A 72089-nucleotide genomic window follows, 5' to 3' on the forward strand; every position below is an offset into this window, starting at 1 on the left:
TGTATTTCCAGCATGCCAAGCAGCCACGCTCAAGTTAAGCCTTTGCACGAGCGCATTCGGATCGCTTAGAAGTATAATTACTCCAGAGCCTTTTTTTCCATTATCTCGCATTTTTATTTTTTCCAAAATAGGTTTTATTATTTTTCGATATTTTTCACTCTTTGAGGCTTTAGGTCTGTTTGGATTAGCTTCAGAATATAGAGTTTGGCTTTCTTCAAGAATTTTTGAGTAATTTTGTAAATCTTCCTCTGTAAAGTCGTTTCTATCAGGAGGTGTAAATTTTGTCATAAGCTCCCAAAGACCTTTTGTTCCTTCGTACCTTTCCCCACCAATAATTATATCATTTCCATCCAAAGACATCTCCATTTTTCCAATATACATTTCACCATTTTTTTTATTAACTTCAAAATTTCTTTTCGTATCATTGTATTTACGAAGCGCATTGTAGCTGCTTAAATAGTAGGACGAAATATCGCTAATGGGTGCTTTGCACCTAAACTCATGGTAGACTCGAGATCTTCATTGCGAATTTGGTTAGCAACTCTGTCCGCCATGCTTTTTATCTCGTTTTTCACCTTTTCATTGCTTTCAATAAGAGGCTTGTAAAGCTTGCTCAAATCAGTCTGAAAATTTGCATCTGAAATGTTGTTATTGAGGCTTTCCTGATAAATCCTGTTTCTATTCTCAATCATTTCTCTCACAATCTCATCCCTCTTGTTCGGGTCTTGTATTTTAAAAAAAGACTTTTATAATACAGAAAAATATTCTTCAGTCTCAAACAGGATAAGATTGTGATGATGTTAACTTTTTTTCCACATGTTATTAAATGCATTTATCGCATCCTCCCTGCCCTTTTGTATTAAAGACTCTTTAGTCATTTCATCAGAGCTGGGACGACTCTTGTTGCGAGTGTACTTCCAAGCATTCCTAATAAAGGTAGAAGAGCTCCAATAAATCCTCCTTCTATTTTTGAGTTGTGCGTCAACTGTCTTTTGCTCAGCTTAAGTGTCACACCTGTGCTATTATTGTACGCTTTTGCAATTTTATTCAATTGAGACTTTGTCACTGCCAGGACGTGATTGACATCCAGATCTTGATGAGACAGCCTTATACTGACGCTGCTCCCTTCTTGAATCGCTTTTTTTATTTTATTAGCTTGACCCTGTGAAATATTAAATCTCACCTTTTGATAATTGCTCATTTTTTTAAACAAAAAAAGGAAAAAAAAAATTTTTCCGGGATTCGCAAGCGAATTTAACACTCGACTACACTGCTCGTATAAAGGTCATACAATACTGAAGATATTCTTTCTCTGACGTGATATCTTACGATAATATCTTCCCCTCTAAAGTCTATCAAATTTCCATATTGATCCACAATTTGCGTCTCCATTCTTGAATTTTTACTCACCAATACGGGCAAGTATATCAAGTGGAAAGGCTTTTCACTAATTCTGTAGCCTGGAGGAACATCTGGATGAAAAGAATAAATGTCGTTTGTACTTTTTCCATCCGAATAAGACAAGCCAATAATGTCGTTCGTCACTCTGATCGTCGTCACGTCGTCTATCCTCACAATACACTCAGAGTCGTAGAAGTCGATATAACTCGTCTATCCTCACAATACACTCAGACTCGTAGTAGTCGATTTGCTGTATCTTCTTTTTTCTCCACGTATGTATATTCTTTTTTATCAAATCCAAGAACTGACGCTAAACTGTTATTCACGTTAAAATCCACCCAGTATCTCGTTGTAGCTCCTGGCTTTCCAAATTTCAATGTGGATTTCAACGTAGTCATGTTTGCTCCAATGACCACTCCGTCTGCTCTGTACAAATCTCCGACTTGATCTTTCATTTCTTTTTGAAGATAATCGTTAATCTCACTCAATTCATAAACCCCTTCTTCAATGTAAATGGTATAACTATTTGTCCCACCGTTTGGACTGTACCTAAAAACATTATTTTTAGAGTTGATGTTTGTATACCTGTGATAAGTATCCAGCCCCACTAACGCCATTTCATACTTTTTGTTCAAATCAAACTCGATTGGCTTGACGAAGTACGTTTTGATTATACTGTTTCTTACAGTTGGATTTTCTTTTTTCGCCTTTACAATCCCGACATATTTTTATATAGGAAAGATTTTTTTTATTGCATTTTAAAAAAATTCGAAGAATTTTCCGGGAATTCGCAAGCGAATTTAAAAAAAAAATTTTTATTGCGAGTACGGAAAATAAAAATCGTCAAACCCACTTCGATATTTTCCATAATTCTTTTTAGACGACAAATTAATCACTGCAAATTCATGAGGTTCAGACCAACAATGTCTGCAAAACTTTTTAAACTCTTCCTTTTTGATGTCGCTGGAAACATGGTCTCTGAAAATATGATCTACATTTTTGTCATCCTGCGGAATCAAACAAATAAATTTTGTATTTTCTCTGATCATCTGTCTCGGAAGCATAAAATAATTCTGCGCTAAATAGAAACAATCCACATTTGAATGTCTTCCTCTGATATAATATTTCTCACACTTGTTCTGCTTAGTCAATTGCAAATCATCAAATATCATCAAATTATTCTTAGTGGCGTCAAGATCTTCAGGATCCGGCACGTCGTCGGCTGTTTCAAAAAACTTACACTCCAAGTCTGTTTTTTCGTTCAGATTTTTTGAAATGTCCTCAATAACTAATTCAGGACTCGCATTTAATCTCTCCATCTCACTTTGAGCATTGAGCAGCTTAAGAATGACCTCTTTTCGCAATTTCTATAAAATATTTTTTTAATAAAATGTACTGCGTCAATTGCAAAAAAAAAAAAACAGACACGCTCCACTTGAGAAATAATATAAGCAAAAACAACAGAAATATGCTCAAAGGAACTTGCGCCGTTTGCGGAACAACCAAAAACAAATCTGTTTCTGCGACTTCGTATGGATCTACAAAAAGAGGCAACTTGGTCAACTCCATCAACAGACTATCCAGCAAAATAAAACTTCCGCGGGCAAAGTTTCTTGGAGAAATGCACATTTCTGGCATGAACTTTGCCGGTCCCGGCACAATTTTAGACGAAAGACTCACCTCCACTGACGCATATAAAGGTTGGAGCAAACCTGTCGACAGAGTGGATAACGCCGCTTACCATCACGATCTCGCTTACAAATATTTCAACGACTGACAAAATAGAAATTTAGCAGATCAAATGATGCTTGAAGAAATGAACTCCATACCAAATCCAACCCAAAGAGAAATAAACGAAAGAAAAATCATCACTTCCATCATCCCATCCTGTTGAAGCCAGCGATAAAAAGAATAAAAATAAAGTTTGGATGAATCTGAATGGAAATATGCAAACAGAAAGACAAGATCCAAAATTCGTCATTGGAGACAAAGTGAGGATCATTAAAAATCCAGTTTTGAAAAAGGATTCACGCCGAGATGGACTGAGGAGGTTTTCACTGTATCAAAAATTCAGTACACAGATCATGGAGAAGACACTCATGGAGAAGAAATACAAGGCACTTTTACGAAGAGGAAATGCAAAAGACCCATCAAGACATATTTAGAATTGAAAAAATCATTCGCAAACAAAAAAACAAATCATTGGTTAAATGGCTAGTATATCCAGACTCATTCAACTCGTGGGTGAATGAGTCTGGATATCCTAGCCATTTAACCAATGATTTGTTTTTTTCAAACGGATCAATTATGATCCGTTTGAAAAAATAACTTAAATAATCTTCTTTTCTTTATAAAAATATGGATTTTTTCACCATTGAAAACTTCGACGAAAGCAAATTATCAGTTGGAGAAATTTACGCTGCAACAAAACCAATTCAATATCAAAGAATTCCACTGTATTATAACTACACCTCTGGAAAAGATCCTGTCGTTTTAAGAACTCCCAATTTATTCTCTCTGGGTGTGTTTGAAAGCCACAGTTTGGAAACGAATGAACTTACTGGATATTCCATGTCCTTTCTCAGTTTTAACGAAAAAAATGGAATAAGTGAAGAAGAAAAAAAATTTATCGAAGTGATTGAAAAAATATCTTAATCTCTTCGCGAACAAGTCATCAAAATGACGCCTTTGTTAAAAAAAGGAGGAAAAACAAAAAAAAAAGATCACTGAAGATTTATCCATTTTTAAACACAATGCTAACAGCGCTCCCGTTTTTTTCGGAAAGTTGTTCACAAAGAAAAATGAAATATTGAAGTTATTTCTTTGTTTTACAAAAAGAAAACAAAAGACAATGAAAAAAATGGGGTAAAGTGCGTCAAGGAAAATAAAATGCTTATTAAAAAAAATCCTCTGGAATACATTCGAAAAAAGTGCTTCGTTATCGCCTCTCTAAAAATTGAAGGTGTTTTTATCGGCGCGCAGATTGAATCCATCCAAGTCAAACTTCCCGAAGTCACAATCACAAAAAATACACCTTCTTTTCAAAGCGTCATGGGAGAGGATTTAGATTTAGGAGAAATAGAATCTGACGGAAACGAATATGTATTGCTAAACTCTGCAGGAAAAGGAAATGGCTATTTTCTAAAATACATCAGGGCACACATCATTGGCTCCTCTGGAAACTGGTGAGAATCCAGAGTCAGAATGTACGACGGAAATTCACCTCCCGGTAACGGCACTGTCCTTAGTCCTTGGACACCTTATAATACAAACAATTACACTTACTTCCCCAGGTACGACGGAGACAGCAAATGCATCTTCTCCTCATCCGGATTGGAAGATTTTTACTTGTCCTCGTGGAACGGATCAAACATATCCTCGTTCAACAACAAATCGTCTGGGCTGTTGTATCAATCCAAAGTTTCCATCGGCTCCACCACCACCATCTCGTTTTACAGAAATTTCGGAGAAGCGGACTCCATGCCTAGCATTTCCACCGGCAGAAGGCTCGTTGTCACGCTCAACTCCGGTGACGCGCAAGTCGGTCAATCCGGAAGCTTTTACCTTCTCCTCGGACAGGTCTACTTTTACGCGTGAAAATGCACACACATTTTTTTTCTTGCTAAATAAAAAGTGCTTCGAGAAACCTACTCCATTGAAAAAATTTGACAAAGAAACAGGAAGAATGGTCTTCCGCACTAAAGAAGGAAGAATTTTAAGACAACTCAAATGGAAAGAACAAGAAATGTATAAAAATTTTCTCAAAAAACAAAAAAGAAGACGAAGAATACAACGTCAGAAACAACGCAAGATTGAACAAATTGAACAGCTCAGGAGCATGAACGTCATCCGATCACTCAGCGCTGACGACGATAAATTAATCATCCTTCACGATGGTGCTACCACACTCCCTTACGGACATTACAAATTGAAAAAAATTGAATCAAACTAAAATCTTTCAGAACCACAAAGAGCACGGAAAATGTTTAAGATCCAAAAAGAATCTTTAAAAAAATGGGTTTGTCCCAGAAATCATGCACGATGAAAAATTGGAGCAAAGTCAAAAAATGTTTTTGTCCCAGAATCGGGGTTTCCCAACTACTTTCAAAACGATTTATATATTTAGACATACAAAAATTATAAGATTCCAGAAAAAAAATTGCGATACCTCGCAATTCTATTTTCTTACTCTATTTTCTTTCCACGCTTCAAGAAGCACAGAATTGCAATTCGATTAAAATTGTTAAACTCATTTTTATAATAAGTTTAAAATAACAAAGTTATCTGTGAATATAAATTTTTCTTGGTCTTTTAAACGCATAGAGAGTTTTATTTCTAGACCCCAGAAAATTCAATTTATCTAAAAAGACTGAGTTAGAAAATTGGTAATTATTGGTTGTTGTTTGTTATAAACCGAAAAACCAAACGTCGATGGCTAATTTTTTTACTAAAAGAGATTTTAGTAAAAAACTTTAAAAAATTGCCTTTGATCTAACATCATCGATTGCATAATTTTGTGTAATTTTACGAGGTTTTCGTAAAGAGTAATTCTTAATCTACTGTTATTGATATAAAGAATCTGTCTAGAAATCATACTATGGAAAATGCTATCCAAGTTTCTATTTACAATCGACCAGTAGGTCTCAGCCATCGCCATCACAGCCATCGCTGTCACCGTCAAAAAAATATTTACGTGGTTGAAAGCAGTTCTAACTTTTTGTGACATGACTTCATTTGAATCAATTGCATTTTTTTATACTTCGCAGTTTGACCATCTTATACTGCGTGGTCAACTTTTATCAGAAGAATAAGATAAAGTATTTCTAGTTTAATACTTTTCATCTTGGAAATCACCTTTGTCTCTTACAAGGTATCGAATTTTGTTTCAAGCATATCGAATAATTTCATTATTTGTTAAATTTTGGTCTTTTGGCAGAAGTTTTTTTTCCAGAAGTTTTTCTGCTTATTAAGTATAAACTTAAGCCGAAGATGAATATTCGTATAATATCGACCTTAAATTTTGACGAGTGTTTCAGTGTTTGACTCGATTTTCGGAAACACTAATCACCAGTGCTTCATCTCAAAACCTCTTAAAATCGTTCTCGAAGTTTCACCAACTTTTTAACTTTGACTGGTGTTTAAGTTGAAAGAAATCATCCCGCTGTGACATCTTTGCATATTTACTTTGCCACAAACCAGCCACCATACTGATATTGACCTTGTAAAAGTTAAACATTTAAAATTAATTTTCATGTGGATGATGGAAGAGGCTTCTCTTTGCTTCTTTTGCTTGAGTTCTAAACTAGTGCATTTTTGACTTATAATTTTGTTCAGTCAAGGTATTAAATAAATATATCAGCGTAAGATTCCTTAAAAATATGAAGAGGAAAAGTTATTTTTTATAGTCTTCCCCAGCATTATACTTTTTTAGTATTTGATTTTCGTGCAGCAAGATATTGGTGACTAATACATCAAATATTTGAGTGCTACATCACTGTTAGTAACCACAAAACAAACTTTAGCAGGTGGTTTTCTGTGGAACTTTTTTATTTATTTGTGATACGGCTGTTTCAAAAAGGTTTATAATATTTGTCTGTAATTTTGAATAGTCTTCTTTATTCATTGGGTCAATAATTTGTAACTCTTTTTTTATTTTGTTTAACATGAAATAATTTTGTTACATATTTTATATAGAAAAATCTTTCTGATAACTCTTCTATATTTATTAATGAAAAAAGCAAGATATGGCTAACTTTTACCTCAAAAGGGTGTGAGTAATATATTGCTGATTGTAAATGCAGCTAACTAGGTTTAGAATTACCGGGTCAAACAAAACTGTAATAACCATACCACATGCATCGGCTCTTGTTATCGTTTACCATAGTGTGCGGCGCGCAAATTCACCGATTGATAACAGAGTTTCTTACAGAGTTTAAATGAAAAAAAAAAAAAAAAAAAATGCGCGTAGAATATGGACAAAAATTGTTTATTAACAATTAGTACCAGCGATGTTGTTCAGGGTGTAGAACTTGTTCCTCAGGCCTCAATCGCAATTTCCAGGCGAGCATAAACGTTTCGCCGGTATACTGAGTGTAGTCAGCCGTCAGATTGTCCCATGATTTCATTATAGATCGCTAGAATTCAATTAACTTTGGGTGTTATTAAAAATTTGAATACAAGTCACTGCTTAAACTTGAATCCATATGGATAAATTCAATAAATGGCCACACATTATAAAGAAATTAATGCTGTCTTGGAGCAATTCTTGGACAAAGCTTGCAGTCTGATTGCTTGCCCCATCCTACATTTAGAGACACTACTGCATTATTTACACATACTGTAAGGAAATAGAAAGGAAGTTAATATTTGTTAACACTCACCGAGTCAAGAGTATTCTCAATAAGGATTTTTGGTTGTTTCTAAAGAAAGATTTGTTTTTTATTATTGTTAAGCCTAAAAAGAAGAGGATGAAAAAATAAAAAATAATAAGAAAGAAAGAAATGCAGGTGAACTAAAACTGTTAAAAAGTTTTACCAACTTCATTTCGTATAACCTTTCACTGCATTCATATGCACTTTTCAGTCGATTCATTTCTCTGAGTAACAATTTGAAAATAAAAAGTAAACTTATATTTAGAACTTAAATAATTTTTTTTTTTTTTGCATCTGTTAGGCTTTACTTCTGGTAATGATTTCCAACCTAATGTTATTGTTATAATATTATTAGATGAAGATGAAACAGCAAAGGCCAAAGTATCTCTGCGTATTGAAAGAAAACTAAATTTTTTAGCGATCCTTGGCGCTTTATAGTATATTATTGTTATTCCTTCGCATGCCTAAATAATAAAGATTTAAAGTTTCTAATCAAAAGTCACTACCGTCAGCTGGGGTGACTTTGGATAATAATTGTGATTTTGTTTGTCTGCAAATTATTTCTTTTGTTATTGTACTAAGTTCCTTTAAGATTTTTTTTTGTAGTTTTTTTTGAGAACAAAAGAACAATGAGAAAAGAAACAATTTGCAGCTAAACAAAATCACTAATAGAGGCCAAAGTCACTCCAGCTGACGGTATCTGATTTGCTTTGCTTACAGGTCTTAAACTGATCATTTTTTATGCATTTTATTTTCAGATAGTTGGAAGCAAACTCAAAAAAGGTTTAATATGTATAATTAGATTCTATAACAACTGACTACAATATTGTTGATATATGTACGAAATAATAACTCAATTATACTTTAGATATAAACAAGCAAAGTAAGCAAAATAAGCAAAACAAATTCTCAATACTTAGTTTACAGTTTCTTTTAATTTTTACTCAATCCGAACATTTTTATTAAACAATTAAAAGTGCAGTTGAAAAAAGGTACAACCATTACAACTCTATGAAAGATGAAACAGTTGAAACACAAGGTACAACCATTACAACTGTATGAATGATGAAACAGTCAAATAATTAAGATTAAAATTTGTTTTTACAATAGCAATTAGAAATTTAGCTTTATTATCATATTATATATTTAACTCTATAAAGGTTCAGTTTGTAGTATTTTAGTAACTATTTTATGACTTTTATTAATAAGTGGAAACTAGAGACAAACTTTGATCAAATGAAATTGGTAAAACTTGTTCCAAGAACCATAACTCAGAGGTAGAAATTAAAACGCTAAACAGACATGTTCAATAATAAAAGTTTTAAGAATACTTCGGATATGAATTTTAAAAGAAGAAAATGATTTTATGATGCAAACTTTAATAGTGAGAAATTTTATGTCGGGAATGGTTCCAACATAAGTAAACATTTTGACTATGAAAAGACCAGCTAAATTGGACTTCTGTTGTTGAATGCTGCATGGAAGTAATTCAAACTACTTGGATAACAAAAAGTATGATTATGAATTAGTTGTGTAACTTAAACAAAATACATATTCTAACCTCTGGAATTTAAAAAATCTCTGTAAACTTTGAATTCTTTGACCAGGTTTTGCCAGGCATCAACTTTTTATGGTTTATGTTTTACTTCGTTGAAGTTTTAGTTTGACCTCTAATTTTTTATTAGGGGCTACAGATTTGTCTTTAACTTTGATACTCATATAAAATCCTCTATTTGTAATTTACAGTACTCTACTAATAATTGATAAAAAATACTTCAAAAACCCATACCTTTTGTACCAAAGATATTTTCAGTGATTTGTTAAAAAGCTACTGTCAACTAAATCATTAGATTTCATTTAAAACTATGAACAAGTTTGCACAACTTTTTTCAAAAATCATGCCAAACAATTTTTTTTTTAATTGTCCTGAATTAAGCAGAAGAATTCATTTTTTAGTACTGCTCGATTTAGTTTCGAGGGTTGACACAAATAGGATTAAAATCGAATAATTTTCATGTCTTTACATTATCTCATCACCCAGCAAACACACGACGTTGAAATAACGTTGACCAACGTTGATCAACGTTATTTCAATGTCTTGTGCTTGCTGGGCAAGCAGTCACAAAAGCTCTGATTTTAATTTTCCAAACTTAATCTTATTCTCTTATGTGCACAAATGTTTTGAAAGACACTTTTAAATCTTCAAAAACTGAGACTATTTGAAGTTTTCAACAAATTTTTTAAACTTTTTTTTTTTTTAAAAAAAAAGCAAAGTTTACTTTTATTGCACATAAAACAATTTTCATTATCTCAGTTTTTTTGTGAAAACTGCATCTTCTAGGAGAATATTTCTTACTGCATCTTACTAGAAGAATATTTCTTGAGCTGATCTTACTTAATTGGTCTTAATTCAATCTTCAATTTTTTTTTAAAAAATATTTCTTCTATGGGTATTGAGAGTGGGTCTGTTTTTATTGGTAAAAAATCACATTCTCAGAGTCAAGAGACACAAAAGAAATCTCATTACCTGTAGATACAATGGTTTCCAAGTTTAAATCACTAGGATTATAACCTTTATTAAGATTTCCTTTATCATTTGATGGTAAAGCAATTGGATCAATTTTAGCTGATTTCAAAAATCTATAGAACAAAATTAACAAAATTAAGCCAGTCATTTTCATATATTTTGATACAAAGTAAAAATTTTTATGATTGCTTTAGAAAGAATAAAAAAATTTATACTTTAAATAGTAAATAGTTGCACCAGCAATCAACAAAATCAGTACTCCAATAATACTGCCAGCAACTACTCCATTGCTTTTAGAAATGAGACCTTTTGAAGCTACATAAAGTATTTATTTTTATGTTCTGTATACATAGTGAAACTTTAAATTTTGTTACTAACTATTAAGTTAAAGTCAATTTTTAATTTTTAATCAGTTTTGTAATTTTCCTCAGCTTTGTTTATTAACTTGATAAATATAAATGTAAATAACAAAAAACAAATGAAATTTGATAATGATATTAAATAACAAAATAACAAAAAATCAAATGAAATTTGATAATAATATCAAATAACAAGACAATGAAAACTGAAAGAAAACTTGATGATAATATAAAAGTTAAAACCTGCTTTATTGGTCATACAAGTAACATTTTTGCTTCTTCCAAAGCCAACTTTTGTTGAGGCTGATAGTACATACACATAACTTGTGAATGGAACTGAAGTTTTAAAAAAATAAGCAATTTAAAAAAACTAAATTTTTTGAATAAACAAATATACAAAAGATAGATCAACAACTTTTAAAAGATAAAAATAATAAAACAATGCAAACAATAAATCAATAAAAGTTTTAAAAAATATTCAGCAGTAAATTGTTTAATATATTAATAATTATATTATATTTATTTAATTAATATATTAATAATTTTAATATATTAATAATTATATTATATTTAATATATTAATAATTATATTATAATTATTATTATAATAATTAATAAATCAATAAAAGTTTTAAAAAATATTCAGCAGTAAATTGCTTAAATTTTCACATTTATTACAAAAAATATATATATATTTACAGCTTTTAAAACCTTACCAAGAGACTTATCTTCAAATTCTAATGCAAGATTATTTAAAATTGTAACATTATTTCTATAAAGTTTGTAAGCCAAAAGAACACCATTTTTAAAAACAGGCTGTGTCCATTTCAACTTGATGGAAGATTCAGAAAAAGTTTGACAAATAAAGTTTTCAGGTTCATTTGGTACTAAAAAAAAAACATCCAAGTGGTTATGTTATCAATTCACTTTTGTAAAACTGCTCTTAAATTAACAACAAATCTAATTTTAGTAGTTTGATTCTGCTTCTGGTAAATATTTCAAAATTAAGGGTGTATTAATTTTAAATATTTTCAGAGTAAGGTTCCAGTTAAAAAGCAGATAAACCCTTATACTGCAAATAAATAATAATAGTAATAATTATAATAATGATGATAATAATAATAATGATGATGGTGATAATAATAATAATAATAATAATAATAATAACAATAACAGTAATAATAATAGTAATAATAATAACAACAACAACAATAATAATAATAATAATAATAATAATAATAATAATAATAATAATAATAATAAGAAGAAGAAGAAGAAGAAGAAGAAGAAGAAGAAGAAGAAGAAGAAGAAGAATAACAATGATAATAATAATAATAATAATAGTAATAATGATAATAATAATAATAATAATAATAATAATAATAATAACAATAATAATAATAACAATAATAATAATAACAATAATAATAATAATAATAACAATAATAATAATAATAATAATAATAATAATAATAATAATAATAATAATAATAATAATAATAATATAAATAATAACAATAATAATATTAATAATAACAATAATAATAATAATAATAATAATAATAATAATAATAATAATAATAATAATAATAATAAGAAGAAGAAGAAGAAGAAGAAGAAGAAGAAGAATAACAATGATAATAATAATAATAATAGTAATAATGATAATAATAATAATAATAATAATAATAATAATAATAATAATAATAACAATAATAATAATAATAATAACAATAATAATAACAATAATAACAATAATAATAATAATAATAATAATAATAACAATAATAATAATAATAATAATAATAATAATAATAACAATAATAATAATAATAATAATAATAATAATAATAATAATAATAATAACAATAATAATAATAATAATAACAATAATAATAATAATAATAATAATAATAATAATAATAATAATAATAATAATAATAACAATAACAATAATAATAATAATAATAATAATAATAATAATAATAATAATAATAATAATAAGAAGAAGAAGAAGAAGAAGAAGAAGAAGAAGAAGAAGAAGAATAACAACAATGATAATAATAATAATAATAATAATAATAATAATAATAATAATAATAATAATAATAATAATAATAATAATATTAATAATAATAATAATAATAATAATAATAACAATGATAATAACAAAAATCTCTTTAAGTGTGATTTTAGAATACTAACAAGCATACTTAAAAATATTTGAAAATTACATTTAAATTTACATTTAAAGATAGAGTTCAAACTTAAAATTAACATGTTCAAATACTTAACAAACTCAAATCAAAACAAAGTTTCTTTAAAGATAGCTTGAAAAAACAAGTAATAGACCTTCATACCATGTTCCAAGGTTACACCTAAAGCGTTAGTACAAAAAGATTGGAATCCTGGATAGTTTGCACAAACCCAAAAAGAATAGTTTGTATAAATATTTAAACTTCTGGCCAAATAACAGCTTTCATTACGGCTGACAGTCACATTAAAAGAATAATTAAAGACAACAGCATAACTTTCAAGAGAATAGAAGCTTTCTGGAGCTTTCCAACAAACATTTAGCTCTGAAGATGAGACCCCAGTGATTCTAACATTTAACGGACCCCCTCTAGGCTCGCCAAACGAAGTTTTAACTGATATGCTTGAACTACTACCATTGCCACAAGCAACAGTGAAGGGTTGAACGAAAAACTCGTATTCAGTGAACTCTTTCAGATAAACCAACGTAACGTTAGAATCGTCGGTCTGTAAATAGAAAACGAAGTCCGGCTCATCTTTTTCTTTGTAAAAGACCCAGTACAACACTTTCCCATCACTTGCACTAGGTTCGCCCCATGCAATTGTAACACTCGAAACACTGCGACTTACAACTGAAAGATTTGACACAGGACCAAGAACTGGAGTAAAAAAAAAAGAAGAAAAAAAAGGCTGTCACAAAACAAAACAAAACATAAACCCTTTTCCTAAACTAACAACAATTCTGAACCAACAACTTGCTCGCACTCAAAATCAAGTCACATCAAAACTTGCGCCCAAATAATGAAACAACACCACAACGCTTCAAAGTCAACACATCGAAAGTCATGTGCGCCGATTATGTCTGAACGCCACAGCCAGATGGATCTTTATACTAACAAATACCTTAATGCACAGAGAAACGCTCAGACCAAACAACACTGCAAGCAACTAAGCTGAAAAGCTGTAAGCAAGAAAAGCGTCCACCTCAGTAGCTCTACACCGTTTTGTTGGCAACCTCTTACCACAGTTTGACTCAGCCACTGCTCACAGCTAGCAAGTGGACCGTTAAGGCCCATGCAAAAAAGGAAAGAGTAAACACCACAGTTTAACAAAATGCTCTCAGCATGAAAAAAACTTCTTAAAACAAGCGCAATGTCTGACACTCAATACTCGGCCACACAAGTTCGTATCCTGCAACATACAAAACTTGCCTTTTTTGCTAAAGATGGTCTTGCAAAACTCAAAGCTGAAAGACAAGCAAACGAACGAAACAAACCAGCAACAGCAGAAAAGCAAAACTAAAACGCAACTAAAAGCGGCTTCTTACCAGCGCCCAGGCTTATCTCTGAAGCATTGACGCACTGACGTTTGCCTTCCGGATAGTTTGCACAAACCGAAAACGTATATCTTGTACAAATGCTCAAACTACCGACCGAATGGCAGCTTTCATTAAGGCGGACAGTCACTTCCCAAATGCTGTTGTAGACAACGGTATAGTTTTGAAGAAAAGATGCGTTTTCCGGACGCTCCCAACACACAATAAGATGTGTAGATGAAACCCTTCCAACTTTTATTTTTATAGGTGCTTCATGTGCTACAATATCTAAAATTGTTATTAATTATGGAAATATCAGTGTATCATATTTTGCTGTTGCATTAATAAATACTTAACTTGCAATTAGTTTACTTGAAAACTGCATGAAATTAATATTTCTGGATTTGCTTTTTTTTTTTGTTTTTTTTTGTTTGTTTTTTTTTTGTTTTTTTTTTTTGAGAATCATTCTGTTTGTTTCTGTTAAAATTTAAATGAAACGTTAATTACAATATAATTATAAATTTTTTGCAAGTTTTTTGATTGATTTTTCACACTTTTTACTTGATTGTTATTAATTAGATTTCACTTTTTTCTGTTGTTTTTAGTTCCTCTTTATTGTATTTTTACAAGACTTGGTTTTTGAAGGAATAAATATTTAATAACTTTGTTTCTGCATTTAAAAAATTCTACTGGATTGAAAATCTTGATTACTAAAGTTAGTGGATTTATTTCTACTGTTTATTTACTAAAGTTTTAAACATGGCTTTAAACTAAATTTCCCAGCAAACATTTAGTCTAAAAAAGACGTCTTAAATATGTCTTTTAGACGTATAGGACGTTTTTTATACATCTAAAAGACGTCTTTTTTAGACTCGATGTTTGCTGGGTTATTACTTATGAGAAACAGAAAATTTTTAAGCTGCCTTTTTGTTACAAAAGTTTTAGCATAAATTTTTGTTTTAACAATATAATATGAACTTTGATAATGATGAACTTTGATAAATAATCAGACTAACTAAGCTTGCATTAGGTAATATATAAGGTAAAATATTTATAAGGCAATTTTTCGATAGGAAATTTTTTTTTTTTTGGTTAAAATACAAAATTAAAATTGGTTTATTACATTACATAATAATAGCTAAACAAAATGTAAATAAAAAAGATGATAACCAATGATCGAAAGCATTAACTGTAGTTAAAAAAAGGTTTTTCTTGTACTTACAGGTTATAAAGAAGAACGAAAAGAGTGCATTGATGAAAAACTGCATCATTAGTTTGTTAATGTTGTTTCATTTGAAGTAGTTTACAACCAAAAGATTCTAATTTAAGTGAATTTCTCAACAGTCGTAAGTAGTTGGTAATTAGATATATTGGTTGAAACAATATATATGTAAAGTTTTTATCTGTCCTGATAAGAAACCAGTTAATATAACATTTTAAATGTTAAAATATTTCATTTGTACTTTCACGAAAAGTTAGCTGGTACATACTTAACTTTTTTTTTCAGACAACACATATTAGCAGTTTGCTTCCTTGAAACCATTTAAAAACCGTTTTGTTTTAACTGGTTTCAAATTTCTGTTTACTTGAATCGTATGCTTTCAACAAATCTCTTTAGTATTAAAAAGTTTTTTGTTTCTGTTTATTTCAAAAATCTGTTAAGCAAAACCAGAGACGTAGTGCCAACTTCAACGTTAAGCCCAGCGCCATTGAGGTTGTGGCGAATGTCAGCGTTAGACCAACAATTTTAAGGGCTAAATCAAGGCCAATATCACTCAAGAACAAGGTTTTTTTTTTAATAATGAACTTAAAAAAGGAGCTTATAAAAAAACGCCATGGTGGCCTTCTTCAATGGATAAAAACCGGAACAAAGAAAAGAAAAAATGTCTCTTCACAAGATTACCGCCCAATTTTCTTCCACAACAGTTTAATCAAAGATTTATATATGATGAATGTTTCATAGAGATGGAATAGAGGGCTGATAAAAATGATTTTTACCAAGATCCATAAAGAATCCATAACGAAGTTACATTTAAAAAGGGATTTTTTCTTAAGTTCATATGGAAGTCCATTTACTTGTGTACGTTGTTTAGGAAAATGTTTTGAATTTTGTTAGATTTTCAAAGAATGTCCAAGTAATCAGAATTCTTAACAGTATTGAAATGATATTTTTTTAAAAGTCAGATCTCTAAGTCAGTTCTTTCTGGTGAAAGGTGTTTTTATCATTTCAAACCATTGCGATAGTTCTAACATTTTACATAATTGTAAAGTGTATTCATGGACCTATAAGAGATGGACGTGCAACCTATTGTTTTACATCAAAGAGGCCGCAGAAATCAGCGAGCCATGCGAGTTTCCCACAAACTATAAATTTTCACTCATCAACAAAAAAATCTACTAAAATGGCTGCCCACAGTTTCAAAACAGAATCTCTGATCACGTGGTATTAGTTTAAACTTTTATGACATTTGTTTAATAAGACTGTTCAGGATAAAGTAACTACTTCACGTGTTGACAAATTACTAAACAAATTACACCAAGGTAAAGGAAATTAGTTGTCGGCACGAACAGATTTTCATCATTTTTCCAAGATATGCTCCATAATATATTTGCTAAATTCTTTATAACTGTGACAAATAATTTTTTTTTTAATTGTATTAACATTCATTATATGTATAAGTTATTTATCCTTATCTGTATATATTCCTGTTGTTAAACATAAAAATAGAAAATTCTATAATATTCATAAACTAGAAGTCTACAGCAATATAGTAGATGGAGTAGTTCCCTGGACATGAAACCAATATGCTCTAGTTAGCTACAAAATTGATATTTTGTATTATTTATTATATCTCTAGCTATACATGTACTGAAGTAGTTAAGTAAATGATCTCAATTTCTATATTATCGTCAGCGTTATTTCTTAAAATATTAAGAATATCTAGCTATATAAAATTAAGCTTAAAACCTGATTCTATTGCTGTTATCTTGAATAACTAAAAGGAAGTTGATGTGACTGGTTAGACGAGATCAAAAATTTTCGATTAATCCGACAGACTTTAATATAATTTAATTTCTATTGTTTAAAACAAAAGATTTGAAACAATACGCAACGAGCATGGTTCGCAAATAAAACAAATCGTTGCACGTCCATCTCTTATAGGTTCATGGTGTATATTTCATATAAACTCAGATTTTTTCAGGTGCGATTTTCATTTTTTATTGTAAGTTTTAGAAATTTACTCTTAGGTTTCTGGTTGTTACTTTTCTTTTTTTTTTCTTTTTCTACTTTTCTCTTACCTTTTTCTATATTCTTCAACCATTTGAAGAGGAATTTTTCGCTAATCCCCCATTATTGGAGTATTTACAAAATCTTGAATCAACCGAATGTTTCTCTCATCACAATGATTGTGCAGCGACATTTAAAAGCTTTAACAATACTTCTGAAATTCTTTAAAAAAAAACTAAAATGTAAAAGTCCTTTCTCCCTTATATTAAAGCATATTGTTGTTTCATCTTCTAGTCCATAAAGAAAAAGCTGATGCCAGCAATAATTTATATATATAAGCAACTATAATGCAATGCGAGAATATGCGACTATAACACTGATCTCTATAATAACTGGATAGCGCATCTCTTATATCAAAATTGACGCCAAAATCGCCATATTGGAAAGCTCCAGAACGCTGAAATCTGATATGTACGATAAACCGATAAAAGCGATAAGCCAAAAAACAGAACTTAAAGCTTACGGGATTAAAATTTTTTGGGCTTTCCAATATGGCGATTTTGGCGTCAAAAAATGAGAAGTTTTGCTCGGAGTTGCGCTATCCCGTTATTATAGAGATCAGTGGACTATAATTTGAGAATATACGACTATAATGCGAGAGTGTAAAGTGAAACTAAAGTTAAATTTGGATGAATTTAGAAAATACCCTTTTAAATAAACTATTAAAAAAATAAATTAGATTAAAAAAATAAACATTAGGTAAAAGCAAAAAAGATATACGGAACAATTGTTAAAAGCGTTACAAAAATTGTTAGTCAATTTTTTTAATAATTTCATATTGCTTTAATTTTTAGATCTTTTCAATAAAAAAAATTTGTTGTGTAACTTAAGATTAAAAGGCCCACTTTAAATGTAGGTATCCTTTGAGCGCACGTACGTTGCGTCGAACTTGTTTTCAAACTTGTCATGGTTTCTAGCGAAACAAAGTCCTTTAAGGTGATGAACGAACACTTTTACACGTCGCATGTACTTTCGATCTACGAGCGAATAAATGATCGGATTTACAGCGCAATGTAACCCAAACAATACTTCACCAGCAAATCTTGAGATAGCGACAGCAGTATTCATTTGAACTCCTCTGATGCTGTTGCAGTAGGTTTTATTAGGGATATTTTCTGCAATATTCTTTGGAAGCAACAAAATTGCAAAAATTGCAATTTTTGACGACAATGAAAAAAAAATTCTTTTATTTTCCTTTAACCTAACTTGATGCTGTTGGTCGTTTAATATCGAAGCATTAGCATAATTTTTTCTTAACCACATTATTGTTTTAGTATAAAAGACGGTTATTGAGATTGCGGGTAAAATAAAATAAATTGAGATCAAAAGCCATATGTAAATCCCATAAACACCGCTCCATTTACGAACTGCGTGAGCAGGAACAACTGAGAGGACACCTGAAGTAACGTTTAAAATTATAAAAATTGTTAATTTTTTAATGCCTAAAATTTTTCGTAGATTATTAAAATGTACAATTCCATAATATCTTTCGATTGCAATAACAAGAATGAAGCCTATTGCTATATGCGCGCTGGCATGCAAAGTGGTAAAAAGAAATTCTGTGATAGGATTGTATACACCATACAATCCCCTTGCCATTGGTACAAACAACATGAGTTGAATGGTTGCAAATGTAAAGTCTGAAACGGCCAACCCTGCAATTAAGTGTCGAAAACTTGTAAGTTTCTTTCGATCAATTACAGCGCAAAAAATGACTAGACCATTACCAATCAACGCGAGTGATGACGAGATAATATTTGCGAGAGCTATTGATAAAACTTGCATCGTCTCAAATGCATAATATTTGGGATAATAAAACATCAACTGAGCAAGACACTCGTTATTGAAAAAACCGCTTAATAAAGTCGTGTTGCTGCCGATTGTAGATGTTTGATTTAAAAAGTGATTAAGATCTGAATAGAAGATGTTCGATGCTGAAAGATTACTGTTTGCTAGACCAAGCTTTTCTCTTCTCAAAAAATTTTTCAAAAATGTCGCATTACTGCTAGATAATAATTTCTTAGCAATAAAATAAATGTTGCATTGATTTTTAATGGTATACGAATTATTAGCGCTTGTCTTTATCGGTTCCTTTGAAGCATTGATGGAATCAATAAAAGTTGTGGCGAACATCATCGATAAACAAAGACAGATTGACATTTTCTTAAAAAAAAAGAGTTTGACAAATTAAAATTCAAAAGTTTTCTTTATTCTCTAAAATTAAGAACCAAAAACTGATTCCATACCTTTTGATGAAACGGAGTCTAAGTGCGAACGCGATAACTTTGATGGTTTAGATGTGGGGATGATTGTGAAATGCTGTTTTTCTTGTATTGAAATTTTTATCGCAAAAAAAAACTCAATTTTTTTAATTGCAGTTTTTAAAACAAAACAATTATCTAAATTGATAACAACTATTCGAAACTTAAGTACATTTTCTCAGAACAATCTATAAAGTAACTTTTATTTGTTATTTTCCATTTGGCTTTAATTAATCAATTTATTCAACAACAATCTTTTCAACCTCATAAAGATTTTTTGCCGCCTCCCAAAGTCACATAGGGAGAACATGGCGCGTGTAAAGTTTTTTTTCTTTGTTTTTGACTTACGACTTTGTGAAAGAACTCACGTTCTGCTTTTTTAAAAAGATTTCTAGAAAGCAACAGAACTTACCATTTATGTAATGTAAGAAAAAAAGATTTCTAGAAAGCAACAGAACTTACTAGAAAGCAGCAGAACTTTCTAGAAAGCAACAGAACTTACTAGAAAGCAGCAGAACTTTCTAGAAAGCAACAGAACTTACTAGAAAGCAGCAGAACTTTCTAGAAAGCAACAGAACTTACTAGAAAGCAACAGAACTTACCATTTACCTACTTATGCAATGTAAGAAAAAAAAAAAAAAAAGATTTTACTTAAACATAAAATGAATGACAATGCATTATTCTATTTACTTTACCAAAGAAGAAAATTTTGAATTCTTGTTACAATTACTATTAAGTGATTAATCTGTATATGTATATATGATTGATGCTTGTTTATTTAGAATAAGAAAGTAACTGACCCCCCCCCCCCCCTTCCCCTGCAAGACTTTGCTGATTTTTGTTCTCTATTTTCCACTAATCCTTCTTGACCCATTGAATAAAATTTTGATCTGATTTTATGAATAAAGTTTTTTGTTTGGTATCACAAAGTTTTTTCAGGTGGCACCAAATGTTTAACTCGTTACCCAGTATTTTTAATTTGGTGAAGCAATAAACTTTGTTTAATTTTAGCTCAGATGCTTTTAAGATGAGATGACGTTAAAGAAATTGAATATGATTGCGTTGTGTCAGATGGTTCATTTACCGAAGTGTAAAGATAAAATAAAAAACGATCGGTTTATTGTTAGGATTAAAAACTTTCCATTGTTTGATGTTTTTTGTATTGAATTAAAAGTAATATAATTTTATTTTCTCAAAATATTTTGAGAAAATGAAATTATATCTTTCTTAACTTTTTTTTAAGTTGTTTTAACATCATGCGTTTCATATCATCAAATAAGAAAGGGTATTGAACCGTGGAAGCTCGAAGAACTATTTTAAAACGTAAATTTTTGCAAATTGTTTATGCCGGCAGGTTGTTTGCCTCCCTAGTGTAAAATAGATTCAAAAATATGATAGGAGTTAACAAAACAAATTATCTACTTATCACAAGAAAAGACTGCACTTTGCAAAACTAAATCATCAGCGATGAAGAGCTAACGTGTTCGTTTTTATGGCCACGTTTGACACACTTTTATCACTATAAAACTCTTCTTTACCCAGCGTTGTAAAAAAAATTTCTATTTTATTTACAACGCTGTGGAAGCAAGAATTTTATAGTCATAAAAGTGTGTCAACCGTGGAGCAAATACATAAAAAATATATATATTGCACCGCAAGCGTCGACTGAAGAAGGTCGAGATTACTACAGTTGTGATTTCTTTCAAAAAAAAAAAAAAAAAAAAACAATCCCAAATTTTTTTTATTTAAACTTAAATAAAATATATGAATTTTACATTAACAACGAGGATGCAAATCTATTTAAAAAAAAAAATTCATCATTTTATCAAAACATACCACACAAAACCGAAACAAAAAGAACAAAAATTAGTTTTAAGTTCTCTAAGGGAAAAATTATAACCGAAGCAAAAAAAATATAACCGAAGCAAAAAGATTATAACCGAAACAAAAGGATTATAACTGAAAGAAAAGGATAAAAATTAGTTTTAAGTTCTCTAAGGGAACGGTTGTTCTAAAAAGCAAACAAGAAAAAAGTTCAAGTTTCAAAAAAAAAAAAATTTAAGCTCGTTAATGCGACAGTCTGTAATATAGTAGAGGATAATTTAACGCGATAAGAAAATAGAGAGATGAAATAGTAAACAATTATTAACTTAGTCATGGTCACGGCCGATTATGAATTGAGATTAAATATCACGAATAAAACTCTTTAAATATTATGAATTGATTACAAAAAATTTAACTAAAAAAAAAAATAAATGAAAAATTAAAAAAAACATTAAAATTTACAAATAGTGATCGGGTATATTTTTTAATTTTTTTTTTTTTTTTTTATAAAATGAATGACTGAATTGCGATTTATACACATGTGCAATAATCTGTTGGAAATAACTTGTTATTGGACTAACGGTTTGTAGGACTGACGGTTTATTGGACTGACGGCTTTATTGTGTTAGAACTACCAATATTAAAAGTCTTGCTTATTTTCTCTTAAAGATGTTTTACAGTTCATTTCATTGTTTTACAGTCTCTTCAACAAATTTAAAATTTTTCATCTGCATAAATTTTTGTTGAGTAAATAAATTTACAAAATAATAAAAAGATAAAGTATAATTTACAAAATAATAAAAAGATAAAGTAAAATTTGTAAATATTTAATTTAATATTCAGATTTTTAGTTTTTTTAATTTTCAAAAGACACACAACGCCACTGCATGATGTAAGTCTTTTGGTTTCCCATGTTTAAGTTTGATAAAAATAATTTTTTCCGCCTTTAAAAGCGACTTTTTTTTTCTTTGGTAACAACCGCAGTTTTCAAAGACAAAGGTGTTACAGAAGAAATAAAATGTTTTTTAGAAAAAGGCGACAATTCAAACATATTTGAGATTATATTTTCAAAATTCAAAATCAAGATATTGATTACTTCAAATACAATAATTAAAAATAAAATAGTAACAAAAACGATAGGAACATCTAAATTTGAGAAAACGAGAAAAATAAAATGGGTAAGGGTTGTGAAGAAAATATAAAGGGGAATAAGAATATATATCGAGTGGGGGTTAACGGAAATAATAAAAATAGTTAATATAATCAAATTTGTAATGATGGTAGAGGGTGGCGGTGGGGGGTGGGGGAAGGGGTTTGACAGTAAGAAGATGGACGTTTTACTTGCATAGCTAAATTTTTTTAGATCCATTAATATCAATTTATATCATTCTTCCTGTTCATGAAAACATATCTGTATTTTTTTCCGGCCTTCTTATAAACTTTCAAATCTCTCACTTTGCGATGGAGGATAGAATCGCAGTTCTTTAGGCTTTGATCTCATTTTGCACTTTTTATTTGTGCAAAAAAAGACTTTTTGAAATCTTTGTACAAGAGCTTTGCGTATGCTTTTGTTTAACAAACCGTACAGCAATGGGTTAAACACTATATTGGAGTAATTTACCACATTTCCAAACCAGGTTAATGCTCTAGGATGACAACCACCGCAAAGCATATTCGAGGCTGCTAACACAATAAATGTTAGCCAACAAACTAAAAAATTTGCAACGAGCAGCAAAATTGATTTCGCTGTTTTCATATTGTTTTTGGAGCACTCCAGCATTGAGCAGATTGCGTTTCTTCGAATCTGTTTTTTATGTTTATAAGCGCTTAAAAATAAGGAGATGTTTATACCCACCATTATAATAATGGGCATGACAAAGTTAATAAATATTTGATAAAAAGCGTATGGCATGGGAAAATCTAAATAGCACACTCCGCTGTTAACTACAACTGCAGAAACCCCGTAGTAGTACATAGGAAATAAAGCAGAGTTTACAGTGTAGACCCAGCTTAAAGTTATCAAAATTGCAACTCTGGTTTTTTTGAAATAACGAACCTTTTTAAAAGGAAATATGGAAGACATGAATCTTTCAAATGTTAACAGCAGCAAGTTTACAACAGATGAGGGGAGCGACAGCATAAACATGGTCTCTTTAATGCCACAAACAATTTTTCCATATGGGAAATTGCCTCTTGTTAAGAAATCCGCATCAAAAGGAACAACTGCAACAGCTGTCATTAAATCAGATAATGCAAGATTAACAATGAAAACATTGGTTATTGAGTGAAGATTTTTGTCTATGCATATTATGACGACCAAACTAGTGTTAAAGATTATTCCAAAAATGGAGATTACAAAGAAAAAGCTAGCAAAAACATTTGAAGCTTCTATACTCAATGAGGAAACAATTGTTGTATTATCAGCTTCCATTACTTTGCTAAAAGAAAAAATATGTGCGAAACTTTTCTGAAATTTTTCGTTAAATTTTTTTAACAAAAGATAGTTAATAAATAATAAGAAAACACAACACGATAAAAATCATTCAAAAAAAATCTTATTATTTTTATTACTGTGCTATTAATAAAAATAGAATTTACTTATTATAAACTAGAATTTATGTAGAGTGAATAAAAATTTATTTATAATAGAGTTTATTTATTCGCGATTAATTATTTAAGCAACAATTGTATAAATTCCAAAATTAGTAGTAAAAAAAAAAGCAAAAATGCAAGTACGTCATAAAATATTTGCATGAAAAAAAATTTCTGAACATTTGATTAAAAAAGCAAAATGAATTTTGACACAAACTTTTTATGACCACAATAAAGCAAATTATATTTCGATGCCTAATCTTCTATTATATACGTGGCTATAAAATTAACAATCAAGCTTTTTTAGCAATAAGAATTTATGATCAAACAAATGTTAGGAATTAAAATATCATCTATACTCGCGGTATTGATAATGCATTTGTTCTTATCAAAAATATCTTTTCCTTAGTTCACATCATTGACACATCTTTATTAAATGCTCACATCAGCAAAATACGTGGATTAGCTTGCATCAGTGAAAACCATACGCATATCGCGAAGTTAGAATTATATTGTTCTGTCTCCAAAATTATAAAAAATTGAGTTGACAAAATTTTGGACATTTTTACCGTTAAAATGTGTGCTATATTCAAAAAGTTCAAGTGATTTTCGAATTTTTTTTTATTCGAAATTTTCTTAAAAAACGCCCACAAGCGAAAAATTAAAAACTCAATTTCCCAATTTTGAAAAAGTAGGAGAACATAACAACATATTCTAATTAATAAGCTTATTCAGAAATTTTTCTTTTTTTTGTATCATTTATTCAGACTACTATCTATTAAGTAAAATATGCTAAAAATCCATTTTTTAACTAGAAAATATGCGATAAACAGCTCCTAATTACATCTACCTTTTTTTTTTTTAATTTTTATCGCTAACCTAAGAAATATTTCTTCATGAAATTATGCTAACAAAATTCTAAAACAAAAATCATATTTACAGTTTTCATATAAAAAATAAGTTAAAGTTTCCGTAAAGTAATTATCAACAACCTTTACATTAGCCTAACCATCATCTTTCTTTCAAACACTTAACAGAACTTGGTAAACCGCTAAACAACAAAATAAATCTAACTTGAAATAGAAGCTAAACACACTGATGTCATTCTTTTTTTAAAACCAAAGAAAAATGTTTTTTGCTCCATGGAAGCAAAAAAAAAGCTTTAAAACATTTTCATTGGTGGAACAACTTTACCAAGTGAACAAGAGCAAAAAGAAGCCAATCACTTTACCAATGAAGAAAAGACATCTTAAATTTGCTTTCATAACCTATTTAACACCAAAAGCCCCAAGATGGATCAATTGATCCAAACACTACTTTGACTGGTGCCCTAAGGCAAAATATTAACGTTGAGAAATTGATATATTACAATTACATTGGTATTATTTACTGAAAAAGGAATAAACTACATAACACATTAAGAGATGTAGGTTAAGTTGCGATAAAGCTGGATCGATCAATCTACTTTAGGGTTTATAGGCATATAAAATTTGGTGCTTCTAATGTTAACAAAAGTATACAAGACACATTTTAGTTGAACTTTTCTAACCAATAATGTTAGTTCTACATCGATGCTTTTAAACAAACTTCAATAAACAACTATTTTCATAAAATGTATTATAAAGTTAATATCAGCTTATGAGTCAGTTATTAACGGTTATACAGTATATACAGTAGCGTCCAAAAGTAATTGGACAAACACCTTTTTTGTTATATTTTCTCATTAAATTAATATTTTTAAATGAAATTTCGCGTAAGCGTGTCAAATTATACTACAATTATGAAAAACAAAACAAAAATCCTAATTTGGGAGTAATTACTCAAAATTTTGCTAAAAGAATGGAAATGATTGGCTCAAAAGTAATTGGACAAACTAAGTTCTAACAATGTAGATATAACTTAGAATATTTTAACTTCTTTTTCTGAAGGCAGATTTTTGTAAAAACATTCGATGATCAATAATTTGCAATGGGAAATAATAAATATTTCAGCGAGGCAGTGAAAAAGTTGATTGTACAAGAATCTAATAACGGTAAGACTGTGCGACAAATTTCAATAGATATGAACATTCCGCGGTCAACAGTTGGTCATACATTAAAAGTTTTTCACCAACGGTGTCACTTCCAAGTTTCAACAAAGTCAGGACGCCCGAAATCAACAACTTTTCGCCAAGATAATGTTGTAAAGGCAGATCCGCGCAAGAGTGCTAAAGAAATTCATAGAGAATTTACACAGTCGTATCAAATTTTTTGCTCTTATGCAACAGCAAAGCGTCGCTTAAGACAAAACAACCTTTTTGGCCGTCGTCCTGTTAAAAAACCTTTTGTTTCTGTAAAAAATTGTAGTGCACGGTTAAAATTCGCTAAAGAACATCTAAATTGGACAGCAAACCAATGGTCGAAAATTCTATGGAGTGATGAGTCAAAGTTTAATAAGTTTGGTTCTGTATTAAATATGTTCGACGTCCAATTGGTCTTCGAAATGATGTTAAATACCTAGTTACTACATTAAAGCATGGTGGTGGTTCAGTAATCCATTGGTCATGTTTTAGCCGTGATGGAGTAGGTCCAATCTATCGAGTTCAAGGCATTATGGACCAAAACATGTATAAAAGAATAATCAAAGATATAATGCTGCCACATGCGAAAGACAAAATGTTGCGTGGTTGGACATTCCATCTTGGAATGGCCGTCAGCATCTTTGGGAACATATTGAGAGAAAAATTAGTGTTCGGAAACGATCTTATCACTATAACTTGTTTGAGTTGATTAAGCGCATTTGGGAGGAAATAGCAATTGATGTTTTAATTAATTTGAATTCAATGCCAAGTAACATTTGAGACTAACTTGAATTAGCGATATTTAATTAGTAAGCTTGATAAAATAATTAGCATTTGGTATCAAATGAAAGCTCTATCTTTCCTCTCTCGATTAGCATATAAATTCTCTGAATTTTTTTTGTTTAGAAAACAATTTAAAATGCCAAATCAACAAGCCCTAAAAAGTTGTGAGTATAATTTTTATAAAAAAAACATGAAGATGGAAAACACGTTGTTTTGAACCATTTCAAGATGGAGGACTACTCAAAAGCTACAATTTATAGATATATGAACAGTTACGATCAAAATAAACCATTGGGTCGCAAAGCTGAAGAAGGCCTGCTCTTAATACACAAAACAACCGCATCAAATTAAGGAAAATGTTTCACAATCGAAGAGGTGTGTCACTTTCAAAGGCTTCGAGAAGACTTTGTTGTAGCAAAAGTACCAATTGGATGAATCTTAAAATGATTTAAAAAGCCTATTCTTTTTTATAAAAGAAAAAAAGACCAAGCAGAAATCCTGAACAGAGGTTTTGGGGTCGCCGAAAATGTGGTCGACTTTATTCAAAATATCGCAACCATGAATTTATTATTGACGATGAGTCATACTTTACTTTGTCGAATAGCACACTGACTGGTAATAATACATACTATTCAAATGATCAAAAATTGACACCAGACATTGATAAGTATTATGATGTTGCAAAATTTGAAAAAAATTTCTTGTATGGATGGCAATCTCCCCTCGAGGGATCTCATCTATCTGCATTATTCCTTCTGGTCAAGGGGTAAACCAAGAGATCTATTTAAAAGAGTGTTTACAAAAGCGCTTGCAACCTTTTTTTAATAAATATTATCGAGACACCAAGTATATCTTTTGGTCCGATTTAGCAACATCTCACTATGCTAATTCGGTAACAAAATGGTTAAAAACCCAGAAGATACCATTTATTTAAAAAAAAACAATCCAGCAAACTTACCAGAAGCTCGTGCTATAGAGGAGTTTTGGGCAATGCTTAAGCGGGATGTGTACAAGAATGGGTAGTCTACAAATAATATATCAAACCTTGAGCGTCGGATTCGTTATTGTGCCAGTAGACTTGTACAAAAGCTGGGACAAGGTACCAATTCCAGACTTGATCAAATTCGAAGATATCGAGTCTTGTGATAAATTTATTTTTATTTTCCTATTCTGCATATTTAATTTTAAGAACATACCAAAAAAAAAAAAGTTTTTTATCGTGTTTATTTAAGTTTAAGTTTTTATTCAAGTTTAAAGCCAGTCTCAAATTTTATGGAACAGGTGTTACTCGTTTGAAATTTAAAACTTAGTAATATTTTTTCTTATCATCTTCCCCTAACAACGTCCTTAGTAATAAGTAAACATCGATATATACGTAGTTACCATAAGTATATTATTTCATGATTTCAAATTTTCCACATATTTTTAGATGCTAAACCAAAAAATTATACTCAGAAATAAGAATTTTTTCATATTTATTAATAAATCAAACGGACGTATTTTAATTAATTTAAAAGCCAGTCTCAAATTTTATGGAACAGTGTTAGATGTAATACTGTCGTTGCGGCAAAAGGTTTTCCAACGAAGTACTAAGACTATGCACATGTTATACACATCATGTAACAGAATATAACACTATGTAACATTATATATATCATTTAACAGAAATTTTAATAAAAAATACTGAGAACTTATCCTTTGTTAAGAAATTTTTTTTTTTAAATGACATATTTAGTTTGTCCAATTACTTTTGAGCCAATCATTTCCACTCTTTTATTAAAGTTTTGAGTAATTACTCCCAAAATAGGATTTTTGTTTTGTTTTTTATAATTGTAGTATAACTTGACACGCTTACGCGAAATTTTATTTAAAAATGTTAACTCGATGAAAAAATATAACCAAAATAGTGTTAGTCCGATTACTTTTGGACTACTATTATTTTGGATTACTATTATCATTATTTTTCGTTACGAAACTGAAACCCTTTACCTTAGAGGAACATTTGTAGGTAGATGACAGTAGCAACATCAGTTTTTAAAAAAATTGAAAAAAGTTCCCCCAACTTTTTATTTTTTTTTGTGCGCACATCGCACAGTTTGACTATCGGTTTCAATTTCACACTGACTTTTTATATGACGTTCTGTACTGCTTTTAAGCACACTCCAGTCAGCTGTTTCCATTTGTTTATAAACTAGACATTTACAGATGGTTGTTAGTTTAGTAGTTTGTTAATAGATGTTGTTTATTATCTTTGTTTTGAATATATTCACTTACACACTTCACACGGTATTTTGCTATACCGTGTGAAGTGTGAACTCGTTTGAATATCTTTGTTTTCAGTGCAAGATTGTCAATAAAATGTCTTATAGAAATTCCAGCAACAGTGTAAAATCAAACAAGTATATTTGGATGAAGAATCTACACTCTTTTTCTAAACAGAAAAGAGATCCAAGTATTCCATCTGTTGAAAAGCTAACCAATCTCACACGGATGCCGACAAACCGTCAAATTCTTGGAAACTTCACTTTTCTGTTCAATAGCAAAAAACGGCGACTGAATCGAATCAAAATTATGATTACGGATATAGAATTGCTCTGGAGGGAAATTCTAGACTTTCCACTATTATCCAGCGCACTCATCAGAAAGAAGCTCAATAGTCTGATTGATTTATATGACAAAAACAAAAAGAAACCGTCTGATAAATTCACTGCAACAATTTCTCAGTTATTTGATGTCACTAACGTTAATGGAGAATGGAAAAGCACGGAGGATAGAGAGCTCTACCAGAGGCAAGTTAAGAGTGGAGGAAAGATTGGTTATTCAACGATCAAACAAGCCCCTTTGGAATCAATCCACCCAAGAAAACGAATCCGACTATCAACAACTCAACCTCATGCCAGCTCTTCTCAATCCCAACTCACACAAACACATGAAAGTGACTCAGAACCTTCGGATTCTTAAACCTCTGATTCTTCACCCGAGTCGCCAACCTCTTCTTCCACGTCATCTTCTCCTGAATGCAAACCAAAATACCAAAGATCAAGCACTACAACAGCGGGTTTACTAGTACTGAAAAACAACATTTCTACACATAAAGCACATGACGTTCTTGCAACCATTGCTGAACATGGTCATGATGTGCCGGTTCCAAGTCAGACGGGTGTCTGGAAACGAGTAATCTCTGAAGGACAGAAAATGAAAACCAAAATTGTTCAAAAACTTCAAAGCAATGATCCCTATTGTCTCCAGCTTGATGGTAAAAGAATGCAAGGGGAAGAGTATCAAGCTGGAGACAATAGGGATCATTGCTTTGAAGTTGTTCAGCTGAAAAATTTGACAACCGAAATTAAACTCGGTATTCTTAAATGTGAGAGTTCTGCCGCGGCCATTCACAAGGAACTTTATCAGCTAATTGATGAATACGATGCTTGGGAAAATATTCGCATGATAATCTGCGACACGACCGCAGTAAATACTGGTCGTTTGCACGGGATTGTAAAGCTCATACAGGATGATGTCTTGAGCAAGGGGTTTCAGAAGCCACAATATATTGGCTGTCAGCACCATGTGCTCGACCTCCTTCTGAAGCATGTCATGGATTTTCTTATTCAAGAGCCAACAAGCAAACCAGAACTCAACTATTCCTTCATTAACAAATTAACAGAAAACTATGTCTCTCTTCAGGCTGATTACCACCTCGTTGCTACAGATGATGTTAACACAGGCGAGAACCCTGGATGGCGAGATGATTTTAAGTTCTTATTTGAACTATGTCAGGCATATCGTCATTACAAAACAACTTCACGTTGGCCTATAATCAGCTGGAAGAAACTCCCAAATTTACACCAGGCAAGGTGGAACTTACGTGCGATATATGCTGTTATAGCATTACTTCTGATACCAGAGTGGCGCAATATCCTCACTCCAGCATGCGACTTCATCTGCTACGAATGGGCAAATGCTTGGTTCCATTCGCAACACTACAATGAAGCGTTCTTCAATGAACTGTTTACCTCACTCATGAAGATAAAATGCAAGAAAGCAGTTAAGTGTTTGGAGACGCATTGGTCAGACGAAGAGTCATTAATTGACATTCCCAGATCTAACCAAATTGCTGAACGTGCTGTAAAACTGATGGAGGAACTTCATGCGAAATCAAGAAAAATTGAATTTTTGAACCTGAAGTTCATAGCAAAAACTATTTTTTAAACATTTTTTGTACATTTTGGACAAATTGCTAGCTGTTCTGTATCTTATTTGTTAATAAAAGTCGCTTAGTTATTACTAATACTCTTTTGAATAAAGCAAAAAACACATGTCGTTTTTTTAAAAAAAAATTATTTAGTCACTTTTTTCTTCCGAAGAGGGGGGGGAACTTTTTTAAAAAAAATCAAAAATGCAATTTATATTCTTTAATTACTCATAAACTTTCCTCCATTGCAAGTGGTTTCATATAAAAAGTTTTTTTGTTATCACACTTATATATATATATATATATATATATATATATATATATATATATATATATATATATATATATATATATATATATATATATATATATATATATATATATATATACAGTGCTGTGAAAAAGTTTTAGCCCACCATAATTTTATAACTATTTTTGATTTTATCGTAAAAATATGAAGGGCTTATGAAGTAAAAAAAAAAATCAGGTTTACAGACATATATAACAAACAAAAATATCTAGAAATAATTTAATAAAATATGATAGAAAAAGAAAAAACAATTAATACTTCGTATGTCCGCTTTTGCATTGATCACAGAAGCGAATCTCCTGGGAATTTATTTATATAAATTTGTAATGAAATTTTGTGGAATATTGGCCCCACTCTCTTTTAAATGTTCGGAAACATTCTTCGATATTTCTGGGGCTATATTCAGCCTTTTATTTATCCAAATAATCCCAAACATGTTTAATAATGTTCAAATCTGGGCTTTGAGGAGGCCAGTTCATTACTTTGAGAACTCCCTCCTCACACATGTCCTGTAAATATTTTTTGGCCACTCGGGAACAATGTTTGGGATCATTGTTTTGCTGCAGAATGTAATTATTACCAATTAGTCTCATTCCAGATGGTATTGCATGATGTATTAAAATTTCTATATATCCTGTCAGTTTGCCATCAATTCTGATTAAATCACTTACTCCAGATGATAAAATACAACCCCAAGCTAAAACAGAACCTCCCCCATGCTTGATTGTTGGATGTAGACAATCAGGGCGATAAGCCTCTCCAACCCTTCTTCTTATATACTGTCGTCTTCTGCTACCGAACAATTCAAATTTTGATTCATCTAAGTATAGTACATGGTTTAGCATTTCTTGCGTCCAACTATTATGCTGTTTTGCATATTTAAGTCTTTTTTCTTTATTGCCACGACGTAATAAAGGCTTTCGAACTGCAACACCCCCTCTTAACCAAACTTTTAGAAAATGTCGTCGAATGCAAGATGAGGAAACATTTGTCCCAGTTGCAGCCTGACTGTCTTGGGCTAGTTCACTGGAGGGTTTTTTCCAATTTTTTACAGAGACACATTTTTAAAATACTTTATGTCATGTTTTGTAAAAACACTTAAATTAGAATAAGTTTTGCTCTTAGAAAAACAAAAAATAACATTAAACACACAGTATCTATGAAATATCTTTGTAAACTGTACTATCATCTAATATGAAGCCTTCACAGCAATAAATAAACAAAAAATATAAGAGGAAACTAAAAATAAACAAGCTGATTCGAATTGGGTTCAGATCAGCATAAAATAAAAATAAACGCATTAGTTATCTAAATACAAAAATCTATTTAAAACTTTGATAAATATTAATTTTGTTTGTTGAAATAGTGTTTAGCATTGTTTGAAGTTAGACATTATTTTATATTAAAAATTATTCAGAAGCTATTATTTAAAATATGTTAAAAAGAACATGACTTTTAATAAGTGGGCTAAAACTTATTCACAGTACTGAATATATATATATAAAAAAAAGACTGCCGCATTGAAGTACTAATATTAACTTCTTGTCCCAGCAAAACCCTTTGGTGGGAATAATGTATATGGTAAAGGTTTGAAAATCATTGATTGTCGTCCGTAAAAGATATTACATTTTTAGTTAAGTCAGCCAATAATGACAAAATCGGCCCTCATTACTCCCAAAAGATAAAGTTGTAAAATTATACTGTGATATAATGTAGATTAATTTGTTGATTTATGCAAAATAGAGTAAATATTGTCATATATTATAAATGGTATTCCACGTTATAATGAATGTAATTAATGTTTGTAAAACAAATAAAATTACCTGATGAAAGTTGCTGTTGCAAAATTTTTTATAGTACAGGTATACACAAAGGAATACACAAAGTTATTGTTATGTTTTATTGGTAATGGAGCCCAAATAGAAAATTCATTAATATTCATAAACCAGAAGACTGCAGCAATATGGTAGGTGGAGTAGTTCACTAAACATGGAACCATTGTGCTCTATTTTGAAAATATAGTTTTTTCTAGAAAAGTTTTGAAACTCAATTTCGGAGAGTTTGTTAAAGTGCACTTATTTTTGTTGACATTTGTAAAAAATATCAATTTTTCCACTAAAAATACCAAACATTTATAAAACACATGTCGAAGATATTTGTGTTTCCTATTCATGTAGAAAGCTGAATGTAAATTGACTGATGGGAGCTGACCAAGTTGCATCATCTGTGATTGTGAACAAAAAAGCTTCTCCACATGGGACTGTGAGGCTAAGTCAGGGTTCTGGAGGGAAGTTACTACCAGTTACAAAAGTAATAAAAATTTTTAACATTCTCTTTTTACGTTTCTCTGCTTTTTTAAAAAGAGCAAATATAATATTATTGTACAAAAGGTATTTATTTTAGTTTACAGTCAAGAAATATATCATCTAATGACAAATATAAGTACACTTGAGGTATTATAGGGCCTAGTTCTCCAGCAACTGCCTTGCAAACTGCCCCTCCTCTTCAGGGAAGATCCAGAAGTACGTCGACCCAGAGTTTTGCCTCCCCTTTGAAGAGCGAGCGAGAAAAAAAGAAAAGCATCAGTCAATACAAGCACACCGGCCTAGACCGGCTACTACACTTGATCTTAGCCATTAGGCCGAGAAGCGATATATATATAATATATATAAGTACGTGAACATATATGACATGAACACACAAGTAAATGAACACATAAGTATATGAAAATATAAGTATATGAATATATATTAACATGAATATATATAAGCACATGACAGACAATTTCTGCATGTCTACCTAATAACATAAAAAACTTAAATGTTTTTTTTAAACTAATAGAAATTAAATCTCTTAACATATAGATTATTTCCACCAAAGTTAATATTAGTACCTTAGTTTAGTAGCCCCTGATATATATATTTAATATATAAAGCCCAACGTTTGAATGTGAGTATGTAGGTGTATTTTTTATACAAATCAACAGTTTTACTCCGATCCTCGTCAAATTTTGCACACACTTTTTATTTTTTCCAGGAAAGCTTTTAAGCCAGGTTTGGACCACCTCAGACTCTTGCTCATGGTGCCTTTGGCTGTGACCAAGTTCCAGCTCCCTCCAACCACTCCTTACCCCACAGCGAGGTGGTAATTACGGAGCTAATAGTTTTAAGTTTTTACCAGTGAAAACGAAACATGTTTTTTCAGCAGTTTTTTTAAGATGACTTTTGAGGGATACTTTTAGAAAAGTATACGATATAAATGTACAAGAAAATTAATGTTTAGGGAGTAATATTATAATTTATCGATGCGTTTGTTACAAGAAACTACATTACCACAGAGTGGTTTAGTTCAGAAACATGATTACTTAGCTAAAAACGCATTTCTGATTGATACAATAAAATTGTATATCTAATAGCTGGAAAATCCGGTGCATTGCACTGGGTATTCCAGCTTATATTCTTTCTACATTTCCACGACGTAACTAAGGCTTTCTTAACCCACTTATTAAAACTCATGCTTTATTTAATGACAACTTTTTACTATTTTTTTATATAAAACTATATTTTATTGAGTGCTTCATTTCAGAGATAGTATAGTCTAAAAAGATATTTCAACACATTCAAGCTGCGAAAAGTAACAACGTTTCCTCATCTTGCATTCGACAACATTTGCTAAAAGCTGGGTTAAGAAAGCCTTAGTTACGTCGTGGAAATGTAGAAAAAAAAACTTAGGTATGCAAAACATCATATTGGACGCAAGATGAATCAAAACTTGAATTGTTCGGTAGAAGAAGACGACATTATGTAAGAAAAAGGGTTGGAGAGGGTTATCGCCTTGATTACATCCTACAATCAAGCATAGGGGAGGTTCTGCTCTAGTTTGGGTTTGTATTTCATCATCTGGAGTAGGTGATTTAATCAGAATTAATGGCAAACTGAAAGGAGAACAATATATAGAAATTTTAAGACATCATGTAATACCATCTGGAATGAGGCTAATTGGTAATAACTTCATTCTTCAGCAAAAAAATTATCACAGACATTGTTCCCGAGTGGCCAAAAAATATTTACAGGACGTGTGAGGAGGGAATTCTCGAAGTAATGAACTGCCCTCCACAAGGTCTAAATTTGAACATTATTGAACATGTTTAGGATTACATGGATAAAAAAAAGTCGAACCCCAGAAATAGTGAAGAATGTTTTCGAATATTAAAAAAGGAGTGGGTCAATACTCCACAAAAATTCATTATAAACTTATACGAATCATTTTCAATGAGAATCGCTTCTGTGATCAATGCAAAAGGCGTTTTTAAAACAAAAAGTTAAATAGCCTAATACAGCGATTTAATTTTAACTATTTCTTTAAGCTTTATTTAAAATCCTCAAAACATTTTCTCTTTTAAAAATTCATAATATATTAGCACATATCCGAATTTAAAACGTTGGCAAATCCGTAAATGTTTATCGCTGACCAAATGAACAAAGAAAAATTTTTGGAATTTTTAAATTGCACGAAAGATTTCACAATTTTGTTAATTATATTTGTTTCGGATTAACAATAATTTTTTATTGTTAAATAGCGGAAGCAGACATCGTTTAACTATTTCACAATCAACTCAATCGTCAGAGGGAACATAAATAGCCAGGTAGAGCAGCTGCAATATTATCAAAGGATGATCATCTTTGTCCATCTGAATAATGCCGTCCGGTCCATCAATATTTATGAGAACACCTGTATAATCCTTCTCAACACCACCAATGAACTTTACCTAAAATAAATGTTTGAAGGTTACTTTATCTCATAACATTTTAAGAAATTTGAAATTCCCTTATATCCGAGACAACAATCAGCTGTAACGTATACCCTATCGTGCATAGACGGAGGAACTATCTCCACAGAAGTGTTCGGTACCCTAATAGACTCTTTCGTTTCTAAAATTTGCAAAGTTAGCATATCGTCATCGATTGCACGAATAGCAGCTCGCTGGTTAGCATAACGTTGATCCTAAAATTTTAATTAGTTTGCAGATAGTAAAAAACTTGTCAGTCTCGATTAGAATAAGTTAAATTAGATTAGAATAAGAAAAACAAAAGTTAAACCAAAGGTCTTTAACTCACGTGATAGTCGTCGCTAATTTTTACCATTATATTCGTTGATAATTTCTCAGTATGATCTTGTTCTAAATGATAATTAGAAAAATTTTAAAAATCCGTTCCACTTCAAAGCTTAATACCAATGACCTATTGGGAAATTCTTCTTCACCATCTATATAACCCATTCGTAACCAATCACAATAAAATATTTTCATAATTATTCACAAAATATTTTTTTCATGACTTATTTGATTCAATGAAGAAAACCAAGTATTAAAATATATATTTAAAAAAATAATAATGATAAAAATCTACCTTCATCAAAGTGACTCATGGGAGTACTAGGTGTGTAAGCTGGTGACATTGGCATCAATCCTGCGCCTGGTGTCAGAGGATTGCCAATCATAGGTGAAGCTGTATGCATAGGTGAATATGATGAACCAGCGCCAAATACGTTTGACATCGGTGTTCCAGGTGTATATGGTGCATTATATCCGCCATGGGATGGGGTCTGTGGGCTGGGTGTAGCAGCAAAACCCTATACAAAAGAATCTTTAATTCTTTAAAATTATAGAAAAATCAATTTTTATCGAAATTAAAATTATGAAATTCATCGAATTTGAATAAAAAAAAACCGTTACTTGCGAGTATGAATAAAAGTACGACAACCGTTTGAATTAGAGTTGAGCTTACTGGTGATGGAGCAGTTCCATCAAAGCCGTAATTGTCAAACTCATCGCTTGGTCGCGCAGGGGTGTTTGGTTGAGTCGGATCCCATGCACCACCGTGTCCAACATGCGACGGAGTACGTCCACCTTGATCATGAGAGGGTGTGCGAGAAGGGTCATGAGAAGAAGGTGTGCGAGAAGGATCATGAGACGGAGTACGTGAACCATAATTTGGTGTCCGACTGCCTATTCCATATTAAGAAGTAGAAAATACATATCTTAAAGACATTAAATATATATAATAAAAAAAGAACTAGATTGATTCAAATTAACAACTTAATTTAAATTTAGATTTGAAAAAAATGAAGCATACACACCATCATGCATTGGTGTTAAATTTCCAGTCATTGGTGTACGTGAACCATGCATTGGAGTTTGGCTTCCCATAGGTGTCTGTCCATACATAGGTGTATGAGCATAAGAAGTACTACCACCGTTTCTATTCTTCCCGCTGTAAATAAAAACAAAGTCATATTACTCATTTAATTTTTTTTTTTTCTTTTCTTTCTAAAATTGAACGAAATAATAAAAATTAAATCAAAAAACATGTAACATAAAAATTAAATAACAACCTGAGCAAACTAAGACGAGATCTGTCAACAGAAATCGTTTTGCAATTTGTATGCAGCTCAATTCTTGCTAAAGAATCCGTAGCATCCTTGATTATACCAATGTACCCTGAATTTAAAAATCTTTATTCATTCTCTAGAAAAAGTTCTTGAGGTAAATAAAAACATAGAATTTTAAAACCACATTGATAATGGCAGAAAATTTTTTATCAGTAAACTTGAATTTTTTAGTTTTTATTAAAGGAGATTCGATGATGATGATTTTAAGGAGATTCAGCAACTCAACTTTATTTAATTAATCTTTAGTCCTGAGTAAAAAAAAAAAACTCTAAGCACTTATTGCTATTTTTTCATCTAACTTAAGTGTCAGAGGAGGTTGCTAGGGCAAGTTATAAATCGTAAATCATTTGATTATGGTCTAAAGTAAAAGTTTAGTGTTTCTTCCTTTAATTATTTCACAATCCTAACTAGAAAACATTGTATAAAATGATGTCATCTACTTCTCTTGTTCCTTGGGTAAAAGGCGTTTTACAGATTAAAAAGTATTTTTCATCATGAGTTAGATTATTGAATTCTGATTGGAGCATAAAAATTTTTTTTGAATTCTAACTAACACTCAACAAAAAGATAGATACTGAAATACACAGTGAAATTAGAATGGCAAAAGAAATAGAGAACTTTTTAAAACATCTTTAACTTAAATTGACATACATCTAAAATATTTTTAATTATTGTAAACTTTTAGATTAAGCATTTGAAGATCAAACAAAAAAATGTAATACAAAATACTTTTTCTCATACAAATTTATTATCTACATGTTTTGACTTTGTTTTTGTGTATTGCATGGTTTTGTTTTTGTGTCTTTAAAAAACAAGCCTAGGTATATGAATCTATAATTAATATTACAATTGAATGCTATAATTAGTATTACTATTTAAATTAACATTAAATCATATTTGATTTTTTAAGATTTGAAAATAATTTCAACAAAGTGTAAAGAATTGGTTTAACGTAATGTAATTTATTGTTCAGTATTTATAATATCTCCTTCAAAATTCTCAGGATTGCTTGCAATAAACGTGTCAACATTGAAGTATTATTCAGAAGCTTCTTTTAATATAGCCTGAAGTATCTTCTTTTTATGAGCTCAATCCACTGATAAGGTTCACTTAGTAGTAACTTAAGTCTTGCAAACTAGGAAAATTAACAAAGTGTTTAGCTAGGCTCATACAGCACTTTGCACAATGTTATTTGATAAAAAAAAAAAACTTTTTAAAAAAACAAGTATTGGAGCATTGTAAGAATTTCTTCATTTGTTAATGATCTATAAATTGTCTTTGAAAACTCATCACTCCTCTTTGAACTTCTTATATCACACATACATCTGACAAACACAGGTGTATTGAATGTTTTTGTTAACTTTCTCTAACATTTGTGTAAGAAATTTCATTGGAAACCAATAGCTTAGCACAATTTATTTGATACAAATATTTTAACATAAAAATTGCAGTTTTGTAAGATATTTATAAATGCCTTTCAACAATTATAACTTTTAATGTATATAGACATTAAAGGCTTTAATATAAATAAGAATATGCAATATTTTTTTTTGTTAATAGAGGCATGTGGTTTCCAATAACAGACAAAACAGCAAGACACTTTGAATGCATGAACTGGATAAGATGATTACACTGTTTTTGTAATATATTTCCCCACTCCTCTGTAAGAGCAATTTCAAGTTCTTGAAGCAATTGTACTGGCACTAGTCAAACAGCAATGCGTTTACTACTAAAAGCATCTAAGGTATCCTCAATTGAATTAAATTCTATGGAACAAGCTAACCAGTCTGATATTTCAATAACCTTTTTCTCTAACCATTCATATAACATACTTGCACAAAGCAGTATTATCATCAATAAAATAACATAACATAACTATGAACTTGATGTTGGGGTCTTTAACAAACTAAATTTAGACTATTTCTTGTGGCACTTTCATGCCATATCAATAAATGTCCATTTTTATTTATAACATAATATCTTGACAATAATTTCAAAACATACCTTTAAATGGACCTTGTATAATACGCACTGTTTGGCCAATCAGTGAATTATCCCTACCACGACCCCTTCCTCCTCCTCCCCCGCCTCCACCTCTCCCACTATCACCTCTGCCACCATCACCTCTACCTCGTCCTTCAAAACTATTACCATTGCCACCACCTTAAAAAAAAAAAGAAAAACAATTTTTAAGAAACACTTTTAGAGGTAATTTTTAACCATGTAGATATAAAATCCATGTTAGTTAAAAAAAGCAAGACCCACACCAAAAAAAGATCAACTCAACCATTTATATAAAAAACAGCTATTCAGCTGTGTTACATACTCTGACAAGATGGTTTATAGGCAAAAAAAACAACAAAAACAAAAAAAACAGATTCCATAAATGACATATTTTAGAGTATGAAAGAGAAAATAACAATTGTAAGCTTTACCAGGTCCATCACGTGCAGGACTTGAAATTCTAGGAGACATAGGAACAAATCCACTTCCTATTCCTGGCAACATGCTTGACACTGCCTGGAATAAAAAAAAGTAAACTTCTAAAAATTTAAAAATATTATTGTTAAAAAAAATCTAACATCTGAATCAAAGGAATCAAAGGAATCAAAGGAATCAAATGATTTATCTAACATCTGAATCACATTTTTTCATTTGTATTTGGATGTTAACTAAAATATTTCCTTTAAACTTTCATTTATTCACTATTTAATTAATGAACAAATGAAAAGTGTGAGTAAAAAAAAATTGACAAGTTTGTAAATCTTGTTTTTACAAATATAAATTGATAAAACTTCATGATGGTTGAATCTCACAAGAAGAATAGCTGCTTTTAAAATCAAAAAGCCTTAAGAAGGTCATCTCAGCATAAATTTGCAGCTAGGTATTCCAATTTAATATAATATTAATAATAATAATAATAATAATAATAATAATAATAATAATAATAATAATAATAATAATAATAATAATAATAATAATAATAATAATAATAATAATAATAATAATAATAAAAAAAAAAACAACAACAATAATATTAATAATAATAATAATAATAACAATAATAATAATAATAATAATAATAATAATAATAATAATAATAATAATAATAATAATAATAACAATAATAATAATAATAATAATAACAATAATAATAATAATAACAATAAAAACAACAACAACAACAACAACAACAAAATAAAAGACAATAAATGGCAAAAAGGGAGATCCCATAAAATGACACACATATTAGAGTAAGAAAGAGAAAATAACAATTACGGTTTATGACACTGCAACTATTGTCAAAAATGTTAACAAACACCTCTTAACAAACAACATTTGAAAATTATTGAAAATTTGAAACTACTTTTATGTTCTGTAAAGTTTGGTCAATGCGAAAAGATACAGGCATTTTTGTTTTGCTTGTATAATTTCTGTGTAGAACTCTTTTTTTTTGTACAATTTACTAATTTACCCTTTTTAACTTATAGTACAACTGATCATTGGCCTTGAGAGGAAACTACAATGTTGGTATAACTTTATTTGAGACATTTTATAAACATAAATTGTTTAAGCATTTTTCAATACTCATTTTCAAAGCAAACAAAAATTCACCACCATATGGAACATGAACAATATATCAATAAAAGATAGACTTTTACCTTCCCTCCACCTGCTAACACTAGAGATTTACTGCGAACAACAAAAATTCCACCATTTTCCAGAACCATTTTTGATTGAATAAACACATAACCACGGTACAAATGTTTAATTTCTCCCTGTAAACCCTGAATGTAAACCTCTTATATAAGTATTGAAAATGTACAACAAAATTTAGAAAAAACAAAACCTTAGGAAAGTTTCAAAAGCAGGAGCAAAAGAAAGAATTTAAAAATTGAAATCGAACAGCTTAACAAAATAAACTGTCTAAAACTTTTTAAATATTTGATACTCATGTTATTTTCTTTAAAAGATAACAAATTGATATTTACAAGTCATGCAACTATTTTGATTTAAAAAAAAATTAATTGGTTTTATAAGCAGTGCAGTGGCAAAATTGTAAAAACCCAAATAAATACGAACACAAATGTTTTACCTCATATTTACCTTCTATGACCTTCACAATATCCTTCACTTGGATCTGATTCTAAAAGCAAATAACAAATAAGTTATTTATTCAACCTTGATTAAGGTTGTGTTTTGATATTTAATACAACCATTTCTATTGAAGCATTCATTTGAGTAGGATTCAGAGAGAACACACTGTAAATGATTCTTTTACAAAAAATACTAACTCAATCAAAAATTGCTTGATACCTGTTCAGAATCAAGAGCAACAGAATTATGGTCCTTTTTTTTTGTGACTGCTTGTGGCTTGAGTTGTACAACCTATTTTGAAAAATATAAAATTAATTACTTAATTAAGAAACTCATGTGACATCAATGTTAAAAATTTGGACATTAATTTTAACATTTTGATTAGTAGTTATTACTCATACTCATTCAAAATGATAACAATTTTAAAATAATCTTTTTGCCAATATAAAACAAAACAACTGAATACTTTTCCATGTTGGTTCAACACTGAGAAGGTCTCACGCTCTAAGCGAACTATCACACCAACAGTTTCTCGACTAAAATAGGGCAAAATAGACATGTTGCAAGAAAAAGACAACAAGATGACACTGACAACTGATACTGAAAAATTTTAACAAGGAAACATTTTTTATCAGACCATTAATTATAAGTATAAAAAATTCTTCAGATAGTGTGTTAAATTTCAATATTTACTTTACCCACTGGCTAAAAGTTTGTTAAAAACCAATTCGTAGATTTAGAAAATAGCAAAAAATTACTCAATATTAATCATTTCTCCCCAGCTGTGCTGACCAAGTGAATCTACTCCTGAACTCATATCACTGCATAACTGTAAGTCATCGGGCTTAACTTTAAGCTAAAAAATTGAATTAAAAAGATAATCGAAGACTTTTCTTAGTTGTTAGTATATTTCACAATTATCTTAGTTTTACAATAGATTTAAAAAAATGAAATTAAAAAGCTCACCTCATGAAAAGTAAGGTCCGAGAAGAGAACAACAACATTGTCTTCAACACGAACAATTAAACCAGTATCTCCTTCAAAAGTTCCTTTTAATACTTTTACATGATCACCAACTTTAAAATATTTCTCTAACTCATGTGCAGGGAATTCTAAGGGTTCCTTTATAAAATAAACATAACATTCAGTAAAAGTGAAACTTTTATATTCAGTGAAACATAAGTTTAATGAAAGTTTCACTAAACATGAATGTTTAAAACTTTATTTCGCTTCTTTAATACTTTATACTACTTTCAATGTAAAAAAAAAAAAAAAGAAATAGGTAATAGAATGTTAATGTTAATGATAGGAGAGCAAAAAATATAAATAAGAAGTATTATCTATAAATATGACACAAACAAAAAAAAAGGAGATCTAAAATTTAATTACTTTCAGATCATCATGCTTCGGCATAATAGTAATAGTATTTCCATCAACAGTTAAAATTTTTCCAGTAAGGTGCACAAGCTCACCCTCTGCAACCCGGATTACATCCCCTGGTGCAAATGAGTGCGAGATTTCTTCTTTAGCTTTGCTGTTTCCCACTAATCAGAAAAGTAAAATAAACAACAATAATTTTATTTAATGAACAAAAAATGTAACATAAAAAAACACTGCAAGCACATAAAAAAATAAATTTAACGAAAACTGAATAGGATACATTCTAAATCTGCATCATCCATTGATTCTTCAAACTTTTCTAATTCAGAAAGAGTTGGTTTTACTCCATCAGTAATAAGCGCAGAGATTGCCATTGTTTTGTACAGAAAACCACCACGATATCGATTATTTTTATATATGCTAAAATCACCATCTGTTGTGACAGTTCCTCCATTTTTGCTAAAGAAATCCATGAAATAAGAACGCATATAAGGAAAAAGAAAATTATGGTTCAGAAAACAATAAAGAAATCATAAAAAATATCATACAATAGAGCATCTTTATCAAACATTTTCTGGGGTGGGCGAGGTCTTCTTTTTCTTTTCAAATCCTGCCAATCAAAAACAATAAATTTTTAAGAATATTCATTTATTTTTCATGCTGATGGTTTTTTTTTAGTTTTCAGAACAAAGCAAAGACAAAATTAAAATTGTATGCAATAGAAACAATCAAGTCAAAGATTCAAGAATAAGGAAAATTTGGTTTTGAAAAATGATGCAAATACATTGGTTAGGATGTGAAATGGAAACTTACAGAATTTATTCCATCGTTGTCGCTTTGCTCTTTGACCAATTCAATATCTATTCTTGGAATAAGTTTTAAGCTGACCTGAAAATTTAATTTATTGATTGAAAAAAAATTAACAGACGTTTAACTTTTCTTTACATAAAAGGTTTTTATTTAAAAACAGTTGAAAGTACAGTTCTGTCAAAAAGGAAAAGAAACTATAACTTACTTGGTTTCTTGCTGTATTGACATAGTCTACCTTAAAACAAAAACAAAAAGACTTTATTTACATTTATCTGTTTTTTAAAAAGGTATTGAATTAAATTTTTAATAAAAGAGATCTATATTTGTTGCATTTTTAACTTATAAAAATGCAAAGACTATTCATTTTTGGACTTTGGCTAATTATATTTAGTAACAACAGTCATGGTGTTTAAGAGATTTTGTAACTTTTTTCAAAAAAAGTTACAAAATCTCTTAAACACAATTTTTGCAACATGACTGAGCATTTTTATGATGAAAGATCACAACGCAATGTCTTTTGGCATATTGGGGAAATTTGAGCTTCGATGCTCAACACAATTGCATAAAACTTTGTTGGTAAAATTTTACAATGATGGTTTTTTTTTTAGATTGGAGCAACTCACTCTGAGCTCTATTTACCATATGCACAGCATTAGCTTCTTGCTATGAATATTCAAAATATTCACCTCAGCCATGCACCAAAAAAGTTTGGTGCATGGCTGGGCTTGCCCATAATTTTATGTCCTTTCAGTTGTTGTAGTGGCTCCACTTTTTGTCCCCGGTCACAATGCAAAAAAACTTTCTAATTTTGCTTTTTGCCAGTTGTTTAAAAAAACAATTAAACATTGTTTACACATGAAAAAAAAGGGTTTGAAATTTCTTGGCTTCATATAGAACCTAACTTCCTTGTTTCTATACCATACCCATGGCCTTGAGACGGTTTGAATTCATTTGCTGAGTCACTCTCAAGTTTCAGCAAGCTCCTCTTGATTTGAATGCTTTCTTGATTGACTATTTAATGATAAATGTCAAAAGAATAAGGATAAAAAAGCTATTTCCATAACTTATATCATACCCATGGCCTTGAGACGGTTATTAAAAGAGAAAGTAATTTAAAATATTTATTCCCTTTGTTTTGCATAAACAATCATGTTTTTTTCTCAGTTACATACAAGATCTTATCTAACAACCTTCCAACCTCATCTTGGAAGATTTAAAAATCCAAGATTTTAAAAAATACCAAGATCCTGGAAGTATTGGAGTAGTATGAATTACAAGTTATTTTTTTTTAACCAAAAATTTTTAAAAAACATAAAAGAAATGTGCAACTTTGAAAAAATTTTTCAGCTGGTTATTTTAGAAAAGATTTTAAAAATTGTAAAAAGATTAATTGCTTTTTATAAAGATATTATTTCAGATTGAGAAGTCATTAATTACCTGTGCTATGTCATCTTTGTAAAGACCACGCTTTATCCTCACCCAGGATTTTGGTTTAATTTGCACAATATCTTTAACAACCTTAAGCACATCAGTCATTTCATTGATGGGCACCATCTGCTGTTTCCAGATTCCCAATCTTAGTGCACCAAAACCTTCAATAGCCTGTAATAATAATATTCAAACAACTACTACAAGTCTGCAGTAAAACCTTCTGAAAGTCTGCTGTAAAAAAACAACATAATCTCTTAAGTAAATAGAGTAACAACTAATTTACTAACAATAATAGTAATAACTTAAATAAAAACAAGTAAAAAAAAAAATTATAATTATACAAAATCTACTAAAATTTGTTAAAATTAAGCCTACCTATTTAACTTTACTAAAAGATTAGGAGAGAAAGATGCATCATTTAAGAATGGACTACAATATTTTAACTAAAAAATGTACTTACAGCTTTAACATGTGTCTGCTTGTAAGCTTCAATATAAATATAACCTTTGAGACCTTCCACAGCAATTGCAGATTTTATTTGAAGGGGCTAAAACATGCAAACAATTTATTTCAACTAATATAAACAAAATTTTAAATAATATTTTTTTAAATATAATAAAGAAATCAGAAAAAAAAAAAATTTAGTAAACTTTTTTTCACAGAATTTTTAAGTAGTTAAAAATACCGTTTCAGAGTTTTGAAGAGTGATGAACTTTCTCATTAGTGCAAAGACAGTTTGCTTTTCTTCACCCATCCTACATCTCACCATCCACAGATTTGGATCTCTAATTGTAAACTATTAACTACACAACTTTACTTGATTTTGGGCAATAAAGTTTTTTATCAAGTGGATTTAGCGTAATGAATTCATTAAAACTTAAAGAAAAAATAACTTCCTTAAATAATTTCTCACTTGACATCAGGAAGCAAACTTTGTTGCTCAATTTCTGCAGGAGTTTCATAGTCTTCTTCGAGATATTTCTGTCTGAAAATTCAAATTTTAAAATTATGTATTATAAATTAAATAACTTGCGCCTGATTTAAAATATATTTTTACAATTCCACTCAAAAAAAATAAATAAATAAATAAAAGATTTAAACAATCTTACTTGTCTGATCCAGCATATTTTTTTTTGTAATACTCAGCAATGTCCTCAACTGTTTCATTCCTGAGCAAAATTTTTAATTAAATGCTATTAAATTATTTTTAAGTAACAACACTATATGCTATGCTATATTTTACTATGTTCTATTATGGTTATGTCATATTTATGTCATACTTTTTATGTCATATATTCAAAATATGACATAATTGTTTATTATGGTTATGTCATATTTTGTTTCATATATGGTTATGTCATACTTTACTTACAACGAGATTGATCTAATTATTACCTAAGTAAAAACAAATGGCTTATAATAGTAATCTGCTACCTTACCCCCAAAGATTATGTAGCTTTCTTGATCTCTGAAAAAAGTATAAATCTTTAAAAAACAAATTGTTTTTGCAAACAAATAAAATATATATACATATATACATATATATTTATATATATATATATATATATATATATATATATATATATATATATATATATATATATATATATATATATATATATATATATATATATACATATATATATATATATATGTTAGGGTGGTGCTCAAAAAACTTTTTCAAAGTAAATTGACGGGACAACAAAGTAAATGTCTGGTCCAGTAGATGTTCCAGCTAATGAGTTAAACACATCTCCAAGAACAACTTCAAAAATATGGTGCCGACATGCAAGATGGAGCAGCTCTTTATTCATCTTTTGTTCAATAAGAACTGCTGCACCAGAGCGAATCCCAAAATTACTGGCTGTAGTGTCAAAAGACATGGCTTTTATATTCTCTGCAAGATTCCAGTCGTCGATTGCTGTTACAACTGCATTTGCCATTGCCTCTCCAGTGCCATTTGGGAGCTTAGGCACATTCAATAGACGTTCTACACCTTGACCTGAAACAAGAATAGGCAAGCGATCTATTTTTTCATGTTTTCCTGATATATCAGGGAGTAACTTGCCGTCCCAATGCACTACGAGTGGAACATCCCTAATATTTTCACCAAAACTTTCCTTCAGGGAGGAGTTGCTCTTATCCAAGACTTTAACCAAATTCTAACAAAAGATGAAGGACAAAAGCAAGCACTTCTCCATGCTGTGTCTGAGCATCGAAAACAGTTTCCAGATGCCAAGAAATCCACTGTTGCAGCCATTAGCGTCAACCTTAGTGAAACTTTCAACCCCGTGTGGCACCCCTTAATGATGAAATATCCTTCTCAAATTTTGCACATAAGTTTGTTATGCTAAAAGGAACAAAAATAGAGGTTGTCCTATCAATTTACTTTGAAAAAGTTTTTTGAGCACCACCCTAATGTATATATATATATATATATATATATATATATATATATATAAACTTTATATACTTTATAGTAGTATCATATAATGTTACATCTTATTAGTAGAGGAGAAAAAAAGAAAGGGGATTTGAACAATTTTACAACAAATTTACTTTATTACATTTGCTCAATTTGCTCCTTTTTTTTTTTAATTGAACTTAGATTCACAGTAATTGCAAACTAAAAGTTTGTTACCTATATTTTTTTCTGATTAGATATCAGCAGCAACATAACAGAAAATTTTGATGGCCACTAAGGGCTTTCAAAAGTACTTTTACTTATTGCACACAAAGATTATTAGAAGCAAAAGGGGTTGTTTGAGTGCAACCACATTTTACTTGTCCAAAAGTGAGCTATTTGTGTGTCTGTTTCGTTTAGTATGCATTTACCAGAGTCATAAAGATATATACAGGGTGGGAGTTTTAAAATATTTGTCTTTTTTTTCTGTTGAACTCTATCCCTCAAAATTCAAACATAAACAAATATAAAGTTGATTTTTAAGAAAATACACTTTTTTTGGCAATTTTCATCACCAATTCAAAAGAATATGATCATAGAGCTGAGGTAGTGGAATCACTTCATGCAGGGCACTCAGTCTAACAAATTATTAAGTGCTTTAAGTACCCAAAAAGCATAGTTTATGGGATTGCAAAGAGATTTAATAATGGTGTGGACTCTGCAGATTGTAAGGAACATGCCAGAGTGAGACCAGTCAGGAATCAGGACTTCGTTATCAAACTCCAGGAGATAATCAACAATGGTCCTAGTATCTCCATTAGGAAACTGAGAAAGTTAATCAATGTGGTTACTGACACCATGAGAAATGCCATACATGAAGACCTCAGGTACAAGTTCTACATCCTGAAATTCAGGCACATGTTATCTATTAAAATAATATCTAATAAAAGGCAAAGAGAGTGTCTTGTTGCTTCCTTCATTTAATATCAATAAAGCATGAAACAGCTAGCAAAAATCCAGTTCTTCAGCAATTAGAAAATTTTCACTGTGAATGCTAAAAATAACAGGAGAAATGACAGATAGTTGGCTCAAGACCCTGAAGATCTTACAGTGATAGGATAGACAAAGTTTCCAGCCTCTGTTTATGTCTTCATTACTGTTTCAAGCCAAGGCCATGTCATGCCATCCCACTTCTTTGAGAAGTCCAAAATGTCAACAAGGAAGTCTACTTGGAGCTTCTGAGTAATGTGGTGAAACATTGGATGGATAGATGTTCTGAAGGTAGGCCATATGTCTTTCAGCAAAGTTCTGCCCATCCATTAAATTTGGTACAGGGTTAGCTCGAGGAAAATCTGCTAAAATTTTGGTCCAAGAATCATTGCCTCACTAACTCACAAGACACCAACAAAGAATGATTTTATTGAGGAAACATTTTTAAAAAAGTTAATAGTGCACCATTTTTTTAAACATTTATTTTATTGCTTCTCTAAGGAGAAGATCAATGCTTAATACTTAATTTTACAAAAAGATTTAATTTTAGCATTCAAGACATTGTCTGATTTGATCAAATTCAGCAAGTGTTGCTCATTAGTAGTGACAACTGGTTTTACCATGGATAAACCAAATGACAAAAATTTAAAAAATCACATAAAAACTTTCATAAAATGTAACTTTTTCACTATTGAAAAGTATGTACTGCTTGTTTTTAACATTTGGATAACTTAAGAAGTCCAACCATTTACATGCTACATCAGCATGTAAACTAGGTAAGTCAGAAAATTTAACCAGACGCAGAGGGAGATGGCAGTAGTGCATGGAGCAATACAATGACTTACTTCATTCTTTTGTTTCATGCAGTGTTGCCACTGTTTCAATCATGCTGAATTGAAGTTGGGCCTTACAGATAGTAGACATCCCAGCATGTTTACTATCTGTAAGGCCCAACTTCTATTCAACATATATTTTCCGACTTTGATTGAATTATTGGCAGAAGTTTAAATCATCTCAATTAAAATTATGATTCAAATTCATTACTAAGTTTTCTGAAATAGACAATAGTGAAATATCATCTGCTGGCATCAGCAATGACACTGAAACTATTCTTTATGATAAAGAGCTTGATACCTTATACCTGTTATAAGACTATATCATCAGTTATCCAGCAACAAATTACAAGTGACTTGCAATCATTTTTCACACTACCAGCAGAGAGTGTTATTATAAAACTGTTATTTTTGAAGCATTTTCAGGAAATGATTAATTATTTTAGAGCAATCTTATTACAGAGTCCACAATTGAAGCAATCTATTGCTACATATATTGCAACAATTAACTAAAAATATCAAATATATAAATAATATACTGAAACATCTTCTGCTGCATGTAAACTGTCTTCATTTGCTGAAACAAAAACAAAAGATAAACTCAAAGAATATAGAAATTAAAAAAACAACGTTTTAAATTGATTTTACATTGATTCAAATTAACTTATATCTCATTTAATTATCATAAATCTCTTCTAATAAGTTCAAAAGAAATAAAGCAACATAGCGTGTAAAAACAAAAAATCACATATAATAAAATATATAGCATATATATAATATACTTATACAAATGAAACATAAAAGGTTGATAATTTATTTAAATAGAAGCTATTGATTATACTTGGCTCTGTAAATCCTTGTTCTGCTTCCCCCTCATCATCATCATATGCATCATCATCAACATCTGAAAAAAATATTAATAAACATACAGTAGAGCAAATACAAAATAAAATTAAAGGTCATAAGAATAATCAAGGGTATTTTAGGCTAACCAACCCAAGTTTAATTAGTAAAAAACTAATAGAAAAGCTTCAGTGTCCATTAGGAAATTAACACGAACTTTTATTGGATTTAAAAAGGAAACATTTAATAAACATTATTTTGATATTTTAATAGTGCTTAAAAATTTTGACCTGCTTCGTCTATAATAAATCCTCCATGTGCTGGTTTTCTTTTCTTTTTCTTGGGACCAGATTCATCTTCATAATCATCATCTTCATCATCTTCATCATCATCATAGTCATCATTCACTTCTTCTTCACTGCTTTCATCATTATTAGCCTAAAGAAATAAAATTACATGAAAAGTAATTAAAAAATTATATTTTTTATGTTACAAAAGCACTATAAAATAATTCAAAAAGTATTGTATTTTTTTTTTAATTTTATAGTTTCTTAGCTGAAACTCTTGCTGAATATGGGAAAGAAAATATCACAACTGAGAATAATCTTACAGTAATAGTAAAAGATATTTTAAAAATATGTTCAAACATACTTAATTACAAGTATAATTTTTAAAAAACGTAATATGAAAAAAAACGTAATATGAAAAAAAATGTAATATGAAAAAATACTTTCAACCCTGGGATTTCAGGATTACATTTACCTAGCCCTTGGATCCCAGGATTTATAAATACTTATATTAATATAGTGAAAATTTTTTAAAACTAAGAAAGTGACACATTTAAATAAGTTTTAAGTTTTAGTTGCAAAAAGTCAGGCTGAAGAAAAAGCATTCAGATAAAATTCAAAAAACTTTCAGATAAACTATGAGATGCTATGATTTTGCTATCTCCAATTCTACTTTTGTAAAAATATAGGGAAGCACAGCTTTTCTTCTTTTTATAATAAAACCTTTATCAACTGATTAAGATTGTTAAATTATTAACAATTGCTTCATAAAAATCTCAAACAAATCATGCAGCTTTGTTATGATTTAACATGACTAATACTCATATTCTCTGCATATGTGATTCACTGACACTATGCAGGAGCTATGATAACAATATATTAATTGTGTTTGATACTCAAAAGAGTAACAAATAATTGTTCTTTAATGCCAAACATTTCTTGTTTGCTTTCAACATTCTTTTTCTTAGTTTTGAATTTTAACAAGCTAGTTCATATTTTGCTTGACAAAGAAAAATCAAAAACTCCAACTAGTAGGATAAAGTCCTGTAAAACATTTAAAGATTTTAACACTTCTAATAAAACGAATTTCAAATCCATGATGCCCTTTATTTTCAGATCTCAAACATAGTCTATGTGATTACAGGCAGTATATGACATAGAATGTAACAAATAGAGAAGTTTTGAGTTAAAAAAAAAAAAAAAAATTAACTTTAGTCACAGTGATTTTTAATAGTCAAAGGACCCCATAATTAAATTTCTATAATCTAAATGAAAACACTCATAAAATATTGATTACAATGTTAACAACCAGATATAAATATTCCACTAATATTGTAATGTTACCTGATCCAAATCATCTTCTTCATCACCTGAAATATCTTCATCATCTTCGCTGTCTGACATTTTTGTATATAAATTAGCTATAAAAAAATAATATCACTAAATCTAATATATGTAACTTACAAAGTATCAGTTGAAAACACTTAAATAAAAAGCACGGTCATAAATGTATGTAAATATATTTTATACAAAGCAATCAGCAATATACATTAACAAACAAAAATAACATAGATGAAGGTGATAACCATAACTTTGGAACAAACTAACAGTTTAGAAGCAAATGCTAGAACTATAGAAGTAAGATTTTTCTAGTTTAAAATACTTATTTAAACTATGAAGTCTATCTGAGCAGATTTCTAAAACTTAAGTCATTTTTAGTTTCCTCCTGGAAATTAATAATTAAGGTTTAAAACAAGCATTTACATTCTTGAAAATAAGTTCTTCACATCACTCAAAAAACTTTGTAAATATATATTTTCAACACTTTCATCAATCCTAAAAAATGTTGTACTGTATGAATTTATCTGCATGCATAACAGAAATCTGAAATTAACTTTATATCTATCTTTGGTAATTTTTCTGTAATCTTTCTTACTCTCTTTATTTATTTTTTTTTTTAATCAATAAATTAATCTACTTCCTTTTTAAGAAACCCCCAATAGAGTAACACAATAGTCCTTGGAGAACTTTAGATCTGTGAGAATTTAGGCAAGTGAAAATAAGAAATAAATTACCCATTGAATATTGGGTTAGAAGCCTACAAAAATTTTTTTACTATTTTCAGTTGTGTTTCAAAAATAGAAAATTCAAGTACAAATAAAAAAAACTTTATACATTATTTTTAAGTATGAAAAATAAGTTTTTATTGTAATAAAATTGTAGGGACCATTAACGGAACGGTCAGCCAGTCACCTATTTCATTACTTTTTTAAAACACACATTAAGTAGGTTGCTTCCACGTCCGCATAAATATGACCGTTTTAATATGCTCAATTGACTTAATGACCATCATTTAAAGAACTTAAATAGGCACGATTAAAAGAACAATAACAAAAACGTCTTTAAAATGAAATGAAATATTTTTTAACAAACACTTTTTAACTTGTTTATTTATAACAACCACATTTGAGCATAAACTAATACTTTTTAATCAGAGAAGAAAATACAAGAATTAAAATAAAAAGTTTGAATCCAGGTGTTAAACTGCTTCGTTCGTTTTACTTCTTAACCGTAAACGCTGAACAAGTTTCATATTTGAAGATGACACAGAATGTGTCTTGAAACTTGTTCAAGCTCAGTTCTAACTGTATGTTCAATCATAAGTTTTTAAATTAGTAAAAGTAAACGGTGACCGGCAAATTTATAGAAATTATTTATAGAAAGCAAGAATTTGTAAAAATCAAGAAAAAATATTATCAAGAAAAAATATAGTCAAAAAATATATATATATTTAACTGTAAATTTTTAAATATAATTTCAAATCTTTTCAAAGCCTTGGTTTGACTTTAACTTAATACAGTTAAAATTCGTTTTTTTTGTATTAAATACTAAGAGTGGGCGGAGAAATGGTCCTAAAGCTAAAATGTTGGAACAAAATATTTTGTAACTAATTGCATGTGCATATCTCTTCCTTTTAATACAGTCGAAATTCTCATTTATTGCGATGCCATTGCATGTTTGAAATTTTGACCTCCAAATATATCGTTTTTTTAATAATCGCAACAATGTTTCAGTACATTCAACTAATTATTCAAGAGATAGGATAAGTCATCACTGATATGTCATATTAAGGTAGTTTATAATAAATTATATTGTAGTTGCATATTCGGATTGTGAAGTATTAAAAATAGAACAACATGGGAGCCCATTTCTCCCCGTACTTTGACTGTTTTTCCCTACTTACATATACTTACTTTTCTTTTAAACTCAACAAAAACTGTCCTAATTACATGAGTGGAAATTAAATCATTAAGTTTAATATGGCGTAGATATCACAGAGAAAAATGTCTTGTAACTTGTAACTACCCATTTGTTGAAAATAAAGTACTTTCTTTCATAGAAGTCAACGGATCATTTCTCCCCCGCTCTCCTCCCCTCTTTATCAAGTAATCTAAATAATTGTCAAGATAGCTATCTTGTTAATACTGAGCTGTCAAGATAGATATCAATTCTGTTTTTAAACTCAAGTTTTGAACCAAAAATTGTTTGGCAAATACCAATTTCAAAGTTCCAATCGAAATTTAACAAGTATAAGTTGAAAGAGAACTGTTTATGTAATCAAACAAAAAAAGAACAGCAAGCAACCTTTTTGCAAAAGCAACAAGCAGGCTTATTTTTTTTCTCTTTTTGTTATTTCTTTTGATCAAATAAAAAAAAAGAACATGAGAAAATTCTCTAAAAGTCAACGCGATAAACAAACGAAGCTACAAAAAATCTTTCTGTTTCGTCATGAAAAATGATTTTAGATAGTGAAACTGAAGGTTGCCTCTCAACCCAAGTGTTGTATTAGAATACTTAAATGTTAATCCTGATGAGAATGAAGCATTGTGTGGTCTGGTTAATTTAAAGCAATACAAAAAGAAATAGTCTGATTATTAACAGCTTAAAAAGTCTAATTGGTCAAAATAACCGATACCTCCATGAAAAGTAGCACTCAGTTGTACAGTATCATGACAGTACATCAGTCATATTACTGGATAATAAACAATCAGTAAGATTTGGGGATTCAGTTTAGGTCAACGCTTTTAGTTTCAGTATATTTCTTCAATTAATGCTTACGGTCAGTAATTTAGTACAAACGCACATTTTGAGAAACCGGTTGATATAACACGAGCATAACATTTTTACAAAAATATCTAAACTATATTTAATTCTGCAGGTGAGAAGTAAAAAATAAAAAACACCATTACAACCGTTCGCAAAAAAAATCTTTGAGCTTTGCAACAAATTTCTTGAACCTAAGAACAGAAAGAACTTTAATCGTCGAATATTTCCTTCAAACAGCTACCATTAAAACTTTGTAAAACTGCTTTTAAATTGAATATGAAAGACTCCGGCAAATGACGATCTTGGAGTTACTTATTGTATTTAAAATGGAAACTCGACAATTAGGATTTTTAGCATGCTTTTCTTTGTCTTTTAGGTATTTGTTCGTATTGAAATTTATTTATATAAATGTAATTAACATTTTATTGCAGATTTGTTAAATTCTCCTACGCAACAAAATTGCTTTTGTCATGCTCCGAGGTTATCGAAAAACTTTTAATGCCTCTTTTTATTACTGGTCGTTTCTCTCAGTATATTTCGTCTCTACTAAATAAAAAATATCAAGTTTAACTCTTCGTAAAGATAATTTATACTTTAAATTATATAAAAGAAGACTTAGAACAAAAGTAAACGCAGCTAATATTTTTTCAAAAAAAATACCCCAAACCTTCTTTTTAAAAACTTTAGTACACACACTTTTTATATATAATGAAAATAGTAATGCAATAAAAGTTTTTAACTTTTATGCATTATTATTTTTATTGTATATAAAAATTAATAATGAAATAGTAATACATTAGTACATATGCAAAATAACAAAACAGCAAAATGTAAAACTAACGGAATCGTATCTTTGATCACTGTTTGAATCTTAATAAATGATTCATGATAAATGGTCTTTGATTAACTCTTCTAGTTTTTTCTTACTTTTAGGCATCAATAATTAAAGTTGCTGACTTTTTAAAAAAAGATTTTAACAACCAAAAATTTTCCAGCAGAGAGTTTACTCAGAGCCGGAGTTAGAGGCTCACGAAACCTCCAAAAAAGGGGTGGTGGTGGTGGTGGGGTGGTGGTGGTGGGAAATCTCAATGACTTCTAGATCCAAAATTTATTTAATTCACACATATTTTAAATACATTATTTGCAATGTTCTTACAATTTTCTCTTTTAAAAGAATCTAGAAAAATTTTGCAACCAAAAGGGATTTTACTGATTGTCATGCGGTCCATGTTAAATGAGAAAAAGATTTTTGTAGAACTGCGGTTTTTCTAAATTGCCGAGTGTCTTTAAATTAACTTTACGCATTGCATGAACATATTGGCTGCTTTTTTTAAAGTGTCGATTAAGTATTTTTCTTTCCGAAAGACGACAAAAGGTGTAGCGTTGGTTCCGTGTTTTTTTGCTTCAAAAGTATCAGCAAATTATCATCCGAAAGCTAACTTCAAAAGTCTTCTTCTCTATAAAGAAATTAAAACCACATTCAAAGATGTATTTTTTTTTCTTTCTTTATATTTTTGTTATTGATATGTGTTATCTTGTTTAATTTCTTTATTTTGCAATTATCCAATGGAACTTCATCATACAATATTTATCAGTTTTTTGAATTCGCTAGCCAGTATCAGTAACAAAGTACTGTTATAATTACAATTTTTATTGATATAACTTTGTATTTTCATCAGTTTTTGCTGATTTAACAATCACGGAATTCTTTTTTGATAACACGTATTTTATAACTAAAATATAATTAGTAAAACTCTTCAACAATCTGTTTGTAAAACAAACGGTAGCCGATAAATTCGTATATAACATGGAACCAACAACAAAAAATGTAACAGGCTATTTAGCGACGAAGGGAAAAAATGATATTTGATCTTCCCAATCAACTCAATTTTTTCTCTGCGATAATGCCACCTTTTTCTCTACAGCACCGCCGCCATTTTCTCTAAAAGTTGTAAAAAGCCTGTAAAATGTTAAACACCAAATATTTAAAAATAATAAAAGTGTGGTTTTAGTAAAGTTTTAGACCTTTTTTCCTGGTCAATTCAAAGCCTATTTAAAAAATCCTCAGAAAGTTTAGCGTAAAAGTATATTCTATATGCATTTGAAAATTCAGGTTGGGTATAATTGCGAAATTAATGTAGAAAAACAACTGAAAAATCCTTTTACTTTCACTTATATTTAAGGGGATATTGAAGGAAAACACGTTCAACAGAAGGATTTTTTAAAATCAAGTTTGGTGTCCAAGTTAAAAAATGAATCTTTCGCATACTTTGCAAAATTTACCGTAAACAACACTGGACAAATAGAAACGGAATGGTATTGACGATGACGGAATGAGAAAAATACCGTCACAATATCGTTATTTGATAACGTCGAAACTATTTTACCACATTCAAAGTTTCAACAAGAGATAATTTACGGAAAGTTGTAAAGCAGTAGAGCAAACCTCTTTAAAAACTATTATTTACTTTGCGCTCTCCTTTTCAAAAATGTCTATTAGAAATATAAACTATGCAGATTTTTTGACAGAATCACAAGTTGTATCACTCGGATGCTCTTAAAGAAGTTCAAGAGAACAATATTTATTTGATGTTTCAACGCAAACACAAGCATTCACATATCGAAATGCCTTTTTTTTTCTTAACCAGTTAAGTAAATAATAATTTTTAAAACTTAACACTCATTAAAACACTTTGAAACATTTTTTAAAAAAAGAAACGCAAATTTACAGGCTAACAAAAAGAATGAGCAGCACACTTAATAACTGAAAATACTCTTTCCTACGCAACGCCACCCCCTTCACTCTAATAATATTTACGGGCAGTTATTTTCAAAAGAGTTTTTAATTGGAAATCCACTGCGGAAATCAATTCCTACTCTCAAGTATAGATTATAATGCCAAATAAAAAATTTTTAAACAATATTTTTATGTCTAAAAGGTTGGGTGAATTTTCTTATGGATTAAACTAATTTTGTTTTTCTTATGCATAGTATAAGTTTTTTCGTTTATTTTTTATTAGATGTGTTATGGGGTCATCCAAATGGAAGCTTAAAGGTGCAAACAACTGTGAAGGAAAAATGCTTTTTTATTATTTCCTGGTAATTTGATGTATAATTTTTAATACTTAGTAAATTCATATTAAACATACTAATAAAGTATAAAAACCCAAACCTAAGAATGTGGTTATAAATGCTTTTTTGAAAGTTTATCAGAAAATTTTAAAACTCTCTATGTAGTCCAACAGAAGTAAAACTGCAACTGTGTTTCAAAGTGCTTAGCATCATAAATGAATTGAATAAAGCTCTACTTTCTTTTAACAAATGTTTTTGTTTAAAAACTATCGTTATTTTTGTTAGAATTTGTGTTTGCCTGATATTTTTATTCTTCTATTTATAAAAGTAAACATCTTGCACTGTTTTGTTCTTTTCTAATGGAAAAGTAAATAAAATGTAATAGGATCCTGGCAAGGTGTTTAGTATTTAAATAATACATGTGTTGATAATCTTTAGTAAGCAGCAAATGCACAGAGATAAAAACTGATTTTAATGAAATTAAAATACATTGCTTATGCATCTCTTCATGGACATTTAATAGCTATTTTTATTTAAAAATTGTGTATATTATGATAAATATATTAAATATAAAAAATAAAAAATATACTAAATATTATACAATACTTTTTTAAAGTGTTTAAATCTATTTTACCAATTTTTTTTTTTGGGGGGGGGATAAATACAGATAGAAAGTATCACCAATAATGTAGATGATGGTTTCAACACCAATCGGATTCATGAACCAAACTGATAATAATATTAAAGGAAATGGTGAATTATCCCATGGGGAAAATTCCAACAAGCAAAGTTCAAATTACATGAATTTTTCTGAAATTGGAGGTATGTATATTATTTGTGTATATGCATGCATCTTCTTTGATCTTAGGTTGACTATACTTCTTTAGAGAGGTATTCATTTTTGTTCTTTGATAGATTATCTAAAATAGGCTTGCACAGAATTAAAAGTTTTTTGCTGATTTTTTAATTTTGTTTTATATTTTAAAAATTGTTGTAATAAGAAGTAAAAAGTTTAACAATTTGACAGAAAAAGCATTAGTAATTGGAGATGGGTGGTTAGAATTTTAGAATGGTATCCTTTTGGCTGATGTTTAAGTTGTTTGATTGTGATCATTTTTTTTATACAAAGTTGTGAATATTACAATGTTGTTATCTAAAAAGAACTTATAGAATCCCACAATATTATTAATATAAAAAATTATGAAAGTGCAATATGAAACATATTGCTTGACAGACAACTACAACATTTGTCTCTAGCTGTCATTTAACATAACTTCATACAACAATACTTTCTAAATACCCATTTTAAGTTTAAGCAATAAAAATAAATGTTTTAATTACTTTTTATTTATTTTTTGGAGAATGTTTAAATTTTTGTTTAGATATTCCTATCAATGAAGCAGTAAGTTTCCGTTTTTCCTATATTTTTTCAGGTAAAATGATTGCTATTGTTATTTTTATATTCTAAATTTGTGTGCACTAATAATAATAATAATAATAATAATAATAATAATAATAATAATAATAATAATAATAATAATAATAATAATAATAATAATAATAATAATAATAATAATAATAATAATAATAATAATAACAATAACAATAACAATAATAATGATAATGATAATAATAATAATAATAATAATAATAATAATAATAGTAATAATAAAAATAATAATAATAATAATAATAATAATAATAATAATAATAATAATAATAATAATAATAATAATAATAATAATAATAATAATAATAATAATAATAATAATAATAATAATAATAAAGAACAACAACAACAACAACAACAACAATAATAACAACAATAATAATAACTATTATTACTATTATTTTTATTATTATTATTATTATTATTATTATTATTATTATTATTATTATTATTATTATTATTATTATTATTATTATTATTATTATTATTATCATTGTTATTATTATGTCTATTACTTTTATTACTTTTATCATTATTGTTATTGTTATTATTTTTAGTTTTATTATTATTATTATTACTACCTCTATATTATCATCAATTTTTATTGTAAAAAAGATTAAAAGTTCAGTTTTATGATTATTTGTAATCATAATTAAAGCTGCAAAGTTTTTCTGCTTCCCTTCTTAAAGAAATTTTGAAGGTCTCTTTAATTTAGTTATACCAATGGTTTATAGTAACTGCCAATAATTTGTAGAAAGACAACAGTGATGTTGTTTTTAAAGAACATTAGCTGTTTTAACTTTAATTGTGTAATTGTTCAGTATGATCAATATTATTTTTTTTCACTGGCTTTCTTAATATACTATAAATTCTTAATATACTATAGATTTGATCTCTGATACTCTTGACATTTTAGGCCAAAGTCTAGCTTTAATCTGGATTACTAATGATTGATAATTTCCCTAAAAAACTTGGTAAAAGGGCTCAGTTTTTAGCTCAAATTTTGATGTTTTGTATGAAAACTGATGAAAAAAACATTGCCACCCATTATTTTGATGTACCTGGGCATTTTCTTGCTCAGTCTGATAGAGTACAACAAAAAGTAACCAAAGGTTTCTAAAAAATTTGGTGAAAGCGTACAAATTTGTGATATTTAGCCTAAATTTTGATATTTTGTTGAAAAAAAAACTGATGTCAAGCTTTAGTCTGGATTATTGGTGATTGATAAAAGATTTTGAAACTTTCCTAAAAGTTTTTAGCTGCTCCTGCTGCTATTCTCTGAGAATAATCCCCTATTATTTAAGTATGGTGCACAACTCTGTAGAGATTAGTTCTTTAAAATTGTTAAATATGTTTAACAAACAGAAAAATTAGTTTAAAAAATTAGTTAAAAACTGTTACAAAAGCAACTAAATTAGCAACTTAATTCAGTTAATGAACTGAAAATACTTAAATTGGCTGAAAATACTTAAATTGACTTCAACACAAAAAAGCATGCTTCAGTATAGCACTTTAACTTGTTGTATAATAGAATATTTCTAAAAATATGGCAGATATCAGGAAAATTAGAATTATTGAAAAACTTTAATTGTTAAATGTTTGACTTAATTCTGCAAATAAAGGAAGTGTTAACACAGTTTAATTTAAAGCTTTTCTTTTGGCTGATAAATTAATAGATTGCTTTATATGCAACAGTAATAACTATTTTTTTGAAAATTTAGGAAGAGAAACATTTAGATAAAAACAAGGTTAAAGTTTCACTTAAATAAATGTCCTATTCTTAAGAGAAGAACTAATGTTTAAAATCAAAAAAATCATCACATCATTTTTGTGAAGCACACACACATTTTTTTTTTTCTTTTATTGTTGAATGTTTTAAGTTTTTTTTTTTTTTTTTTACACAATAATTTTAAAATTAAGTGTTTAAAGGAAATGATAATAGAACGGAATGCGCTAATTATCTTTACAATTTCTTTGTGTTAACAAAAGGCTAATAGGAAAGTTCAAAGTAATCCTCTAGTTTAGTATTCATTGTTGAGTATGAAATAAATTTAAAAGCTATGGGTATATCATATTGTTCAGAGTTAATTTACCATGCTTATAGGTTTTTCAGCATTTATTGATTTTACAAAACCCCATCTTATGATCTGTTTTAATGTATTTTCAATGCAGTGGCTATAATTTACAATTTATATAAATGTGTATAGGATATATAGCATATTATGCATCTGAATAGGATATATTTATAAATAATATCAGTAATGTAAATAGATTATTATTATTAATAGTAGTATTTTTGTTGTTATTATTGTTAGTAACATTACTTATTATTGTTGTTATTTTTATTGTTCTTGTTGTTATTATTATTGTTGTTGTAATTATTATTATTAATATTATTATTATTATTATTATTATTATTATTATTATTATTATTATTATTATTATTATTATTATTATTATTATTATTATTATTATTACTATTATTATTATTATTATTATTATTATTATTATTATTATTATTATTATTATTATTATTATTATTATTATTATTATTATTATTACTATCATTGTTTTTACAACTTTTATTATATTATTTTTAAAAATACTATTATTATCATACAAGTATTATTATTTATAAAATGCACACTTTAAGTTTTATAAGTTTTATAGTATATGCATATATTTATTAATGCTATTGCAGATAGATTTTTTAGAGTATATAAATGGAAGTTAAAACTATTAAAACATTTAATTAAAAAGAAATCCAAATGTTTATAATGTAATTAGTATATCATATATAGATATACTTACAGATAAACAAGAATTAGAAGATTTCAATTTTTTTTTTTTTCAAATCTGTTATTGCTGCATTGTCTCAGTGGTTTTTCTTGATTTATGACAATAACAGCTGATAATCCAAAAACATTTGAAACAAAGAAAAACATTTTGGTTAAGTACTTTTACAAGTATATAATTTCAATTTTTTATTTAATTGTTTGTTTATAGGGAAATGTGTAACATTATTCACATGTTATACATTTCCTTGTAGCTTGCATAACTGTAATTTTTTGTTTACATTTTTCAGGCTGTTGCTGTGGTTTCTAACACTTATGAAAGTGAACAATCAAGGTGTTTTTTACTTTATATTTTAACTTGCCTAGTTTTATTTACAAATTTTGTTCATACAGACAGTTGTTTGTTCTTTATTCTTTACTTGAGGTTTTTTATCTTTAATATATACATACTATATAATACTTTTTTGTAATAATCCTTGTATATATTTATTCATCATTTTTTTAACTTTCTTACTGCTTTACTTTTTTTTCATGTAGTGTCCCCATGCCAGGCATAATTCAAAAAGCAGTAAGTTTCCTCTATTTTATTCTGCCTCACTTTCACAATTTATAGGGAACATTTTATAAACTTTTTGTCTGTTGTATGTAACTAATTTTAGTTCAAGATTTAAAATTGATATTTATAGCAGTGTTTTATTCAAAACATTTGTCATTATAAATAACATTGTCATAATAAATATGTAGTATAATTTTCTATCATCATTGATAAAAATAAGGTTAGTAAAAATAATGGGTAAAAGATCAACACAAAACAAATTTTTTATGTGAAAAATGTTTTCTTACCTAATCCCATTTTTTTCACATTCTTTTATTTTTTCTCTGCTCATCAAAAGTCCTATTTTTTGCTTAATTTCTAATTACATTTTATTGCAGTTGGATAATTAAAACTTTTTCACTAAATAGTTAAACACAGGTCACTAATATGTCGTTAAAATTAGATTCACCACCCATGATCTGTACAAAATGTTTGATTGTACAAAAAAGCAACTTTGTTGTCACATTAATATTGCATTTAAGTTTTTTTTTAAGTTTTTTTGATGTAGATAATGTTATTGTGCGCTGCTTATTTCTGACATCATTATAAATCTAATTATGTTTCGAACAATAGGAATAAAAAAGTTATGAGCTTTTGTTACAAGATTTTGTAGTAAGGTTGTAAAAAGATGGTTCATGGATAAATAAAAATTATTATAACAAATTTAAAATTTTTAAACTTCAAAGTATTTAGCAACATAATAAAATCATGTAAGTATTTCCACCTTTCTGCTTTTTGCTAAAAAAGTATTGTTTAAGTAATTATTATTTAATGATTATAAAATCATTTTTTCAATTGTATGTTTTTTTTTAGATTTCTAACCAGAGTGGTTTACCTTATAGTGGGGGTATGATGTTTTTTGTATACGTAAATATAAGCGTTTTAAATGTACATGTATATTCCTTAGTAAACTATGAATACAAAAAATTTTCGCTTCAGAGACAGTGAAAAAATTAATTTTAATGGTTTTTTTATAACAGGCATGGAGAACCAAGCTTTAAGGTTCCTTGTTGAGGTAAACTTTAACATCAAAAATATTTTATGACAAATTGAATAGATAAATATTGATCTTTATTTAATTGATTATATTTTTTCAGCATTTAGCTTCTTTCCCACAAGATACAGATGCAGGGTATTTAACACCTGATGCCGCTCTAATTAAGTTAAAGGTTAAAATCCTACTTCTTTTCTTTTGCTTAATATTAGTGTTAATTGTGTTAAACATCATTATCATCACATTTACTGTTTGTTTAGAAAATCAGTTCAAGTGGAGGACTATGGGCTCAAAAGATGAACATGACAATATCTAATGAAAAAATAATTATGACAAATGCTCAAACAATGGTGGGATGTCATGTTTTAAATTGTTGTTAATTAAGATTTAAACTTTAAAATATCTTGAATTTTTACCTTTGGTATTATATTGGTTTTGTTTTCATATGATTTTATTATTCAACCAAAATATGTTCAAATATTTTATAGGCATTTGAATCACACACATTTGAATCTAAAGCGAAATGGGATCCCCCATTGTTATATATTATATATTGTACATGTTATATATATATATATATATATATATATATATATATATATATATATATATATATATATATATATATATATATATATATATATATATGTACATACATACATACATACATACATACATACATACATACATACATACATACATACATACATACATACATACATACATACATACATACATACATACATACATACATGCATGCATGCATGCATACATATAGCTTTAAAAATATATTAAAATGTCTGTTAAGAATTGAATGTAAAAGTTAATATGATAATTGTTTGTTAAAGGTCTTAATGATTTAATTCTCACTTTCTAAAGGAGCTTATTGAAGAGTATCCAGTTGAACAAGTCAGCCTGTGCATCTCAATTCTAGATGATCCTGGTTTTGAGAATCTAGTGGTGTTCTCTACCAGACCTACAAAAGAAAAAAGTGGTGCAGTGCATATTTTCCAGTGTAAATCTTTAGAGGTAAAACTTGTTTGTCATTAGCTTTTATATATATTTTATTGTTCTTTTTGAACCAAGTTTCAAATTATGGTTGTTTTTTTTTTTTTTTTTTTTTTTTTTTTAAATATGTGTGTTTTTAACAAAAGGTGTTGTAAGTTTAATTATTTGAAAGTTTTACTTAAAATTTTTTTATTTTTATAAATTTTTAATGAAGGTTACTTTGGTTGAATTATTTATTATTTGTTTTTCTTTCATTTGACTCAAAAAGTTTTCATATATGGACTTTATAATCAAAAGTAGTTTTGCAAAACTCTAACATTTTCTCATTATAAAATTTGTATTTTTTATTCTGCTGACATTTTTTGGAGAATTTTTTAATGATTTTTTAAAAACTTAAATACTTGTAATGTTATTTTTCTAATTACTGAAAATTTTATAATGAATGTAAAGGTATCTTGAAAAATGTTAGCAAACTATTAGGGTGATTTTGATTTTATAACTTTTGAAGTAAATTAAATATTTGTTCTTATTGAATTCTCCTATAAAATCCCACTTTAAAATATTTTCTTCTCATTTTAAATCAGAACATTTTTTCAAGCATAATTTGACAATCATCAAAAATATTTTTATCACTTGAGTTGCATAAATTATGATTAGAAGAACAAAGGTAAGATCCTTGTTATTAATTATCCTAAGCATCTCCATGACTTTAAGGTTAATTTTATCATCAATAAAAATTTCTGAATTCCAATTGTGTTTTCTAAATGTTCAGGTCAATATGATAAGTGATGCAATCAACAGGTCAAGAGAAATCAAAGTAGGAAACCTATAAAATTTAGTTCTTCTTCTTCCTCATTGTTATCATCTTTATGTGAAAAATATTATAAAGCACCTTCATTATTAGTTTTACTTCTGTATATTGTCTAATAGGTTCAAAAGTTAAACTCTCCAGCGCGCTCTTCATCTGCAAAAGAAGTGCCCAATGAAGCTCGGAAGGTTTTTATTTACAGTACTTATTTTAGAATACGTCAATAATTATGTTATATGTAGTGAATTTTTAGATTTATGAATTTTAGAAAAAAATTGGGTGCTTAAGAATATTTTGGCTCTCCTTGATAAATATTTAAATAAATTTTTATGTTAGTTTAAATTTAATAATTTTATCATTTAGACATTTGATCTGCAACAAAAGCATGCTGTGGCTCAGGCAGTGCAAGCTTTTCAGTATAATCATGTTAAAGAACCATTTGCACAAACAAATACTGGTGCAAATGGTAATGGCATTGTACTTACACCATTGCAAGATGCTAAAATATCTCGGGATGTGGTATGCTTTATAAGCTGTTATTATCTTCATCAGATTTTAAATCTCAAATTCTCTCTGTTGTTGCAATATAAATATTTAGGAAGATTTTTAGCATTATGAAAAAATTTCACTAGGAAATTTTGAATCACTGTATTGAAGAAGTGGAGCGGTTTGTTGTTATGCTAAAAAGAATCAATGAAGCTCGCAAGCAACTCCAAACAAAAAAGAAGGGAAGCAAAAAGAAAAAAGAAAGTGAGCCCAACATTTTATTTAAACAATTTTTTTAATTTAAATGGATATATTTTTGGTCTAAAAATGATAAATTCATTTGGTTTAATAGGATTTTTCTCATTAAAATTTTCAATAATAATTTTGAAAATTGAGGAATGTTAACGGGATTTTTGAGCATCCAAAATATTTTAAAATTCATAAAATTTAAAATTGGCACCATAGATTCATTCAAATTTTAAAGTACTCTTTAGAGTGATTTTTTTTCCATTTCTGTTCTTGTTTAATTATCAATTTGTAATGAGTTAAATAGATTTTACCTCATTTATTTTTATTGTTTGTTTATATTTAGATATATTGATTTTGCAAGCACAACCTCCTCCTGAGCCTCGTATTTATGATATTTTTCAAAAGTTTAAGCACTCACTAAATTTACTGGTAATAATATATATGTGAATATAAACACATACATACATACATACATACATACATACATACATACATACATACATACATACATACATACATACATACATACATACATACATACATACATACATACATACATACATACATACATACATACATACATACATGCATGCATACATACATACATACATACATACATACATACATACATACATACATACATACATACATACATACATACATACATACATGTGTGTGTGTGTGTGTCTATATATATATATATATATATATATATATATATATATATATATATATATATATATATATATATATATATATATATATATATATGTATATGTATATGTATATATGTATATGTATATATATTCATTTATTTGTTTTTACAGGCAAAGTTAAAACCTCACATTGCAAATCCCAACTCAACAGAGCTGATTCACTATCTGTTTATACCACTGGGAATAATAGTAAAGGTGACAGGGTAAGCTGGCTTCTTAAATTCTGTTACATGGAAATTTGAAAATACCAAGTAAAAATTCTCAATGTTAACTTACATTTGTATTTTATATTTTTGTGAATTCCAATTTTCTTTTTTTTTTACTTTATATTTTTACTATGTTGTTATACTTTATTATTTTTACCCCCATGCTATTTAATTGTGTTTTAAAGATCTTTCTTGATTTAAACAAAACTTATTGAATGTTGAGCAAAATCCTTGAGTAACCAATTTTTAACATTTTTTCCAACCAACTTGAAGACAGATCTATTCCTAATGAAATTAGTATTGTACGGCAGTGGTAATGAGATTGTTGTAGATGTAGCGTAGTTATTACTAAATGGTATCATGCAATCTGGTATCAGTATAAGTTAAACAATCACAGAGTTTCAACCTGGAAGCAACGTTTTCAATTTTAAAGAAAATCACTTATGTAGATATAAAACTTCAGTGTGTCTAAAACACTTTTCCTGCATACTTTTTAAAAATATTCTGAAAGTTTCTTAGGATTTTAGCTTATTTAAAAATCTTTTAAACAAGACACGAAAATTGTTGTTTTATGGGTTTTTTTATTTAGATTTTATTCTTTTTTACTCTAAATTTGAATGTGATTTTTTCTTCATATTTTTAGCTTAGAAAAAGCTCGAGCTGTTGTTGATCCATTACTGACACAGAAGTCTGTAGAATTTTTGAGCTACTGTCTTGACTCGCGGGAATATCATTTTTGGCAAACTCTTGGTCCTAATTGGACCCTTACAAAGTAAGAAATTATCAGAACAATTATTAAGTATGTAAATTCTAAATTCTTACAAGGCTAATTATTTTTTGGATTAATTAGTTATATCAGTTGTTAATTAACAATTCAGTTAATTTTTTTAAGATAAGTTTTGTCATTTCTCAATTCCTTTTTTCTTTCATTTAATTAATAAAAGTATATCACAGTATTTGTAGCACATTTCTATTAGTACATTTTTACAAGAAGTACATTAACATTAATATTGTTGGAGTTGGTACATTAGTATGAGAAGTATAACACATAATAGAAATGTAACAAAATCTTTATTTTAAAAAACAGCTCTTTTTATTTTTGAGTATAAAGTTTTAGAAATTAATTTTCTTTTTTTAGATCTGCTCCTCAGTTTGCTAATCAAGTCTTTCAACATTATACGCCTGTTTTTGAAGATGGTTGGGTTCCTCCTGAACTAGTAATAAATGAGAAACTTGAACCAGCAGCTCGTGCCACATCTTTAGCAGTTGCTAGAATGATGGTATGAAGATTATTTTTCTAAAATCAATTATAAAATACTATTTTTTAGCTACAGTTATTCTATTTGAATTGATTTTTATTATTATGTTAAATAAATTGTATGCTTTTTATGGAATTATACTAATAACAGTTTAATTACACTTAAAATTTTTTAGTTTATTTTTAAATTTGAATTTTTCTCTGCACCACTAACAAAAAGATAAACTATAAACTAAAATATTAACAACTTATATGTTAACAACTTACTAACAACTAATAATTGAAAAGTGTTAAACTAATTTCACTTTTATGTTGCCATGTAACTACATCATGTAACCAAGTCATCATGTCATTATCTCAAACATCATACTCCCTCTTGCCTCTTATACAATAGTTGTGTGCTTTTTCATTCAGTGAATAATTTGTATATCCTTAACAATTGACTAACTTATTGCAAAATGTTTAAATACTGTAATTTGCACAATTTTATCTTGGAAGATGCACAAGTTTTCTTATGTTAAGATGATCAAAAAAACCTGCACAAATTTGTTTAGTTTATAATGCACTTTTATTTATTATGGTGAGCGTTTTTATGCCACTTTAAAATACAGGAAAATTCACAAAATAACATCCTAATGAATACTGCTGTTTTGAAAGCTGCAATACACTTCAAGAAACCATTGATGCATAGATCAATCAGTAGTGATGGGCTTAAAAAGTATGGTATTTTACATTCTTCTAAAGCCAGTTGATGTTTTTTTAATGTTGCCATTTCTTATAGAGAACCGCAATGCTGTTTCAGTACTCCTAATGTAAATTTAGGTTTGGAAAGAGTCAAAATATTAGTTATAAAAGTTTTAAATTATGGTATGGTTCATTGATACATTTTTGTAAATGTGCTTTGCATAAAAATCTAGCAGAAAACAAACTCTACACATGGAGTTTTTCCAAAGCATTGCTTAGTTATAATTGTTACAGCTGAAGGAATATTCTTAATTCATCTTTCTGTTTTTATAATTGCAACAATTTTATGTTTTCATGGCTGATTTCTTAGTAATTGAAAACATAGTAATCAGCAGTTTAAATTTTTCAGTTTTCATCAGTACATCGTTCACTGTCTTTCAGCGCCAGTCTATTCTTCAGTACAATTCTTTGTTCGATTTCTCATGACAAAATTTTTCATTACATCAGATACTTAAAACATTTAAATATAGTTATAAAACTAACTTTAATAGCTTTATAATAGTTATTTTTAATGCATCCTATGCCACATCCTTTAAAAAGTCAATTTAAAAACTTAAATTAATCACAGTAAAATTAATAAGTACCACAATTAAAGTATAATAAATTAATGCTTAAACAAACTAAATTTAATTCGTTAAATTTAGAGCAGAGATTTTCTTTCAACATATAGTTATTGTTTTTCTTTTTGTTACCAAGTCCACTAATGGTGCTGATCATGTCGACCGTGTTCGCCCGACAAATCTTGCGTTAGTATTTTATTTTATTTTATATTGAGTTACTTTGCAAAAAATGCTTTTAAATCCATTTAAAATATTTTTCACAAAGTAATTCAAATTGAAAGGTTTTTAGTATGATGAAAGCAAAACAGCTTTAGACATGATAAATGCCGCAAATGATTTCTGAATCATACAAATTTTTGGAATATTTTTCATTCTTCATAGATATATGTTAAGCAATGTTTTTTAATTTGTTCTCTCTTCATTTGATTCTTTGTTTCATTTTTTCATTTTTTTGATTCTAGTTCATTTAAATGTTATAACTAAAGTTGATTTTCAAGTCTGCTACAAAAATCAGGTTTTGATATTTATACTAAACTGAATTTAGATCCATACTTGTTAATTCTGGTATTTACATTTAACTGTTTCAGCATTAAAAAAACTGAAGAATATACAGTTAATCAGCCACAACGCAATCACAGCTTTAATGCTCATACACCTGTCCAACCACAGACTATTGGAATTGTTGTTTATGACTATCATGCACATAATAACAAGGAATTAACAATACATGCTGGAGAAAGAGTAACGGTATGATTCTTAGAACTCAAAGTCAAAAAGTCAAAAAAGTGTTTCTTAAGACAATTAACAAGCATTTCAGAAGCATTTTAAAAGTATTTCAGGTTTCCAAAAAAAGAAATAAAAAGATTTCCAGTCTTAAATGTCAGATTTTTTTTAATGTTGTCTTTTTGCCTAGAAAAGCTTTATTTTGATTAGTAGTTTGTCATCTGACAGCATGTACAATTAAGATGTTTACCTATACCAGATTTTTACATTAACAGTTAGTAAAATGAAGTGCAAATACAATATTTCAAGTAAGAAAAAATTTTATATAATAACGTTTGGATTAAAAAAATGAAAAAGTTCAAGTTTTTGAAGAAGATATTTTTGTAGATCAAATGTAATACAAATGAGAACATTTTTGCTCCATTATGCTCTGTAATCTTAGAGTTAGATCTTTTAATTCCTATTGATACCCATAGATTTATAAATATTTACTAAACTGTTATAAAATCTGGTTTACAGATTTTAGATAATTCAAGACGTTGGTGGTTAGTTCGTAACAATCACGGAGAACAAGGCTATGTTCCATCTACTGTTCTGGAAATTCCTGCAGGTTAATATTTTGTTGAACTGGCTTCTTTTGTTTTAAATCATGAAAGTTTTAAAATTTGGATGCTATATTGTGCAACCAGTAATTGCCTTAATAAATTTAGAAAGTAAGAAAACATTCTGACCAAGTGCTCTTAATCAGTCTTCAAAAATGTAATTTAAAACATAAAAAGTTGTAGAAAGTTGTTAATATATTAATTAGTTATTTAATGTTAATTAACTTATCTCTAATCCATGAGAAATAAGGAAAATAGGAAATAAGTAAATATTAAGTTAGAAATTAAAAAGAGACAAAGTAAATGAGAAATAGAATTTATAGCTGTTTCAAAATTGTCAAACCATCCTCCAAAAGTATTTTAAGTTCAACAAAATAGAGTGCTGCAGATTTTCAATTTAAAGAATAAAATAAATTTGTGTTTATACTTTAGATTTTGACTCACAAGGATCTGATTCAAGTAGCAATCGGTCAACTCCATTGCAAAGCCCTACTGGTTTACCGAAAAAGGTAGTTTTTATCTTAGTAGTTCTTATTGCTTACATTAAGCCTTTTCTTAAAATATATTTTTAGAACATTAAACTGTTATAAATTTAGTGTTTTTTTTTTTTTTTTTTTTTTTTTTTTTTTATATATATATATATATATATATATA

General features: G+C 28.8%; 4 protein-coding genes across 20 annotated transcripts in view; 1 reads left to right on the forward strand and 3 right to left on the reverse strand.

The window, feature by feature from the left end:
- Window positions 1–7371: 7371 nt before the first annotated feature.
- LOC149884686 (phosphatidylinositol phosphatase PTPRQ-like) lies at window positions 7372–16084 on the reverse strand. Of its 5 annotated transcripts, none has more exons than XR_016455155.1 (9): window positions 15449–15798; window positions 14239–14514; window positions 13011–13570; window positions 11375–11545; window positions 10902–10994; window positions 10515–10614; window positions 10300–10412; window positions 7782–7820; window positions 7372–7702 (listed from the first exon to the last, which is right to left on the reverse strand). XR_016455155.1 is itself a non-coding variant. In XM_090096488.1 (9 exons), the coding sequence occupies exons 1-8, from the start codon at window positions 15495–15497 to the stop codon at window positions 7798–7800; spliced, it is 1377 nt and encodes a 458-aa protein (XP_089952614.1). In that variant the 5' UTR covers window positions 15498–16084; the 3' UTR covers window positions 7372–7535; window positions 7782–7797. The 5 variants fall into 5 exon arrangements, 3 of the variants coding, with proteins under 3 accessions (XP_089952614.1, XP_089952613.1, XP_089952612.1); XM_090096488.1 differs by having other exon boundaries at window positions 7372–7535; window positions 13019–13570; window positions 15449–16084; XM_090096487.1 differs by having other exon boundaries at window positions 13019–13570; window positions 15449–16084.
- Window positions 16085–18340: 2256 nt separating this feature from the next.
- On the reverse strand, window positions 18341–24838 carry LOC145186329 (uncharacterized). The gene is made up of 2 exons (XM_090094545.1): window positions 23036–24838; window positions 18341–19678 (listed from the first exon to the last, which is right to left on the reverse strand). The coding sequence occupies exons 1-2, from the start codon at window positions 24029–24031 to the stop codon at window positions 18362–18364; spliced, it is 2313 nt and encodes a 770-aa protein (XP_089950671.1). The 5' UTR covers window positions 24032–24838; the 3' UTR covers window positions 18341–18361.
- An 11187-nt stretch (window positions 24839–36025) lies between these two features.
- Window positions 36026–52540, reverse strand: LOC145186644 (transcription elongation factor SPT5-like). Its single transcript, XM_090095075.1, has 30 exons — window positions 52407–52540; window positions 51066–51213; window positions 50774–50836; window positions 50472–50509; window positions 47145–47173; window positions 46815–46874; window positions 46619–46690; window positions 46391–46490; window positions 46166–46252; window positions 45712–45876; window positions 44480–44509; window positions 44278–44352; window positions 44013–44074; window positions 43745–43923; window positions 43474–43628; window positions 43051–43206; window positions 42843–42940; window positions 42551–42620; window positions 42304–42375; window positions 42083–42133; window positions 41649–41774; window positions 40422–40506; window positions 39991–40149; window positions 37930–38035; window positions 37675–37808; window positions 37323–37543; window positions 36945–37167; window positions 36654–36715; window positions 36400–36540; window positions 36026–36304 (listed from the first exon to the last, which is right to left on the reverse strand). Exons 1-30 carry the CDS (start codon window positions 52464–52466, stop codon window positions 36152–36154), a joined length of 3180 nt encoding a protein of 1059 aa, XP_089951201.1. The 5' UTR covers window positions 52467–52540; the 3' UTR covers window positions 36026–36151.
- A 5063-nt stretch (window positions 52541–57603) lies between these two features.
- LOC145186330 (epidermal growth factor receptor kinase substrate 8-like protein 2) overlaps window positions 57604–72089 on the forward strand; it is a 20308-nt gene continuing 5822 nt past the window's right edge. For 2 of the 13 annotated variants that reach the window (XM_090095546.1, XM_090095548.1), the window contains exons 1-23: window positions 57985–58108; window positions 58190–58268; window positions 58909–59063; window positions 59624–59643; window positions 62777–62820; window positions 63024–63054; window positions 63895–63928; window positions 64062–64096; window positions 64179–64250; window positions 64336–64425; window positions 64955–65104; window positions 65856–65900; window positions 66014–66079; window positions 66255–66410; window positions 66524–66641; window positions 66970–67055; window positions 67454–67545; window positions 68192–68320; window positions 68687–68828; window positions 69418–69524; window positions 70698–70857; window positions 71353–71443; window positions 71868–71944. In XM_090095546.1, coding sequence (XP_089951672.1) covers window positions 58934–59063; window positions 59624–59643; window positions 62777–62820; window positions 63024–63054; window positions 63895–63928; window positions 64062–64096; window positions 64179–64250; window positions 64336–64425; window positions 64955–65104; window positions 65856–65900; window positions 66014–66079; window positions 66255–66410; window positions 66524–66641; window positions 66970–67055; window positions 67454–67545; window positions 68192–68320; window positions 68687–68828; window positions 69418–69524; window positions 70698–70857; window positions 71353–71443; window positions 71868–71944 — 1875 coding nt within the window. In that variant the 5' untranslated portion in view covers window positions 57985–58108; window positions 58190–58268; window positions 58909–58933. Of the gene's footprint in view, window positions 58109–58189; window positions 58269–58890; window positions 59064–59623; window positions 59675–62390; window positions 62658–62776; window positions 62821–63023; window positions 63055–63672; window positions 63792–63894; window positions 63929–64061; window positions 64097–64178; window positions 64251–64335; window positions 64426–64954; window positions 65105–65639; window positions 65751–65855; window positions 65901–66013; window positions 66080–66254; window positions 66411–66523; window positions 66642–66969; window positions 67056–67453; window positions 67546–68191; window positions 68321–68686; window positions 68829–69417; window positions 69525–70246; window positions 70297–70697; window positions 70858–71352; window positions 71444–71867; window positions 71945–72089 lie in introns of those variants that run through there. The other 11 variants (XM_090095549.1, XM_090095550.1, XM_090095554.1 and 8 more) reach the window with 11 other exon arrangements.

Source organism: Hydra viridissima, unplaced genomic scaffold, assembly GCF_058129835.1.
Source record: "Hydra viridissima isolate aposymbiotic clone 2 unplaced genomic scaffold, HvirCarnegie_v1 scaffold_8, whole genome shotgun sequence".
In the NCBI taxonomy this organism is placed as follows: Eukaryota; Metazoa; Cnidaria; class Hydrozoa; order Anthoathecata; family Hydridae; genus Hydra; species Hydra viridissima.

Coding starts and splice junctions, on each gene's coding strand:
- LOC149884686 (XM_090096486.1), bottom strand. CDS start 15,497: ATGATGCAGTTTTTCATCAATGCACTCTTTTCGTTCTTCTTTATAACC. Junction 14,515..15,448: donor TTCGTTCTTCTTTATAACCT/GTAAGTACAAGA, acceptor TAACAATTTTAG/ATATTGTAGCACATGAAGCA. Junction 13,571..14,238: donor AGAGATAAGCCTGGGCGCTG/GTAAGAAGCCGC, acceptor TTTTTACTCCAG/TTCTTGGTCCTGTGTCAAAT.
- LOC145186329 (XM_090094545.1), bottom strand. CDS start 24,031: ATGGAAGCTGATAATACAACAATTGTTTCCTCATTGAGTATAGAAGCT. Junction 19,679..23,035: donor GTGAGAGATTTGAAAGTTTA/TAAGAAGGCCGG, acceptor TTTTTTTTTAAG/AAAATGTCAATCTGTCTTTG.
- LOC145186644 (XM_090095075.1), bottom strand. CDS start 52,466: ATGTCAGACAGCGAAGATGATGAAGATATTTCAGGTGATGAAGAAGAT. Junction 50,510..50,773: donor ACAAGGATTTACAGAGCCAA/GTATAATCAATA, acceptor TTTTTGTTTCAG/CAAATGAAGACAGTTTACAT. Junction 44,075..44,277: donor ACAACGATGGAATAAATTCT/GTAAGTTTCCAT, acceptor TTTGATTGGCAG/GATTTGAAAAGAAAAAGAAG.